This window comes from Leopardus geoffroyi, chromosome C2 (genome assembly GCF_018350155.1).
Source record: "Leopardus geoffroyi isolate Oge1 chromosome C2, O.geoffroyi_Oge1_pat1.0, whole genome shotgun sequence".
In the NCBI taxonomy this organism is placed as follows: Eukaryota; Metazoa; Chordata; class Mammalia; order Carnivora; family Felidae; genus Leopardus; species Leopardus geoffroyi.
In genome coordinates this window covers 138,144,920-138,217,008 of record NC_059333.1, presented here as the reverse complement: position 1 = coordinate 138,217,008, position 72,089 = coordinate 138,144,920, and positions in this window count along the sequence as shown.

Genomic DNA, 72,089 nt, shown 5'->3' with positions numbered 1-72,089 from the left:
TTAAATTTTTTTTTTTTTGCTGTTTATGAAGATTTGGGTTTTTGTTTTTGTTGTTGTTTGTTTACACACATACCTTTTAAAGTGCCCTTAAGCTAGCTCCCTTTCTCTTATTTTTTACTATTTGGCTAGTGTTCATTTGTATTCCTCCACAATAGTCTATGACTTACTCTGCTTTCTTTTTCTCTCTCTCATATCCTTCCATTTTTTATTAGGTTTTTTAAAATTTACTCTCTGTCTCGTTAACATTCAGTGTTATCTTAGTTTCGGGTGTGCAGTATTGAAATTCTACAGATTGAATACAGATTCAACCCTTCTGCACATTACTCGGTGTTCGTCACGCTAAGTGTACCCTTTAATCCCCCACGGCCTCCCATTTTTTAGTTGTGTTCTTTTTATCAGAGCATGTCATGCGTACATATTCCTCTTCCACTTTCTGTTTTGGACTCCGTTCTGTAATGAAATCCATGAAATACTCACTGTTAGTCTGTTTGACAAAAACTTCCCAGCCATCTCTTGGTTGGATGAAACTCACCTCCGGTGGATTGCTCAAGCAGAGTACAGGAGCACAGCATTTAAGTTACCCTGTGTTTAAAATTGTTTTCCATTAGGCTTGGCGCTTAATAGAAAGGTTAAGCGGCTTCTGCAAATGTACCTTGCAGGCGTGTGAGGAACCTGTGTCTTGTGGGTTTCCATCCAGTGCATTCATCCTTCATTATACAATGGGATTGATTCTGTGCTGGAGTTCACCTTGGCTCAAGAGTTTTGAAGGTTCCTCTAATCAGGGCCCTTCCTAGTATATAAAACTTGTACCACAGGCGTCATGCTGGGAGCAGCAGATTGGGGAGGGCAGTAAAACTGTCATATGAGAGCAGAATAAAATTACTGAAATTAAGTTGACATAAGCCTGGAAATTCCTCCATTACTTCCTGTCCATCAGCAACATGTCCCTTCATTCTGCTCCTCCTAGTACTGCCCTGTATGTTCATTTAAATTGAAATGACATGGTAGTTTCTAGCTTCTCGTTTTAAGATTCCCCATGGCAGCCTGCAAGTATGACTGCATTTTTCCACCCAAGTTTCCCTTTTCTACAAAACCCCAGAAATATCTGAAATGTGATAACCTCCTGTTGGATTAGGTCATGGTTGAAGAATCAGGGAAATGAGTTCACACAACTAGTGTGTAGTTTAAAATAAAACAGAAGAAAAATTATCTTTTAAATTTATTCGGCAGGGGCACCTGGGTGGCTCAGTCGGCTCAGCGTCCAACTTCGGCTCATGATCTCACGGTTTGTGGGTTCAAGTCCCGCTTTGGGCTCTGTGCTGACAGGTCAGAGCCTGGAGCCTGCTTCGGATTCTGTGTCTCCCTTGCTCTCTGACCCTCCGCTGCTCCCTCTCTCTCTCTCTCTCTCTCTCTCTCTCTGTTTCTCAGAAATAAATAATAAACATTATTAAAAATTTTTAAATAATACATTTATTCTGCAGAAGCACTGTATGCTAACTTAAAGGCTAAAATGATTTAGCTCTTTAAGCATACTCTTTTGAGATGCGGCTGTTTGTATACATCTTAGTTTGTCTTAGAAATCAGTCTCATTGTAAGAAAAATGAAACTTAGGGGCGCCTGGGTGGCGCAGTCGGTTGGGCATCTGACTTCAGCCAGGTCACGATCTCGCGGTCTGTGAGTTCGAGCCCCGCGTCAGGCTCTGGGCTGATGGCTCAGAGCCTGGAGCCTGTTTCCAATTCTGTGTCTCCCTCTCTCTCTGCCCCTCCCCCATTCATGCTCTGTCTCTCTCTGTCCCAAAAATAAAAATAAACGTTGGAAAAAAAAAAAATTTAAAAAAAAAAAGAAAAATGAAACTTAACTAAAAATTCGGTTTAAATTTGTCCTTGTCAAAGCAATCGGGGAATCTACTCAATGCCTCAATTTCATAAATCTACTCTTGATTTGAAAATGTTTCCTTTGCCAATTAATAGATGGTTATTTATATTGGCCAGTGTTCTCCAATGACAAACAGAACCAATAGGAGAGAGAAGAGATTGAGAGAGAGAGATTGATTATAAGGTCCTGGTTCAAGTGATGCCCACCATCTCCTGTCTGCAAGGCAGAGAACCAGGAAAGTAGGTGATATAGTTCACAGGCCTGAGAGCTAGGCAGATGATGGTGTAGATGCCAGTCAGTCTGAAGGTCTCACAACCAGGAGCACTGAGAGCAGATTGATGTCGTAGCTAGGGGTCAGGGTGAATCAAATCTTCCTTTGCTTTTTGTTCTATTCAGGCTTTCAGCAGATTAGATGATGCCCATCCACAGGGAGGGACATCTGTTTTACTCAGCCTGCCAGTTCAAATTTTAACCTCTTCTGGAAACACCCTCACAGAAACACCACAGATATCTGGGCTTCCTGTGGCCCCGTCAAGTTGACGCCTACAATTAACAAGATTTTTAATTTTTTTTTTTCAATGTTTATTTATTTTTGGGACAGAGAGAGACAGAGCATGAACGGGGGAGGGGCAGAGAGAGAGGGAGACACAGAATCGGAAACAGGCTCCAGGCTCTGAGCCATCAGCCCAGAGCCCGACTCGGGGCTCGACCCACGGACCGCGAGATCATGACCTGGCTGAAGTCGGACGCTTAACCGACTGCGCCACCCAGGCGCCCCAAGATTTTTAATTTTTAATGTTAATTTTTTTTCGGTTTCAAACTTTAAATAACAATGCTTATAAAAATACTACCTTGGGTTTATGCAATGTTATATTAGCACATAATTCTTCCTACCCACCCAGGGATTCATATCAAAACAGATTTATATATAATTGTATCTTCTCATTTTATCCTCTCAACAACCACCGCATTCAGAAATCCCAGTGTAGTTCTGGGTGAGCTGAGACTCAGAAGTTTTATGACTTGCCCAAAGTCTCCCGCTAGGACAGAGAGGGAAGAAAATAACGGAGCTTTTGCTATTGGGGGACTTTCCACCATGGTGGTTTCTGAGAGCTTACAAGTCCCAGTGTGTGTTTACCAAATGGCACACATTTAGAGACAGCACATCCTTCAAGCTCATAACAGGATGAAACAAGATTTTCCGCACAACTCCCCATTTATGTTAGCTGAGAGCTTACATTTGTTTTTAGTGGAACAATTAGTCAGTCAGGGTGGAGTGGGGGCTGGTGAGATCACGGCCAGAATAGGAGGGGTGGGTGACCTTCCTGGCATCAGTTGAGAGCTTACAGAACTTGCACAGTAGATGTGCAGAGTTTCCCCAAACAGAGAGTTGATGGAGGAATCCAAATTCCATGCCCTCATACTTCAGGCAAAAACATAGGCAATAGGATGTAGAGACAAACTTGAGAATGAAAAAGATACATATAGTTAAGGACTTCTAAGCTTTTTGCAGTACATGGATGATAAGGTCAATTTACATGGTAAACTATATACCAGTAAATGGATATTAATGCCGATACTGTGCAAATACTGTGCTGTGGACTGTGGATCCTACTCTCTGAATAGAAAAAGAAATTTCATCTGGTGAATTTTCGTTTGAAAATAATCAAATTTACAATTTTCCACATCATTTTCTTGAGAATTTCCACACCATAGATATGGCATGTCACTGACATTTAAAACAAACAGATCGGGAATAATTTAATCCATGTCATGCCCAAACCCTGATACTATTTTATATTGGAAAGTCCTGTTTATTGTATTTCGAGACAGTTAGAATTTTGACCCGGAAAAAAAGGGCAGGGACTTTGAGCAGCATTTCTGTGGAAAAACAGTTGAAACCTGTCACCTTTGCTTCCACACATACAGCAACCTTGATCCTTTAGCTAAGGGGTCATAAAGACTCCCTCTTTCACTTAACTTATGTCATGTAATGATTTAAAACAACTGCTGTTTTTTGTTCACTTTTCTGAGAGTTCACAATGGTGACAGGGCAAAGGATGGATTGTCTCTTTCCATGTCGTCTAGGGCTTCAGCTGGTAAAGCCCAATTCGTCAGGACTCTCTGTGACTGTTCCTTTGGCGTCGTATACCGGGGGCCTCGGTTCTGGCTGTTGGCCAGTTTCCTTCATTCTTTTTTACTTGGGTGGTCAAATTGAGCTTCCTCACAGTTATGATAATCTCAAGATTATCGAGATAGGGAGACATAGGGGCACCCGGGTGGCTCAGACAGTTAAGCATCTGACTTCGGCTCAGGTCATGATCTCGCAGTTTGTGAGTTCAAGCCCTGCATCGGGCTCTGTGCTGACAGCTCAGAACCTGGAACCTGCTTCAGATTCTGTGTCTTCTCTCTCTCTGCCCCTCCCCTGCTCATGTTCTCTCTCTCTCTCTCTCTCTCTCGATGGATAAACATTTTTAAAAAAATTAGACAGGGAGACGTAATGAAGAAGTGGTTATCACACCTCTGCTTGTGTCACACTTACTAATGTCCCATTGACAAGGCATGACACATGACCGAACCATGAGCCAGTGTTGGTGGGGACTATACAAGGGGCGAGTGTGGGAGTCATGGTTCCTTGAAGGTCACCAATGTAACATTCTATCTCAACTTCATAACCTCTGGACTGAGTTTTTGTGTCCCCCCCCCCCCCAATTCATTTGTTCAATCCTAATGCCCAATGTGATGGTATTGGAGGTGGGGCCTTTGGGAAGTACTTAGGTCATGATAGCAAAGCCCTCCAAATGGGATTAGTGCTCTTACAAAAGAGACCCCATAGAGCTCCCTAGCTCCTTCTACGGTATGAGGACACAACAAGAAGTCACCAGTCTGTACCTGAGAGGAGGGCCATCGCCACAACCTGACAGAGCTGGCACTTTGATCTTAGATTTTCAGCCTCTGGAACTGTGAGAAATTACTTTCTCTTTTGATAAGCCACCCAGTCTATAGTGGTTTGCAATAGAGCCTGAGTGGACTAAGAGGTTAACTCTAGCTTTGGGTTAGACAAGTGTCACTCAGTCTATAAAACCACAGAATTAAAATAAGTGACAGTCTACTTGGAAGCCCAAATATATAAATTTGGACAGTGCAGAGCAGCTGCTGTGTATGAAGAGAAGCAGGAGCTGAGGGAGCCTATAGGCATGTCCCATCCTTGATAAGTATATTACTTGATGTACCTTGAAGAAACCTCTAGGTTTAGGGAGCAAGGCTGGATAGCCCCTATTCCATGCAATGTCAGTGATGGAAACACTCCCCAACATAATAATCATTTACTCCTGACTCGGAATCACCATCTTCTCCTTGGAGGGCTCCACATATATCTCCGTATCTGAACTTTGATACTTTGCCTTCTGCCTCATGATACGGCAAATGTTTAGAGCACCATGATGGTATTTGACATTCCATTAAAAAAAAAATCTTTCTATCTTGGCTTTGGGCATCATCTTTTGATTTTCAGAGAAGATTCTTAATCTCTCCCAACCTCAGCATTCATTATTCTAGGGGACTGAATATAAAAATCAAAAGAATGCTTAACAATTGCTTAAGGATGTTTTTTGAGTCTGCCAATTTTCATGGCATTGTTTTTCAACCATTTATATAAATAGAAATGCCTTTAAAATTGAATGAGAATTCTCTCCACATCTGGTGTCCAGGATCTGAAACTTTCATATAATCTCACTGATGAATAGCCAGGACTGTCAGCCTCACTGCTCCCTTTTAGTAACAGGTACTTTGTAATGCTCCTTTACTGTCCTGAAATGAAAACCATATATTCACTGAACTCTCTATACACATTTAAAACTAATATAATTCTCAAATTATAATGTAAACTTAGAAAGAATGCAATTTAGAATAAAATGATAGGTTTTTCAATATATAAATCCTATGGTACTTCTGTACTAGAAGATAAGTTAACTAGCCAGATGTTCCCACCTAATTGTAGAATCCCTGAAATGTGACAGCTACAAGTACAGATTAATATAGGAGTTTATACTAAAGTCCCAGATACCACGAACAGCACTGTTGTTGGATGTGCTCTTCTGAAATAGCGAACAACTCTACATAAAAATCCTTGTAAAACAGGGGCGCCTGGGTGGCGCAGTCGGTTAAGCGTCCGACTTCAGCCAGGTCACGATCTCGCGGTCCGGGAGTTCGAGCCCCGCGTCAGGCTCTGGGCTGATGGCTCAGAGCCTGGAGCCTGTTTCCGATTCTGTGTCTCCCTCTCTCTCTGCCCCTCCCCCGTTCATGCTCTGTCTCTCTCTGTCCCAAAAATAAATAAACGTTGAAAAAAAAAAAAAATCCTTGTAAAACAAAGTAAGATCTTGACTCTAAACACAATAGTTACATTTCTACAGCTTTCAGCGTACATTTAAACAGTGTTAAAATACGTTGCCTTGATTATGAAAAGTTGCTGTTTTAGGATCATAAATACGATCAGGCTTTTGCCTACCTGACTGGCGGGTACTTCTGGTGGTGCATAAGTCACATACAATATGGAACATTTATTTTGCCGGATGGTCTCAAGAAATGCAAGATGCCCACCATCATGGGCATCTTGCCTGTTTGTACCCACCAATAAATGCCTGCTTATACCTACCAGTCATCATATCAATGAAAAAAATGTCCGGTTTCCCTGTAGAAGGTAATACCACTGCACTGAGAACTATCTATCAAGTTGAAAAGTTTGTTAGATCTAGGTTGCTGCTTCCAAGGGAGGGTAGGTCCAGCACAGGTAGAAAGAATTCATCTTTTGAATTGATCTGATAGATCAGTTCTTAGATAGCTAAGTCCCCCTATTTGGAATAGATAAATATTTTCTGAACATCCATCCTATTTTCAGTGTTTAATCACACAGATAAGAATTCTTAATTATATTTAGCCTAAACCTTTCTTTAGCTAAAAGCACAATTCGTCTTGGAGTACTAGAAATCATCAGTGGCATCTTAAAATACACATTCCCATATTAAATGATGGAATTCTCTTAGCTTTTACTTCACCAGAGAGGATATAACTCTACAGTCGCAGGCCACCTTGACAGTTGGACCTTCTTTATCACTGTTGCCACATTGGCAAAACAAGAGCTGTTTTACTGTAATTATTTAATAAATCCATTTGTTGTTTTAGTGCCATATCACGTCTTTACAAGGTCTGTATCTTCTAGCTCTTTTTCTCCACTATTGAGAATGAGAAAAAGGTGATGGGAGCTGAACATCATTGGGGACATGTGGCTCTAAGACTAGTACAGGATGGCCATCTTCTGTCACTGTAACCACCCCTACCTCAAAGGTTAATATACAAAGGTAACCGTAGGGAAAAGGGAATTTGAAGACATTGTCAGAGTCCCGAGTCATTTGTCTAGAAACAGGCACTGGCTTTTCTCTCCTCTTTATAACAGAGCACTTTGTAACCTTGCTTCAGGGCATGGCACGAGTGCATGGGTTTCTAATGGGTTCAGGGAGTACCTTGCAATGTGGCCAGATCTCCCTGTGATGAAGCAGAGGATTGAGAAGTCGTAGGGCATACCGCCTGTGGCAGAAGGGGGTGCACGCTTGGCCCAGAGAATGGAAGAATGGTGGAAGTGGTTTACCTAGAGTGACTGGAAAGATCGAGAATCAGGAAATGGAAGTGCACCTCAACATGGCTGAAGTCCGTTTTGGTGAACAATAAAATTTTCACCTGTTTGTACATCCCTACATTCACCCTGCTCATTAAGTTGGCTGTGCATGGAATGAGACATTGGTAGAATGTTGATAGCAAATTTTTGTGTGAACTCTGAGGGCCTTTACTTCAATAAAATGTTTCTGTTATATATCCTTCTTCATTGAAATACTCATCATGAGGGGCGCCTGGGTGGCGCAGTCGGTTAAGCGTCCGACTTCAGCCAGGTCACGATCTCGCGGTCCGTGAGTTCGAGCCCCGCGTCGGGCTCTGGGCTGATGGCTCAGAGCCTGGAGCCTGTTTCCGATTCTGTGTCTCCCTCTCTCTCTGCCCCTCCCCCGTTCATGCCCTGTCTCTCTCTGTCCCAAAAATAAATAAACGTTGAAAAAAAAAATTAAAAAAAAAAAAAAAAAGAAATACTCATCATGAATCTATTTTTTATACTAACATTTATGTACTTTTCATTACAGAATGGCATGCTTGTCAATGATTGCTTTGTTGAACAGTGACTCATAAAAATGCCTGAATCATCTTGCCATGTCTTGTGGAAAGTCTAATACTGTCCTTGTTTCTCTGTCAAATTTCATGGTAATTTCTGTCTCTGATGTTCTGTGTCCAATAAATATTTGTGTTCCATATCTCCATATTACTGTTATTTCTTTATCTTCAATATGACATTTGCTCAAGGGGACTTGCCCTTTTTTTTTTTTTTTAAATTTAGGTGCATGTGCACACATACGCCCCCTTTTCACCGCCCCCCCCCCCCCATAAACACCACACCCAAGGTCCCTGGTGACGTATTTTTTTTTTGAAAGTTTTGGGAGTAGAGCAGATTTTTATTGGAGAAATGCAAGTAATTTAAAACTGAGTTTTAAAAATCTGTATTTTCGTATTTTTGAGTATTTTTGAATGGCCTTTCAACATTCTACCTAGTTGTTCTGCCATTCACTTAATTGGCTCTTCTGTTCAGAAGTCAAAAGAGACCGAAACAAACATTCTCATTTTCATATTCAGAATAGTTCATCCCACTCCAGAATTTACCCTTAAGACTCCTTTTCTGAACTTTTTTGTATATATCCAGTTATTCCCTGTGGATCTTATCCTGTATGCATGCCCTCCCCCTGAACCACACAAACACTATTACCGCTGGTATTAGCAAAGGGCCCAAGAACAGTAGATTTTATTTAAAAAAATTGTTCTTTAACATTTATTTCTTATTGAGAGACAAAGAGAGACAGACCGTTAGCCAGGGAGGGACAGAGAGAGAGGGAGACACAGAATCTGAAGCAGGCTCCAGGCTCTGAGCTGTCAGCACAGAGCCCGACAAGGGGCTTGAAGTCACAAACTGAGAGATCACGACCTGAGCCGAAGTCGTTCACTTCACCGACTGAGCCACCCAGGTGCCCAGCAGTACACTTTATTTAATCATTGATATAGGGCTACTAGCCTATTCTCTAAGCAGATATTAACTTTTGTCTAAACATCACTACCATTACTGTTCATTGATGTACAAATGGAAAATTCTTGAAAATTGAATTAGTCAATGTTATTTCACTTGCAAATGACAGAAATTCCAGTCAAACTACTATAGATATTTATTGATATTTTCCCTTATATATGCCAGTCATATAGTTTTACCCTAAAAGCTCTATCCAAAACTTTCTTGTTTTAGAAAAATTCCTAAAAAAAAAACTATTATCCTTTTTTGGCCTTTGTTTCCCCATCTACAAAATGAAACTCTGGATCTCCAAGATTCTTCAAAGTCTGTTTGAGCTACTATGATACTTTTTCTCTCCTCTTTAACTTTGGAGTGAAAGGCTTTGCACTTCTTAAGTTGTGTTTATCTTATTCCATCGTAGCTAAGGGAAATATTTCAAAGGATCATAAGCAACTCTCAACTCTACTGTAAAGACAGACCACAAAGACAGACCTATCAAGCTATTCCCTCCCTGGTCTTGAGTAGAGTTTGTGCAAGTCCTGAGGCAGTCTGTGTTCTTGGAAAAGCTTTATTTCTCTAATTAGGATGATGACAATGGATCCTTCTCCCTTCCCTCTTTAATTATTGCATCATTCAAAATGCCAGGCATTTCCCCTCCTTCATCACACTGAGAGCCATAAACGTCATATAGAGGCTCCCGTGTATTAGTTATCATTTTCTTTATTTGTGTTAATTAGGTTAAACATCAGGACATAAAACAAACTTACCAGCATTATTTTGGAAGTGTTTTGCATTTTGTGACCAGGTAGAAGTAATAGATCCTTTATACATAAAGCCAAAGACAAACTATTACCTATTTCCACTCTATTCTTCTACATTTATTTGTTAGTTCATTTATTTAATATCCTTTAGTGTAACCCACTTACTTCCAAACAGCAATTGATGAAGCTCAGAAGAGATACATATGTTTAAGGAGTACTTAAAATGATTAAGAATTCAACTTTAAAAACGTGTATGGAACCTGCATTTGGTTTGGGCAATAGGGATTTGGGTAATATTTAGTTGTTTACAAAGCTATGACCTTTTCATATGGGCTTTTCCTATTTTTCACTTCTCATTGTGACAGGATGTGCATCTTATATTTTGTTGACAATTTTTCTAAGGGCCTCATCTTCCATGAATGCCAACATGCCATGGATGTGAGATAAATATTCCTCATTGGCACCAGCTAATTTTTCTCTTCCCAGTAACCGTATCAAATGATAGAGCTCAAAAGGCAAAAGCACTTATATTTGGCACCAAATGGTTGACCCCTCACTGATACTAGTTTATAACATCTCTGTAAGTTTTCTCTCTTACTTAAATCCTATTATGATGTCAGCTTTTATGTAAGTAAAAATTCTCTTTAGATTAGAAACTAATTTCTACAACATATTCTGAGATGCTGTTCAAAACCAGCTCAACCCTTGGTGAGACATTTATTCTGACCAATCCAAACAGAACTCACTATAATCAAGCTGTAAGACTGTGTCAGAATGCTCGAGGCCCAAGAAATATCTGCTTGCCTACCCCTATTACATGCTGTCTGTTTTACAGACATTAAAACTTTTAATTGAAAATTCTGCAAAGCTGGTATCTTAAGGCTGAAGAGGAAAAGGCTCAGAATAGGGGACTTTCCAAGTTTATACATTTTATAAATTTTTGTTAATTAACTGTTAACAAGTATAATAGAAATTAATTTCACTCACAGATTAAAAATACTCAGAAGTAGACAGTCTGTGATTTGTATGGAGCCTCCAATAAGTCATCACGGACTCATGCTCTTTTTCTCCCTGCTCTGCGAAACTGTATACTTGACATTCACCCTCAGGTTTGCCTCACTACCCAAAATGGCTGCCAGAGTTATGGAAATCACATCTATATTCCACTCAGAGAGCAGAAGAAACTATGGGGAAGGATACAGCTGGTCCTTCACAACTGTGTGGCTCTCTCTTAAGCCCTTTTCTTGGAAGCCCCCTACCCCCACCCCCAGCCAAATGCTTTCTTTTTTTTTTTTTAATGTTTATTTATTTTTGAGACAGAGAGAGACAGAGCATGAACAGGGGAGGGGCAGAGAGAGAGAGGGAGACACAGAATCTGAAGCAGGCTCCAGGCTCTGAGCTGTCAGCACAGAGCCCGACGTGGGGCTTAAACTCAAACCGTGAGATCATGACCTGAGCTGAAGTCAGACGCTCAACCGACTGAGCTACCCAGGTGCCCCCCAAATGCTTTCTTTTCTTAAGTGCCACTGGTCAATCATGGCATCAGAGGAATGAGTGTAGTGCTGCTGGTAGGGAGGAGCGGAGGAAGCGAAAACAGTTCTGTTTCTAAAGCAAAGTCAGAAATGGATTTGGGCAGACAATGAGTAATCTCTCCCACAGACAGCTAGAAAAGTGGCATAGTCAGGATCTGAATCCAGATCTCACTGATTTACTGGCTCCTGCACCACACCACCTATCACACGTGGGATAAGCACCTAGAATTAAGAAACCAAACTTTAGGGACACCTGGGTGGTTCAGTTGGTTGAGCATCAGACTCTTGGCTTAGGCTCAGGTCACGATCTCCTGGTTCGTGAGTTCAAGCCCCAGGTGTGGGCTCTGTGCTAATAACCCCAGGCTTGCCTGGGATTCTCTCTGTCTCTCTCTCTCTGCCTCTCCCCTGCTTGTGCCCTCTCTCTCTCTCTCTCTCTCAAAATAAATAAATAAATAAGACACCAAACTTTCTTTTTTGTGTACATTACAGTTTCAGCAGAAATTGAGAGTAATGAATGTTTGTCGAATGAATGAATGAATGCATAAGTGCAAGAAAAAAAGAGAAGGGTGGGTTAGTGGAGTTGCACCTACTGGTAAGTCAGGTGGTATATATTCCTATATAATACTGTTTTTATTTTATAAATAATTGAGGTAGAACTTAGGATGGATTGCTACTGGTGTTGAAAAATGAAAAGACTGGGGCGCCTGGGTGGCCCAGTTGGTTGAGAGACCGACTTTGGCTCAGATCATGATTTGATGGCTTGTGAGTTCGAGCCCCGCGTCGGGGTCTGCGCTGACAGCTCAGAGCCTGGAGCCTGCTTCAGATTCTGTCTCCCTCTCTCTGTGCCCCTCCCTCACTCGTGCTCTGTCTATCTCAGAATTAAATAAACATTTTAAAAAATTTTAAAAAAATGAAGAGACAAATTGAATTATCAAATTTGAATTTTGTGTATGTCTTATTGTTAACAATTAACGCTTAAAGCATATCTGTAAAAATCTTTGAAACCTACCAGGCAACCAAAAAGCTACTGGCTTCATTCATTCGTATTTGTTTTTTTACTTATTCGTCTTTTGGGGGGACAATTCATCTACTGATATGCAGAAATATATTTCTCCTTTTAATGACTATGCATTTGATAAGTGTTTGATAGCTGAGGTCTCAAAATCTCTATTTTGAAGTACAAATTGACATGGATAAGTAAAACAATTTCAGGAACATTTTTGCCTCAATTGCTGTAAAGCAATTATCAGGATAGTTCCCCTGATTTCCATCAACCATTGCGTTTGTCAGTGAAATGAAATCAACCATTCAGCTCTCGATTATTCTGTATTTTATTTTTAAGTTAAACATGGACATGCACCGAGTCATGTAGTTAACCTCATCTGATTATTTTATGAACTTTTCATTGTCTAGTGAGTTCACTTATTCTCAATAAAGATGCTGAATTTGACCTCTTTGGCAAGTAATAACTAGATATGTGGTGAATCTGCTGCTTTTTATTTGGGGCAAATTACTTACGTGTGAAGGTACACCTAAATTTGGCACACAGGGCCGAAAGCAGCAGACTATTTCAAGCATACTCAGCTCTAAAGCGCTTGTACTTGAAGCAGATTCCAGAATAAACCTGTACTTTCTTCACTTAGTTAAATCCATCACAGTCAGGAATGCCATAAGACTGCCCACATGCCTTTGATGCGGTAACATTATGCTGTGTCAAATATTGCTGAAAATAGATGAGCTGCTGCTGATTAGGACTTGGAAATGATTTTATAATGTGGAACCTCAGGTTATAGTGACATTTGTTGAGTAATAATCTGCCTCCTTAATTTGTTGGCAAGCTTTGTCCACAGCTTCAGGTTTCTTTAATGGCTACATACGCCATGCAAGTTATTAGGCCAGTTCTAAGGATTAGAATTGTTTCAAAACAATGACTAAATCTAAAAGTGGATATACAAAGGTAGAAATGAATTACCAAAAGCAAGGCAAGCGTATTTTCCTTTCTGATAACAAATGTCACATGCCTCATTTTCTATTTGCTGGAAAATATTTGATTTTGCTGAGAGAGAATATAAAAAGGGAAATGAACAAAAGGAATGGAATGCATGTGGCCAGTTCTGGGTAGCATGACACTTGCAGAAATCATATGAGTGTTAGGAAATATACAACAGGAGTGAGATTTACCTCCAAAACGCAGGGCCATCTCCTCTTAAAGTGGTAACAAGAACAGAAAGCTAGTTAATGCCTCTATCTCCCTGCTCCTGTTACTGCTATGTTGCTATATTCTCATTCTGGAAACCACAGTTGTAGGATATTTTTTAATCCTCCTCTTTGCTTGCTTCATTTAACAGCAGCTGGCAGTAGATGCCTGTTTCGGTTACCTGGGTCTGTCAACCTGTATCAGTCACTAGCGCCGGTGCTCAGAAGGCAATCACTTAACCAGGCATCGCATTTAAAACAAGTCATTTAAAAAAAAGGATCTTTCCAATTTAGAAGAAATCAGCTCTTGAGGGAATTGGGTGTTAAAAAAGACAGCACCTTGGCCCTTATACAGACACACATAAACACACACACACACACACACACACACACTCTTTTTCAGCTGACTCTATTGCTCGTGGTCCCAAGGTTAAATAGCAGTGTTGGAGACATGAGAAGGGAATAATACATTCATCAGATGAAAATGACTTATGAGGAGACTGCGTGTAGTTTGAAGGAGTGTAGCTTGAAATTGGTAACTAGATGGCATCCCTGATAACCATCTTTAGAAATCCTGGGTCCCAGTAGTCAAAAAGTTAATGCCTGTGGATTAGATGTTTTGTCACAGTCCAAGAACATCAGCCTGTACACATCCCCATTCTCTGCATTTGAGCACTGTGACAAGTGCGCTGTGCACAGCTTGGTCTGTTGTCCTAAAGGCAGACAAGTCAGAAGTTAGGCTGGGAAGCTCTCAACGGGGTTGTCCATTTGAAAATAACAATTATTCAGTATTTCATCACAAGGAAAAACAGAAAATATAGCTTAACCATCAAAAATTACTACATTGGCTAAAAGGAAGACGGCTGTATCTCCCTTAAAATGGTAACTTTAAAAAAGTCATCTTAGCTATGTGTGAAAGTTACATCGATACCACAATTTCCCAAAATGTACTGTGCTATCAGACCGAGCATTGAGATGACAATTAAAACGTCCTTTTCTAGCTAAAAATAAATACATATTAATCGTGGAGTGTTTAGAAACACAGGAAAGCGCAAAGGAAAAAATTACCATTTTTCTTATGTCTAGATAACTATACAAATATCTTGGGGCATCTTTCAGATCCCTTTCATACTTTGACTCTCTTACATGTCTTGACAATTATATTTTATGCCTTCATTCTTTTTCACTCAACATTATATTATGGACTTTTGTGTACATTACAGTATTCTTCAAAATCATGATAGTATGTGGTTATAGAGTATTGGTCCTTTCTTGAAATATGGAAACAACTCAATTCATCATCTTTTATCTCTGGACAATATTGCAGATTGAATTCCCTAGGAAACCAACTTTCAGACAGAAATCAGCATCCAGGAAGTTAATTAGGGAATGTTCTCTGAATTTACACTAAGTGTGGGAAGGAAATGAGTCAGGATTGGGCAGAGCAAGAAGTTGGTCCATGATGCAATCATAGCAAAAGATTCAGATGACTGGAGAATATTGTGGAGTTGGGATTGTACCTTCATAGAATTCCAAGATTAGCTAACAGGACCAGGCCTTTATACTTCTGTTTCATCAGTTGCAGACCACCCAAAATGGTGGTGAGGTGTTGAAGCAGCTCTCTTTAGCTTAGGGCAACTAAATAGCATCTGTTTTAGACAGCTTCAGAAAGTTCAGGTTATGAAGTCCAGATAGTTAATGCATTTTGGTGAGATGTCTTGCAAAGACCAAACCAAATCTGTCAGCCAACAGTACTTTTAGCAGCTAGGAAAACAGGTTAGTACATTCTGAAGGGATATCTTGGTGACACATCACCCCTTCTAAGTCCACCTCTTGTGTTGTTAAAGTCACTTCCTTGTTTGATTTCTGGAAGCAACTCTATCAGGATTATGATTGATTCACCTTCCTAGAGTGAATTGTAAAAAGAAGTTTAGTGGTATAAAGGATCATTCCTGCCATTGTAACTCGTCTCCTAAAACTGATATTCATCCTTCCCTTCCTCTACTAACTGTTCCAGTTTCCTCTCACCCTCTATTCTGGTTGACCCAGATCCTCAGTCTTAAAGGATCTCAGTCTCTTGTTAGGATCTGGGTCTCAGCTCTTGGTTGTTGCACTTACCCATTTACTATTAAAATTGGGCAAGGGAGTACCAAGAGTTGCCTAAGGGAATTGTATAGATGCTGAATGTACTCAGCCATACTCCTGTTGTGTAAGAGTGGCTCTATGTCCTGTTGTTGATTAGGGCCAATTACTCCTGGTACTTGCCACTGGTCCCTTAGCACCTTAAGAAGTCTTATGTACCTGGTAGCTGCCATGCCTTAAAGTTCCATGGAACTCTTTCTGGTGGAAGAAATACCATTTGGGAACTGAGGCCCCTAAGCCTCCAGAACCTGGAATGTGGTGATGAAAAGCAAAATATTCTTGAGAGGGTTATTCAAAGTAATGGATAGTGAAGCTGCCCCTGTTTTCACCCTTGCATTTATGGGACCCTACATTCTACTTTTGGGAGCAGAGCATAATAGGCTATGATTGATGTAGAGTATATTCTGCCTAAAATCCAATCCTTACAGAGTATTGTCTTTAAGCAGTTGCCTCAACCGTATCTTCAGCATGGGGTAAAGAAAGAAGGCAACTAAGGGGAAAGGTAGAGAAATGTGATTCCCCAGGAGGAGTTGATAACCTGCAATGTCACCACAACAAAGTCTTAACCAAGACTATATGGGATCTCTTAGGCTCTAGAAGTGAGATAGCCTTTCAGCATTCCTCAAGGAGAGACAAAGAGGTTGCCCTCACATCAGCCAGCCAGTGGATATAGGCTGCTTCAGAGATAGGTTTGTGGTCTTAGACAGGATAACTCTTTTCAGATAAGGGCAATTCTTTTTTCTTTTCTTTTTTTTTTTTTTAAAGTTTATTTATTTGTTTAGAGAGAGAGAGAGAGAGAGAGAGAGAATGTGTGTGACTTTTTGGGAGGTGGGAGGGGCAGAGAGAGAGGGGGAGAGAGAATCCCAAGCAGGCTCCACAGTCAGTGCAGAGCCTGAAGTGGGGCTCAGTCTTGTGGACCCGTGGGATCCTGACCTCAGCTGAAATCAAGAGTTGGACTCTTAACTGACTGAGCCACCCAGGTGCCCAGAGGGCACTTAACATACCTGATGGAACACGAAACTTAAAAAAAAAAAAAAAAAACCAACAACAAAACAAAAACCTCTATCATCATGGGTTAACTGCTTTTCTCAGGCGAGGTTTCCACTACCTTCCTTTTCAGCATACTTTTAGAATCAATCAAAAACTGAAGCATAAGCTATTAGAAAATGGCAAAAAGCAACTCTTATGTTGTACCTGCCACAAGCTTTCTGCCCTTTCCAATCCAACCAGAGAAACTGGCACATGAAGAGATCAGCAGAGAAATTGCCTCTTTTATTAATTTCTTTTTTAAATACTTTTAAAAAAGTATTTATTTTTGGGAGAATGCAAGCAGGGCAGGGACAGAGAGAGAGGGTGGGACAGGGGATCCAAAGCAGGCTCTGGGCTGACAGGGTGACAGCAGTGAGCCTGATGTGGGGCTTGAACCCATGAACTATGAGATCACGACCTGAGCCAAAGTTGGACACTCAACAGACTGAGCCACCCCGGTGCCCCTATCAATTTCTTTTTATCTAATGTAACTTTTAAGTAGTCTTTGGGGGCACTGCGGTGGCTCAGTTGATTAAGCATCTGACTCTTGGTTTTGGCTCAGGTCATGATCTCATTGTTCATAGGATTGAGCCCCATGTCAGGCTCTGTGCTGACATGAGGAGCCTGCCCTGAATTCTCTTTCCTTTCTCTCTGCCCCTTCCCACCTCCCATGCATACATGTGTACTCTCTCTCTCAAAAATAAATAAACATTTCTAAAAAATAGTCTTTGGATTCTGAAATTGCTTTTTGTATAATGGGCACAATTATTTATATATATTATGCATCAGATTTTTATACATGTGTTCTCTATTTTTTTACTAAATTCCACAAATATCCTATATAATATAATATAATATAATATAATATAATATATATGTGTGTATATATATATATATATATATATATATATATATATATAACATACATTTGAGGTCAAGATGTTCATGTACACCTGCCTAGTCAGTATCTCATTGGGTGGGATGCCTTAAAGAACCATAAATTCAGTGTGTCTCAACCTGAAGTTATCTCCCTCTTCCATCCTGGTGCTCTTGAAAACTGACCTCACTGTTTTCTTGACTTGATTATAATTTTGCTTTGTATTAGTAAATCCCGGGGTATGCGGAGTTCTTTTGATCTGCATATTCATTAGTTTTCTTCTATTATATTTCTAATGTTTCTGTTTTACTTAGTTCTGATCTTTAGGAATCTAACTCTCCATTGTCTTTTGTCTATCATTTAAATTATAGTAATTTTATATCTTAGTTCCTTACCGTTTTGTATTATTTCCCCCGATCTGTCCAACATGTCACCAGTTATATTTCAATTGGTATTACTTTTGTTGTCTTTTATAAGGTTGCAGTTCTGTCATGTTTAGATTTTCCCACGATTTTTATGTTCTGTGGTCTTGAAATATCTTCTTTGAATATTTCAGTCTTTTCCTAAATGTTTATTTATTTTTAAGAAAAACAGTGTGAGTGGAGAAGGGGCAGAGAGAGAAGGGGACAGAGGTTCTGAAGCAGGCTCTGCGCTGACAGCAGCCAGCCTAATGTGGGGTTCGAACTCACACATCGCAATCAACAATCATGACCTGAGCCAAAGCCGGACGCTCAGCCTACTGAACCACCCAGGTGCCCCTTTCTATCTTTTTCTTAAACTATTCGTCTAGAAAAATTATGTTTTCAGAAATTCCTTTGATAAATTAGGAAATATTTACTAAGTGTCCCCACCTTCCTTGACTAAGTCTTCTTGAGGTCTGTAGTCCTTATTTTTATCTTGTAGGTTTGCCCCGCTTCCTCCCTATTTTTTCCTCCACATTTCCGCAGCCAGAAAATCCATGTGATTTAAGATCCTATGTAATTCTCATCATGAGATAGACTTTCAACCAATAAATGCTTTGCCCACTGCTCTTGTTTTTATTCTTTAATTTTTCTCTCGTCCATGTTTGAAATAAACTTGTAAAAATTATTCTGTGGCTTTCAGAGATCCAAAATCACAAAACCTCTATCGCTGATAAACACAAATGATCTCTTAGATATTTACATACACCGATTGATCCATCTCTTGTGGCAGAAGAAGTAGCCTTGAAGGTGGAACGTGTAATGGAAGACCTTCCCCGAAACGGTCACATCGCTGCGATCCTGATTATAGGTAAGAACACTCATTGTGTGTCAGTGAAGGCCATGATTTTCAGCAGTCAGGCTGTGCCTGTGAAATGTGATCCCATATCTCTTTGGAACATGTAATGTGCTGTGCTCTCTGGTTTGTAATTGCAGGTGTAAATATCAGCCTGGTCTTGCAATTTGGCCTCGGAACCCACAATTTGCCATTTTAGGATTCTGCTTGTGTTTGTGTTCAGGTGCGGTAGCTAACGTGCCTCCAAGAGGCAATCACTCTGAGTCTCACCAGGTTTTCACAGTCCATTAGATGACAGACTCAAAGTCAAGAATGTGAACCAGCGAGGCTGATGTATCTCTATTATTAAATTTGCTTCTGTTGGTTATTTAAAGATCAAACTTGATGCATCTGCAGATTAAAGCTATTTATACATAGTTTGGTAGAGTGACTTATTTTTCAATATGTTGCTAAAAGTTAGTCTAGTGGATTTAAGCAAGTTCTCTTCAAGGAAAGGCAGTTTGAGTCTAATTCACATTGTAAGAGCAAAAATACATCATCTCAAAAACATAAATGTGAGAAATAATTAAAATAGTGCACATCTATCTAAACATATGTCAGAGAGCCTTAGCAAAGCAAACTGTAAAGTAACCATTTTAGATGATAATAGAGAGCTCTTTAAGATTTATGTTCTTGAGAATAAACTAAATTTTAAATAATATATATGTATATGCAGAGACTAATGAAGAGAAAAATCGGTGTAGAGGAGTAAATGAAAAGTAAGCCTTTTTTGTAGATATAACCTTCTAGCAAGGGATAGATGATTTATAACTTTGAAACATAAGAACTTGACAAATGACACTCTATTTGAGGTTTAAAATCAACTTTTTATTTGAGAATAGTTTTAGATTTACAAAAAATCCCATAAAGAAAGGTACAGAATTCTCATATACCCTGCCCTACACCCAGTCCCCTCTTTTTTTATCATCTTACAATAGTGTGGTCTGTTTGTCACAGTCAATGAATTAATGTTGATAGAATATTATTAAGTGAAGTGTATACTTAATTCACATTTCCTTAGTTTTTACCTCGTTTTTATGTTCCAGGTTGTCATCTGGGATCCTACATTATATTTAGTTGTCTCCTCAAGCTCTTCTTGGCTGTGACAGCTTATCAGACTTTCCTCGTCTTTGATAACCTCACAGTTTTGAGGAGTGCTGTTCAGGTATTTTGTAGAATATTCCTCGATTGGAATTTATCTGGGGTTTTCTTATGATCACACTAGATTGATGGATTTTTGAAAGAAGATCATAGAGGTAAAATCTATTATAATCACATCATGTCAATGTATATACAATTAACATGACTTCTCACTGTTGATATTGATCACATGGATGAGGTAGTATTTGCCAGGTTTCTCCATGGTAAGTTATGCTTTTTTCCTGCTTTCCACCACATTCTTTTTGGAAGGAAATCACTATGTGCTGCTGCCCATATTTAAAGAGTGAGAAGTTATTTGCCAGTTCCTTGTGAATAGAGCATCTACATGAATTATTTGGAATTCTCTGTGAGGGAAATAAGTCCCTTACAGAGAATAATTTATTATTATATTAAATAAATTATATAATAATTTATATTCTAAATAATATATTAAATAAATATTATTTACTCAATTAATTATATCACAATGGACTCCTAGATACTTACGTTATACTTTGGGGTCATAATACATTAGTGCGGTTTTTTTTTTTTTTTTTTTTTTTTGCTCAAATTACTCCAGCTTTGGCCGTTGGGAACTTTCTCAGTTGACTCCTGGGTCCCTTTGACATACTTCATCATTGTGTTATTTTGTTTTGTGTGGCTCAATTTTGCTTCATTACCAAATGCCCCAGGCTCATCGTAAATATTTCCTGCCCCTCCTATAATCAGCCACTTCTGTAAAGATCCCTGGTTCCTTTTATTATAGAATATTAGCAACCAGTATCTAGGTACTAGGTGTGCACATTTCTGTTGGGACACCATTTACTTCTAGGCCCTGTCAGCTAAGATAGAAGGAAATATATGTTTGTATATACTAACCCACATATAAAATATATATCTACAAATATTTCTTTTCCTAACCACTTTACCTATATTAAGCTAAACAGGGATTCATACTGATGTCTTTTACTCTGATTCTTTACCACATAGGTTATTCTAGCCCCCTCCCCTTGCTAATTTGTAATCCCACACTCCAACACTCAGAAACCTGCCCTCATTATCTACCACCCATTTACTTAATTGCCTAATTTCAGAATTAGGCACATAAAATCATTTCAGAATTGTTTACCTTTATCCCCATGGGACACAACTTTGTCAACTAGAATACAATGTCCGTGTACTTTTTACTTTTGGTTGTACAAGACTCCGTTTTCAAAGTTACTTAAGTCAGTAACCGTCCCTCCAGCCCCTTCAGGGAGATCATTTAATACAGTTGTATCCTTTTGACATATTTTGCATTCTTTAATGGAATATCTCAACTTCCTAAGTATCATTTTAAATTTATATACATTAAGCATCATCCTTTAAAGTTCTGTGGGTTTGACAAATTCAGGGACATGTATCCAGAAGAGCTTCACCTCCCTCAACAAATCTCTCCCTGTGCTTCACCTACTCACACTTATTCAACCCCCCTCCCAGTCTGAACTGCTGATCTGTTTACTATCTCTATAGTTTTGCTCTTTTCAGAATGTTATATAGTTGGAATTCCAGACTGCTTTCGCTTAGGAATATCATTTAATACTCATCTGTATCTTCGTGTCACTGGATAGCTCATTCCTTTTTACTGTTGAAGAGTAGACTGTTGTATGGGTTTATTCAGTTTGTTTATCCAGTCATCTACTGAATAACACCTTGGTTCCTTCCAGTTGTTGGCAATAATAAAGAAAGCTGCAATGAATATTTGCACACAAGCATTTTTGTGGAGATAAGTTTTCAAATCAATGGAGTAAACACCTAGAAGGATGACTGCTATGTCCATCTTTGTAAGAAATTGCCAAACTGCCCACCACGAACAAATGTGAGTTCCTGTTGCTCCACATTGTTAGAAATTAGTAATGTCCATTTCTATTAACATATCTTTAGGGGCTCCTGGGTGACTTGCTTAAGTGTCTGACTCTTGGTTTCAGCTCAGGTCATGATCTCACAGTTCCTGGGTTCAAGCCCCACTGTAGGGCTCTATGCCGACTACATGGAGCCTGCTTGGTATTCTCTCTCTCTCTCCCTATGTCTCTGTCCCTCCCTGTTCACATTCTTCCTTGCTTTCTCTCAAAATAAATAAATAAACTTAAAAAAAAGTTTCAAAAAGCACATATCTTTAAGCTCACTGATTTTTTAAATTTTTTTAATGTTTATTTTTGAGAGGGAGAGGGAGAAAGAGAGAGACAGAGACAGAGCACAATGAGGGGAGGGGCAGAGAGAGAGGGAGACACTGAAACCCAAGTAGGCTCCTGGCTCCGAGCTGTCAGCACAACACCTCATGCAGGGCTTGAACCCACACACTGTGAGATCATGACCTGAGCTGAAGTCCAGTGCTTAACCAGCTGAGCCACTCAGGCACCCCATCAGCTCACTGATCCTTTTCCTCAGTTGTGTCCAGTCTACTGGACAAACATATCAAAGGCACTTATTCATTTCTGTTACAGTCCTTTTGATTTTTGTCATTTACTTTTTATTCTTTCTTAGAATTTCTTCGCTCTATGTTACCTATTTAGTCTTGCAAATTTGTCTTCTTTTTAACTGAGAGCCCTTAGCATATTAATCATAATTATTTTAAATTTCCTGTCCAATACTTTCAATATCTGTCATATCTAAGTTTGGCTCTGATCATTGCTTTGCCTCATCAGACTATGAGTTAGTTTGTTCCCCTTTTGTTGTGCCATGTAATTTTCTTGTTGAAAGCCAGGTGGGTTATTTTGGGTAATAGGAGCTGACATAATGATGTCAACAGGCCTTTATTGTGAGGATTTGTGTGAATCTAGCTAGGGATGGGACTGTGTTTAATGGTTGTATAGCTATATGTGCTTAGAGAATCAAATTTCTCTAGTGTCCTTGTGATTGTCCCCCCTCATGACTTCAGTCTTCCTTAAGTATTCCTCCTCATAAAGAATAAAGTGTCTTGTAGTTCTTTCAAGCTGTAATCCATTGTTATCATGCCAGAGCTGTTTTGGTGTTGTGGTAATGGACCGGAGTGGGAAGCATTGTAGAATCTAACGAAAGCTCAATCAGTGTCTGTTAGATCTGTGATGGGATTGTGAACTTCACAAATATTTCTCCATTGGTAGAGCTTTTTCTCTCTCTGTCCCCCTGTACCTCTCTCTGGCTATAATATTCCTAATTTATTTCCTTGAAGCTTGACTCTTGCTGACTAATGTTTTTTCCTCCTTCAGTGAGACAGAAAGGCTGGAAGGGTGCAATGGGAAGGATTTCCTTCCTCAAGCTGAGACAAGAGTCTGGCAAACTCTTTACCTCTGGAGACTGAGCCTTTGTTATAGAGATGACTCTGGGCATATTTCACAATGATTTTCCACTCCTCCCCTTGGCAGAGCCACAAGAGAATCTTTCTTAGCTCTTTCTTGTGAAAATCTAGTGAGGCTCCTCTAGATAGCACCCATAAAAATCTGGGAGTTCCCCTAAGACTGTAGTCACCAGGAATTACCACTCTACTACTGCTACTCCGTACTCAAGCTCCAGCAATTTATCAAAGTTATCTTTTAAGCATTTTTACCAGCTTATGTTTCCACTAACTGCTATTTCAGATAAGCAGATCTGAGTTGCTGCATGTCACTGATGTGCCTGGATCTCTTGATTTTGGAGTGATGATTTGCCCTGCAAAACCTTAGTTCTCTGGTGGGTACAAGAATTGTCAGTGCTTTTCAGCTTATCACACTTTTTCTTGTTTTAAGGACTGAAGCGACAGATTTCCAAAGCTCTTTACAGGTTAGAACTGAAACCAAAAGTCACCTATGTGCTAGTTTTTGATACTAAATTCTGAAATATTAAACCTTCCCAATGAATTCTGGGGAAGGTCAAACACAGGTTTGTGACAACTTACAGTGATTTGAGAGTATATCTTAAAATGGCCAAAATAACAATGTTAAATTAAAATTAGTAAGTGATATTTGTTAAAGATTAGGGAGAAAGAAATCTAGTTAAACCGAAATGCTTACTGGGGCTCTTGGATGGCCCAGTCTGTTAAGCATCCAACTCTTGGTTTCAGCTTAGGTCATGATCTCACAGTTCATGAGTTCGAGCCCTATATCAGGCTCCACGTTGACAGCACAGAAACTGCTTGGAATTCTCTCTCTCCCTCTCTCTCTGCCCATCCCCCACTCACACACACACTCTCTCTCTTAAAATAAGTAAAATAAACTTAAAAAGAAACAAAAAAAACACTAAAATCTCCGTTTAAACTGCTTTGCAGGATTGTCTTAACAACTCATTTACCAGTAGCTCTTATGAGAAGAGTCTTTCATTTGCTTGCTTTTAGGATAACTGAGATATTGTATACATATAAAATATACATATATTATAGACATCTATATCTATATATATTTTGTTGTCTTTATTAGTAATTCTACCAAACCTATTATTTTACACTGACACCAGATATCAGTGATCAGTTGGTTATAGTTCTGTGTTGTTAAATATAGGTAAAATTCCTAATGAGAAAATAGACAATCTCTTAAATCTTAAGTTATAACAATTCTAAATATACAGAGTGATCAACATATGACAGGCACTGTTACTCTTTAAACAGGAAAGTTCTTCATAAGAAAATATTTTACTTGAAGTCTCCTTGCCTCAAATATATATTCAACTGGGTTACTCTGCAGCAGTTGAATTCTTATACCACTCTCAGAGCCTTTGAATTTCTCAAACTGTATTGGAAATATAATGATGATGCAGCACCTAGCTGTCTCAGTCGAGAGAGCGTATGACTCTTGATCTTGGGGCTGTAAGTTCAAGCCCCACATTAGGCATAGAGATTAACTTAAAAAAATAAGTCTTATAAAAAAATGTAACGATGAGAAATTTTTCCAGAGAGAGCTTCTGTGATTTTTATTAGTTTCTAAAGGAGGTCTGTAAGGTAAAAATATTTAAGAATATGATACAGAGTTAAGTAGTTAACTCTATGATCCAATTTCTGAATTATGAGTCTCACAAATAACATCAATGACAAAGTATATCTCTCAGGGTCCTAACATTCATTGAATTATTATAAAGATACTTTTTTCAGTGGAAAATATCTGTCAACAAAAGAGAAATAAATTCCTTTCTATTTCTCTTTTGATGTCTCTAATTCATTAAAAATTAATTCCTACATGAGGCAGTTGCCATATATGATATTTCAAAATTCTTTACCTAGCAATGGTATTCAGCAGTAGGTATTCTCATTATACAGGAATATTTCCTCATACTCAGTTTGTATTTAGATGTGTTTCCTCCTACCTAATTTCAATTAGCTTCTCTTCAGGAGAACTAAGGTTCAGACAGTCTTTGGAATATACCTCTAGTTTGGAAAACAGATATATTAGTTTAGAATGATGAAACAAATGTTTTTATTCTATTTCCATTTACTTTGTAGATGAATAATAGCCTTGGATGAGTCATTTCACATCGTAAAAACATATTTTCTTCATCTGTAAAACATGGGTGGTTTTTCATTCCATTTTGCTGAGTTCTTGTGAATATAACAAAAGTACATGAATACTTATTATATGTGGAATATATATGTGTTATACAAAATATATAGGATATATATTCTCTTCTGAATGAAAAAGTGCTAGAGTATTTTCAATAATCTCAGATAAACTGCTTACATAAATAAATGTTTTTAAAAAAGGGATAGTAAAGCTCAAAACTTAAGCTTTATCAAAGGTCCTTAGTATTTTCCCCTAGCTTTATTGAGATAAAATTGACATATAATATTGTACACAATGTTATGATTTGATACATGTGTATATTGTGAAATGTTTATGGCAATAATGTTAGTCAACACACCTTTCACCTCACATAATTACTATTTTGTTGTTATTATGGTAAAAACATTTAAGATTTACCCTCTGAGCAACTTCAAATATGCAATATAGTATCGTTAACTATAGTCACCATGCGGTACATTAGATTCCTAGAACATATTCCTCTTATAACTGGAAGTTTGTACCCTTTTGACCTTCATGGTTTGAATTTTCTTACCTAAATCAAAATTTTTTGAGAGGTAGATTGAAAGCTAAAGGATAACTTGTTATCAATATTTAGAATTTACTTAATTTGAACAATGGAATGAGTCATCAACCATTTCTAGTAAGTTCCAGTTGAGCTTTTGATTTCTAAAAATGAAAGTAGGACTTCAGTGGTATTTGAAGATATTAATACCTTGACATAGAAAGACAAACTATGGGTTTTGTGCATACTTGAAAGGTAATAGGTGTTTCTCAAAACCCAGACCAAGGTGAGCTCAAGTGCCTGCATTTGTGAGACAGTTGGCCATAATTGGAAACCTACTTTCTGAAAATTAGGGCTCTGAATTCTTATTGCCCAGTGAAACATAAGGAGCTTTTAAAAGTCCTGATAATCAGGACAAAATTCAGAAAATTTAAATCTACATGTCTGGGGATAGGACACAGTCATCAGTATGTCTTAAAAGTGAATCCAGTGGGACGCCTGGGTGACTCAGGCAGTTAAGTGTCTGATTCGGTTTTGGCTCAGGTCATGATCTCAAGGTTTGTGAGTTCCAGCCCCACATCAGGCTCTGCACGTTTAGTGCAGAGCCTACATGGGATTCTGTCTCTTTCCCTCTTTCTCTGCCCCTTTCCCACTCTCTCTGTCTCTGTCTCTCTCTCTCTCTCTCTCTCTCTCTCTCAAAAAAAAAAAAAAAAAAGTGAATCCAAGGTGATTCCAATGTGCAGCAAAGTTTGAGAACCATTGCATGTGTTAAACCCAGAGACATGAACTGGTCATCACCTAGCCACCTGGAAACAGTGCTGCAAAGCCCTAACTGTGCCTAGATTTCTCCTTACCCAGCAACCAGACCAAATGTCATAAAACAATTCACTTAAACAATTAACCACGCAACTACAAACTTTATAAAATGTATTTGACTTTCCTTGTTCCTAATTTACCCTTTGACTGTCACTACTGATGTGACATTGTTTTCTTGGGGGATTTGTTTATTTTTAACACTGTTGATAGAACAACTTTTGAACAAAAAGCTGATCATGTAGGTGTGAATAACTATGCATTTGGTATTGAGCACAGAATTTTCTTTCTTCAGCTTCAAAAAAAAAGAAGAATCTGATCTATAGGATGACATAAGCAGTCTTAATTAGTAGTATCTCTTTCTAGCTAATAGTCTAATAAACAACAAAAATCACATACCCAAAGACAGACAATAGTAGTAATCCCAGACCCTAAAATATCTTTATTTTATCATCACATGATACATTATATTCAAACATTGAGGAATGACTGACTTTGATAAATATCTCTCTTTCCTTCAAGCTGGTCTGATTCTCAGAAGCCATTTTAGACAAGCACACAACCCAAGAACTCCCTCACACAGGAAGCAAATATGAATGTTGGCCACAGAGCTGAGCATATGTCATCTCATCATTGGGTCAGATGCAGAGACTCACAAGCTGAGCACCTTATATTTAGTTCACTTATTCCACATTGAGAGCAAATTTATGTTCCTATCCATTAGAAGGGAGAGATGATAAACCACCTCCATTTTTTTTCTTTTTAAATCGAGAGTGATATAATGGCTACAACAGAATCAATTGCTTTGAAAGTAATGGGGTGAGGCTGTCCACACCATTACTTTCAGCTTCGGCTTCTTGCCAATTCCATCCAACAGACGTAACCGAGTTCAGTGATTTGCACATTCTGTATTTTCAAGCTTACAGAGTTTTTGTATTCTTTCCTTTTCAGTCCCAACATACACACACACGTACACACACACACACACACACACACACACACACACACAGAAACTCACACACAAACACACCAGGGAAATAAGGCCTGGATTTCACCAATTTCCAGAGGGAAGTTTGGGCCCCACCCTACCTTTTGGAGGTCATAAGTTCTAGTTCTAATAGCACACAGTCTTTCTGCCTTTGCACAAAAGTTCTTATTTCAAAAACAACTGCTTCTTAGACAGTTTGAGAGCTGTGTCTCGGAAAATGGCTTACCTATGGTGCTGGTGGGTCATTCTTCATGGCTGAGATTTAATTACCATTCCAGAAAAAATGCCATCAGTGGGAAAACAAAACAAAACAAAACAAAACCCCACCTTACTAGCTTAATCAGGAATGAGTCTGAAGAATGCAAATAAGGAGGATAGTGTCTAATTATTTTTCCATTTTTATCTCCACCAAAGCACATTAATTCTAAAATGTATTCTGAAAGATGAACATTGATTTTTCAAATTGGGAGCTGAGATATGCGTGTGTGTTTCCATTTCTCAGGAACATATGTTGCAGTGGGGCTGTTGTATTGTAGGGAGACAGGTGTTCCTGCTTTTATCTAATTTAAATGTATACCTAGGTCTAACTTTATACTTAAAATCCAAACATAACAAGATAAAATGCTTACAGCCATTTGTCCATTTAGAGGAAAAGTCTTTTGGCTGGCAAACTTTTTAGAGATGCAGACATTTTAAGAAGTGGCAGACATTCCTGGTCCAGGAAGGAAATGGGAAGCCGTGCACTCTCAGTCATTTCCGACTGGCCGGATCTAGGAAGCAAAATTTGGCAGGAGAAAGAGGGGGGAAGTGTGGATTGCCCCAGAGCTTATTCCTAGATGACTTCCAAACAAATATTTAGGTCCATCCGATAAAAATCCAAAGGTAATTACTATAGTATATTTCTGTTTTGACTTATTTTTAATTCTTCAATGTTTCAAGCTTTTGCCATATTCACATATCCTTAAAATCTCCTAAGAGATAAGCTCTGGGCCAATCAGCATTTCTCTCCTATTTCTGCAGGCTCTAAGACTATCTTAGCGAAAATAAACAAAAACAAAACAATAAACAGGTGAAAGAAGCAAGGGAAAAGTGGCCCTCAGAGTATATCAAATAAAAACAATCATTTCCACTGTAAGTACAAGGGATTAGAGGTAGAGGACCTTGAACTCATCTTTTCAAAATAGACTTAGAGGTTAGCAGAAACCCTTAATACTGCCAAATTACTCAACAGAGAATCAGCTGGGTCAGGATTTTTCTCCTTCCTTGAATTTGGGAAAGATCTTACAAAACTTCTTTATCTGTAGTCTTCAGACTTTTCAAAATCTGGAATTCACATTTTTGAAGGAATTGATTTATCAAATTACATTTAACAATAAGTAATAATTCATTACGAGGTTCATTTTATGTGCCGATTTGGCAAGGCCAAGGTAACCAGATATTTGATCAAGCATTAGTCTGAAGAACGCTGTGTAATATCCTCATTGTATTATTTTATTCATCAAATGACAATGAATTATTATTCATCAAAGATATATGTGTTACTGATAGGGAAACATCTGTTATAAGATGGCTGACGGGACTGATGGGGGAATTCCGGTCCCCACCCAAAAACTCCCCTTCCGGGTTCTTCTTCCTGCTCCTCTTGCCAGTGGTGCCCAATTACTACTAATGTGGAATGCGGAAGTAACAGACTGTACATTGTCCCCTCTGCTTACGCTGTGGGCTCAGACCTCTGGAGAGTTATCTCCTCTGAGCCTGCAGGTGTAAAATAAACCTCCTGCCTTCCACGATCTCTGAGTGCTGCTTGGTTCTTTTACTGGGTGATCCAGACCGTTTCCATAACATTAGGAGGTAGAGAGAATGCATCTTCAACAACTCCAACATTAGTCTGAAATGAAAAAGGCAAAAGTTGAATAAGTTATGCAGGGTACAAAAGGAAAACTCAAGGTCGTAATAATTTTTCAAACAGAAACAGCCAAATGGCCCTACATGACACATTTTTTGCTCCAGAGGGGGAGAGCAAAAAGAAGAGGAGCAAAGAGAAGGGGAAGATGGAGGAGGAAGAAAGGTGTCCAAGAGATGGTGGAACATTAGCCAACATGCTGTCATCATTTATCAACCATTTGGTATGGAGGAATTAATGGACCCAGTGTCAAATCGTGTTCAACATGGTGGGGAGGTGACAGAGGTGTGAGATTGCACCAGGTGCATGAGGGTATGGGGGAGATGGGCTGATCTCAACAGCTCTGAGTAAGTCAGAGGGCCTCAAGCTGAACTTTGCCTCTGACCAGTGTATAATTATCGCACGTACTGTTTAGAATAGATTTAAGTTCAGCTAAGGAAAGGATGATTAGCTAGATGAGCATCTTTTTTTTTCAGATATAAAGATAATTTCCATTAGGTTTTTTAATCATGGCATATCCATAGACATTTTGAGAGTAAAGATTGAGTACCATTTGCCTAGTCCCGCATCTCTCATCTTACAGAGAAGAAATGGAGGCTATAGAGAAGGTTAATGTCTTTGGACTGAGTCACAGAGTCACTCTGTTGGGAAAAGAAGTAGAGTTCTGTGCCATAAAATGGCTGACAAGATTAAAATAAGCTCTAGTTCCTAGTTTAGCGACTCCTCTTCCGGGTTCTTCCTGCCCTGTTTGCCACAGGCGCTAAAGCCGCCATGAATGAGGAAGATAACACTGTAAATTACCCTTCCCACCTGCATTCGGGCTCAGATCTTTGGAGAAACGGTCTCCTTGAGCCTGCCGGTGTTAAATAAATCTCTGATCCACCAAGATCTCAGAGTGCCACTTGGTTTTTCCGCCAGTGATCCAGCCTGGTTCTGTAACAACTCGACAACATTGACATTGGCTTTCAGGTTTTAGTCTGTGTTTTCAAGTTTCAGATTTTTTTTCTATAGAGTTTTAATATTCTTTCTAAGGGAATGCACGTACGTGAGATTCACATTTGACTTGCTCTCAGCTTTCCCCATTCACTTTCTCAGAATTTTTTGGGAAATGTTTTCAATGGAAGATGTAGTTTGCCTTAAAATTCTAGCCCCCTGACAGCACTTGAGTAAATTGTGTTTGTGGCTGTCAGAAACTCTTACATGTCTGCCACCTGCAACATCAGCTAATATGGTAGATTGGCCCGGTCTTTCTCTGACTTTCCTCTCTGTTCCACATGGAAATTGGTAATCATAAAACAAATTCTTGGTAAAGAAGTATGAGGATGTGCTACATATTGAATCTTGTGGCTTAAACAACAAGCTGGTAGCTCCCGAGTATGCAATTTGTCCCCAAGATCAAAAGTAAAAAAAGTTAATTTCTCAAAATTCTTCTTTTTCTTTTCTCTTGAAAAACAGCACCAAGGCAATGCATTCATTTGGGAATTAGAGGCCAGTCTGTGATTAAGACAATGGTTTAATCATGCAGGAAAGGATGGCCTGAACATTTATTTGTGTTCAATGAGCTGAGATAATTTCACCCCTCTTTCTAGATTTCCCAGAAAAGGATTTTTTAGGGCCATTCAAAAATGGAATGCCTTTAACACTCACCCTTTATTTTAAGGACTGAGAGGAATGTTTGAGTCATCCTAATTTCACAGAAATTTTCCTGAAAGGGGAGGAATGTGTCTCTTTGCTTTGCATGTCCTTGGCCTTAAATGTTCTGAGTAGATGGGGGAATTTGATGGCTTTTGTTCTAAAGTTAGCCCTCATTCTCTATTTCAGACTCAATGGGGGAAGGACTGAACTTTGTAATTAATACTCAGGAAATTAGCAATCAGCAATGGCAGGGAGATAAAATGAGTAAGTGGACAGATCTCAGCCGCCCCTGACTGGCAAAGGCCAGTGATTCCAACAGCAGCAGCAGAAACTCTTTGTAGCTTGTTGTGAATCTTAAATGCACTCTCTTCAGCGTCCCAGAAGCGTAAAGTTGAGTCTTGTTTTTGCCACTGTGCCTCTGGCTGCTTACCTTGGAGGTTTTTTAAAGGGAACATTTGTTTTTGCTACATCGAGAAGTACTCTGATGAGTCAAAATTAGATTCTCCATTCGAATTCAAAAATATTTTTTCTTCTCCTCTTGCATAGAAATAATAGTACCTAAGAATTAGCGTTTGATCTGGCAGGCCTTGAGAGGGCAGGTTGTTTATAATAAGGGGCCATTAAAAAATGAAAATCGAAAATTTCTTGAGAGGTCAAGCTGTTTATTGGAGGAGTCATGAACAAGAGTCAGCAGGGATCCTGCTTTTTGGGGACTCCTGATGTTGACCTTGTGACAAGAAGATCTTATTGGGGAGCACAATAAACTCTTGATTGACTCCATTATATACAAAAGTGACAGAATGTTCATAGAATTATAGATTCTAAAGGAATTGTTTCTGCACATAAATTCTAAGGAATTGTGTCTGCGTGTATGTCTTCAAAAGGATACAAAAAAAATGAATGTTCATCCACCTTAACATTTAGGGCAATTCATTGTGTGTCATATACTCAGTTTCAGCCACTGCCTGGAGATCCTAAGATCAAACTTCTCTTACCCAATCCTGCCGTCTATACAGTAAACAGTCAGGAAACATGTTTGCCCACCAAGTGTAGCCAAGGTTGCAAGGATGTAAGAGCACATGCTCTGGGGGTCCCAAGCAGACCAGGTTTGGCCCCTCAGAGCTGACAAAATACAAAGGCAGAGAGATGAGTGGAGGTGAAACAAGCAAGGGATTTATTTCAGAGAGACCAACCCTGGGAAGACAGAGGACCAGCATCTCAAACTCTGTCTCCCAAGTGCTGAAAATACTTCCAGGGTTATATAGTATAAGGAAAATGTGGGGCAATGGTGGGTACTTGCAGGTGGACAGTGAAAATGAGGTTGACCATCGTCTTGGAGTCAATCCTGAGCAGGGTCTTGCTGGCTCAGGGCAGTCCTTACTGCCTGAGGGGTAATTTCAGTTCCCCTCAGGGGACGCTTCACCCTCAGGGGCTTTTGCTTGAGTGAAGAGATAAGTTGGAAAGAAGAACTTCACCGATTAGAATGTTTGAAGTCAAATGGAGGTGGTTGAAGCCCTCACTCACAAGTGAGGCAACAGAGCCATCCTTGGGCCAAAGGCAATTCATGACCTCCATGGGGTTTTCTGTTCTGCCACTGTGTAACCTTTGTACTGTAGAGGCCATGGCATTTTTCTTATTTCCCATTCCTGGGTCTTTAAGGAAACTCTCTCTTCCTCTGGGTTCTTTGATTATTCTGTTGCCAGTTCACAACTTTTCCCTCGTTGCCTGTGTTGTCTTAGACCAGGTCTGCCTCAGTCATTTATATCACCTCCTCGCTCCTGTAGTCATTTGTGTTTTCAGCGCTGTACCTTGAGATTTTCTCAATGAGAAAAATCATTAAGTAACTTGTTCTTAATAACTGAACAGTAACACTCCCAAAGAGAGGCATATTTAACTCTATTTCTGGGAGATTATTCACTTCACTAGTTAATTCTTTTCCTCTGAAACAAGAAAGTTGGACTGTGTAAGTGCTTCTCAAGTTTGAGAATGCATAAAATCCACGTAAATAATTTGTTACAAATGTGCATTCCTAGGCCGTGATCTCAAAGTTTTTAATGATCTATTTCTCAACAGGTACCCAAGAATCATCATTTGAGCATGTATGTCAGGTAATTTTTGTTCAGATAATGTATGTACTATACCTTGAGAAATATTATTCTAGATGATTTGTATGAAAAATAGTATTTTTTTTAAAGAAGGCTTTCACTGTACTTTGTCTTTCTTTTCTTTCTTTCTTTCCCTCTCTCCCCCTCTTCTCTTTTTCTATCTTTTTCTTTCTCCCTTTCTCCCTTCCTTTCTTTCTTTCCTCCCTCCTCCCTTCCTTCCTCATTCCTCCCTCCCTCCTTCCCTCCCTCTCTGTCCCTCTTTCTCTCCCTCTTCCTTCCTTCTTTTTTCCTTCCTTCCTTCACAAAGGAGTTAAATGTCCAAATGAATATAGAACAAAGTGAGCTCATGAGAATTCAGGCTGAGAGAATGTAGAAAAAAGAACTTTGAGGGGCATTTGGGTGGCTCAGTGGGTTAAGTGTCCGACTTCAGCTCAGGTCATGATTTCTCTGTTTGTGAGTTCAAGCCCTGTGTTGGGCCCTGTGCTGACAGCTCAGAGCCTGGAGCTTCAGATTCTGTGTCTCCCTCTGTCTCCACCCCTCCCCTGCTCATACGTGTGTGTGTGTGTGTGTGTGTGTGTGTGTGTGTGTGTGTGCTCTTTCTCCCTCTCTCTCCCTCTCGAAAATAAATATAAAAAAGAAAAAAAGAACTTTGAAACAAATCACACAATTTTCTCTATCTTTTTTTAAATGTTTATTTATTTTTGAGAGAGAGAGAGCAGGGGAGGGGCAGAGAGAGAGAGGGAGACACAGAATCTGAAGCAGGCTCCAGGCTCTGAGCTGTCAGCACAGAACTGACGCGGGGCTCGAACTCATAAAGGGTGAGATCATGACCTGAGCTGAACCACTTAACTGACTGAGCCACCCAGGTGCCCCAATTCACACTTAATTTTAAAGGAGTAAGAAAAAAAGGTTTTTTTTTCCCAAAGATGTTTTAAAAATATTTTTAAAAATACCGTGAAACAAATGAAATGCAGGAGCAGATTGTAAATTCTAAAGACTATTGATAAATTTTCCAAAACGGTTTACAGAGTAATCGTCTGTTCTTTTTCATCGTGTGGTGTTACCACGCCTCCCATTGAGGCAGGGTTTATGTAACTTCCCTTTGAATCTGGGTGAGCTGTGACTATGCTATGTAACTTTTGGTGCTGAGTTATAAAGATGGTATAGCTTCCACTTAGTACTTTCGAGAGCCTTGCTTTTGGAACCCAGCTGCTACCCATTTGAGGAAACCACAACTAACCTATGCAGAAAGAACACTTGCTGAGGCCATGTGTAGGTAACTCAGCTGACAAGCCCAGCTTAGCTCTCAGCTGACAGAACCAATTTGCCGGACACGTGAATGAGCCATTTTAAGGAGCGGATCTTGGGTCTCCGTCAGACTATTCCATGGGACGCTACACGGAGCAGAGAAGCCTTCCCCGCTGAAACCTCCTGAACCCTCCCTCCCCATGCTGTAGGCTTGTGAGTTAAATAATTGTTGTTTTAGGTCACTAAGTTTTGAGGTGGCTTGTCACACAGTAACAAATAATTCAAACGATTTCTAAAACTTATAGCCTGGATTAGCCAAGTGTAACGTTAGACCATGAACTTGGAAATTAGACAGATTTAGGCTTACATAGTGTCTCCAAAATTACTTACTGGGTTACCATGAGCAAGTTCTTAAATACTCTCTGAATTTCAGAGACTTTCTTTATAAAATGACAGTAATACCACATTACTTGGGGCTGTTTTCAGAATTACATGAGGTGATGAATGAAAAATATTTTTCTGCTTTTTTTTTTTAATCCTAAGAATTTTTGTTGGTACGTATAAGGAGCATATATATACATATATATATATACAACTTGCATTTTTTTTTTGGAAATATGACTTACTTTTGAGATTCTTCCTCCTTTAAATACTAGGTAAATGAATGTTTAAATACTCTTAAACATTGTCCCTGTTAAGAGATTTTATTTCTTGATATCTAATAAGAAAGAGAACTCGTTTAAATTTTGCTCATGGAAGGAATTTTTTAATCTTTTGGCATTTGGCACATTTTTTTTTTAAATAGTGATTTGTGGTTAGCAAATCTAATAGAGGCATAAGAATTTGAAAAGGAGTAAATATCTCTATTTGTTGGTGATATGATATGGCATACCCAAGACTATATATGATAAGAGTTAACACAAATGATAAAAGAATTTAGGAAGGGAGAAAATATAAAATAACTAAATCCAAGTCCTCTAATATTTAAAAAATAACCAGTTAAAATATATTTGTGTATACTTTTTCTAGGGCTTGAACCTTTTTTCCCTGTGTTAGGCATTTATTTTTTCTAGTCTATAGTATATGGTCAAAGATACACAGATGGAAGTGAAAGTACTCTGAGGTACATAAACATTTCTATGTATTTCTTTTTTTATTTTTGAGCCACAAATTTAATTTTACAGATTTTTTTTGACAGCTTTATTAAGGTATCATTGACATTAAATGAATGCACATATTCAAAATGTATAATCGGGTAAGTTTTGAATGTCACTGTAGTTTGTAATTTCTAGAATTTTGTATAAATGGAATAATGCAACATACATTTTTTTTGGCTTATTTCTCTCATAATTATATAGAAATTTATCCATGTTGTATGTGTCGGTAGTTTATTCCTTGTTATTGTTGAGTAGTATTCCATTGCATGAATGTACAATTTTTTAGTCTAACTATTAACGGACATTTATTTACAACTGATAATTATATCTGCTTGTAGTTTTGCCTATAAAAATGTTGCTATGAAAATTCATGTATAAGGCTTTTATGGATATGTGCATTCATTTCTCTAGGAGTAGAGTTAAGAGATCCCATGGAGGATATATACTTAAATTTTTAAGAGAGTGCCACACTATTTAACAACATGAATGTTTCACCAGTAGTTTTAAGAGCATCCACATTGTTACCAATGGCTGGTCAATCTTTTAAATTTCCCAACTATCTATCGTTCTGTTATATATTTATAATTTAATTTCATTGTGACCAGAGAAGTATTACCTTGTTTTAATATATTGAGAATGGTTTTATGACCCAGTTTATCTGTAGAGATGTTCCAAGGACACTTGGGGGAAAAATATATTCTATTCTTAAATAGAGTGTTCTCAAAATGTCAGTTAGGTCAAGTGAATTGATAGGATTTTTCAAGTCTCCTTTACTCTTAGTGATTTTATACTTTCTGTTCTATTACTTATTGATAGAGCAGCATTTTAATTTCTAACTATTGAGGATTTGTCTATTTCTTCTTGCAATTTTATCAGTTCATATGGATTTTGAAGCTCCATTATGCTCATAAATGTTTGACAGCTATGTCACATTGATAACTTGATCCTTTTATAATTATGAGGTTATCTTCTTTACCTCACTAATATTCTTTACCAACAAATCTACTTTGTCAAATAGTAATATAACTACTCCAGTTTTCTTGTGATTACTATGAACATTGTATATCTTTTCCCATCCTTTTATGTTTAACCTATTTGTGCCTTTATATTTGAAATTCCTTTCTCATATATTATATAGCATATAATTGAATCTTGTGATTTAATCCAGTATGATATCTATCATTTAATTGGAATGTTTATATCATTTATATTTGATCTTGATTATATTAGGTTGAAATCTGTCTTACTTTGTTTACATTTATGACATTTATACTTTGTGGGGTTTTTTTAGGTATAATTGACCTATAACATATCAGTTACAGGTGTACAACAAAATAATTTGTTATCTGTGTACTTTGCAAAAGAATTATTACAATAAGTATAGTTAATATCCATCATCATACATAGTTATATTTTTTCTTTTTTTTCTTAATGGGAACTTGAAAGAGCTATTCTTAGTAATTCTCAAATATGCAATACAATATTATTAACTATAGTCACAATGCTGTAAATTATATCCCTATGACTTATTTATTTTATAGCTGAAAGTTTGTACCTTCTGATCCTCTTTACCAGTTTAACTCATCATCATCTGGCCTCTCCCCACCTTTCCCCCTGCAACTCTGGCAACACCAATCTGGTCTCTGTATCTATGAGCTTGTTTTATTTTGTTGTTTTTCTATGTGTAAGTGAGATCACATAATTGTCTTTTTCTCCTTGACTTATTTCACTAAGCCTAATGCTCCAAAGTTCCACCCATGTTGTTGTAAATGGCAAAATTTCATTCTTTTTTATAGCTAAATGGCATTCCATTGTGTATATGTATACTTCCTCTTAATCCAGCCATCCATCACTGGACATTTGCTTTTCATTATTGGCTATTGTAAATCATGCTGTAATGAATGGAACATACATCTTTTTGCATGTATCTTTTTTAATCACTGTTTTAATTTTCTTCAGTTAAAGCCTAGAAGTGGAATTACTGGATTATATGGTAGTTCTATTGTTAATATATTGCAGAACCTCTACACTATTTTCCATACTGATTTCACCAATTTACATTCCAACCAAAAGTGAGCAAAGGTTCCCTTTCCTCCACATCCTTGTCAACACTTGCTATTTCTTGTCTTTTTTATAATAGTCATTTTTTTTATTTTTTTTTAACATTTATTTATTTTTGAGACAGAGACAGAGCGTGAACGGGGAGGGTCAGAGAGAGGGAGACACAGAATCTGAAACAGGCTCCAGGATCTGAGCTGTCAGCACAGAGCCTGACGCGGGGCTTGAACTCACAGACCGCAATATCATGACCTGAGCCGAAGTCGGCCACTTAACCGACTAAGCCACCCAGGCGCCCCTATAATAGTCATTCTAACAAGCATGAGGTGATGTCTCATTTTGTTTTGATGTGCATTTCCCTGATGATTAATGATGTTGAACATCTTTTTGTGTACCTGTTAGCTATTTGATGTCCTCTTTAGAAAAATACCTGTTCAGTTAATCTGCCCATTTTTTAAAAATCAGGTTGTTTGATTTTTGCTATTGAATTGTAGGAGTTCTTTATGTTTTGGGATATTAAGTCCTTTTCAGATATATGATTTACAGATATGTTCTCAAATTTAGTAGAGTGCCTTTGTTTTGTTGTTGATGATTTCCTTTGCTGTGCAGAAGCTTTTTAGTTGGAAGTCCCACTTGTTGATTTTTGCTTTTGTTGAATTTGCTTTTGGTGTTAAATCCATAAAAACCATCAACAAGACCCATATAAAGGGTCATACTGCCTATGTTTTCTTCTAAGTGTTTTATGGTTTCAGGTCCTACATTCAGATCTTTAATATATTTGGCATTCATTTTTTTAAAAATTTGTTTAATGTTTATTCTTGAGAGAGAGACCCACACAGTGAGAATGGGGGAGGCACAGAGAGAGGGAGGCACAGAATCTGAAGCAGGCTCCAGGCTCCCAGCTGTCAGACAGAGCCCGATGTGGGGCTTGAACTGACGAACCGTGAGATCATGACCTGAGCCGAAGTCAGATGCTTAACCGACTGAGCCACCTATGGAATGAGATAAGAGTATAGTTTCATTATTTGCATGTGGCTGTGTAGTTTTCCCAACACAATTTATTAAATAGACTGTCCTTTCCCCATTGTATATTCTTGCCTCCTTTGTCATAAATTGACCATATATGTGGGGGTTGATTTATTGGCTCTTTATTCTTTTCCATGGATCTATGTGTCTGTTTTTACATGAATATCCTATTTTGATGGCTAAAATTTTGTAATATAATTTCAAGTCAGGGAGCATGATACCTCCAGCTGTGTTCTTTAAGCCTGCTTTGGCTACTTGGGATCTTAGGTGGTTCCATAAAAATTTTAGGGTTGTGTTCTATTTCTCTGGAAAAATACCATTGGAATTTTGATAGATGTTGCATTGAACCTGGAGATTGCTTGAATAGTACAAACATTTTAACAATATTCTTCTAATTCATGAGCATGGAATATTTTTCCATTGTATTTGTCTTGTTGTTTTCAATGTACAGGTATTTCACCTCCTTAAATTTATTTGTAGGTATTCTTTTTGATGCAACTGTAAACGGAATTGTTTTCTCTTTCTGCTACTTTGTTATTAGTGTACAGATACACAACAGATTTTTGTATGTTGATTTTGTATTCTGCAACTTTACTGAAATTGTTTATTCTCCAGTTTTTTGTGGTTTTTAGAATTTTCTATATATAAAACCATTTAACCCACAGATAGTGACAGTTTGCTTCCTTTCCAGTTTAGATGCCCTTTATTTTTCTTGCTTAATTGCTTTTGCTAGAATTTCCAATGCCATGTTGAATAAAAGTGTTGAGAGAAAGCATTCTTGTCTTGTTCCTGATCTTAAAGGAAGAGCTTTCACCTTTTCACTGTTGAGAATGACGTTAGCTATGGGCTTCTTATATATGGCCTTTATTATGGTCAGGCATTTCCTTCTATACTCACTGTGTTGAGAGTTTTTATCATGTGGATGTTGAATTTGTCAAATGCTGTTTTGCATCTATTAAGATAATCATCTAATTTTTATCCTTAATTTTGTTAATGTGGTGTATCAAATAATTGAGTTGCAGGTGTTGAATCACACTTGCATTCTTGTAATAAGTACCACTTAATCATAGTGTATGATCCTTGTAATGTATTTTCGAAATCAATTTGCTAACATTTTGTTGAGGAATTTTGCATCTATGTTTATCAGGGATATTGACCTATAATTTTCCTGTGACATCCATGAGTGTTTTTTGATCAGGGTACAACTGGATTCATAAAAATGAGTTTTGAAACATTCCCTCCTCTTCAGTGTTGTTGTTGTTATTGTTGTTTTGTTTTTGTTTTTTGGGGGGAGAGTTTGAGATGAATTGGTAATAATTCTTTTTTTTTGAATGTCTGGTAGAATTCACTAGTGATACTGTCTGGTCTTGGACTTTTGTTTGTTTGAATCAGTAATCAAAAATCTTCCATCCCCTTACTACTATTTGGCCTTTTCAGATTTTTCTATTTCTTCCTGATTAAGTCTTCAGAGACTGTATGTGTCTAAAAATTTACCTGTTTCTTCTAGGTTGTCCAGTTTGTTGGCATATAATTCACATACACTGATTATGATCCTTTGAATTTCTGTGGTATCAGTTGTAACATCTTTCATGTCTGATTGTATTTGAGTCCTTTTTCTTGGTGAGTCTAGCCAAAGGTTTGTCAATTTTATTTATCTTTGTATGAACCAGCTTTAAATTTCATTAATGTTTTTTGTTGTCTTTATTTCATTTATTTCCTTTCTGGTCCTTGTTTTCTTTCCTTCTATTTTTGAACTACTCTTTTCTAGTTCCTTGAAGTTTAAAGATAGGTAACTTATTTGATAATTTGTGGTTGTTTCTGGAGGTAAGCCTTTATCATTGTGAACTTACGTATTAGAACTGCTTTTGCTGCATCACATAAATTTTGGTGTGTTGTATTTTCATTTGTCCCAAGGTTTTTTTTTCCTTTGATTTCCTTATTGATTTATGGGTGTTTGGTAGCATTTTGTTTAACCTCAATGTATATGTGAACTTTCTAGTTTTCTTTCTATTGATTTCTGATTTTATACTATTGTGATTGGAAAAGATGCTTGATACGATTCCAGTCTTAAATTTATTGAGACTTGTTTTGTGGACTAACATATGGTGTATCCTGGAGGAAGTTCCATGTGTACATGAGAAGAATATATATTCTCCGTTTAAATGAAATTTTCTGTATTTGTTAAGTTCATCTAGTCTAATATGTCCTTTAAAGCCAATGTTTCCTCATTTATTTTCTGTTGGGGAAAATCTATCCATTGATGTAAGTAGGGTATTAAAGTTCCCTATTATTACTATATTGCTGTCTATTTCTCCCTATAGATTTGTTAATATTTGATTTATATATTTAGGTGCTCTATATTGGGAACATAAATATTTATAAGTTATATCTTCTGGTTGGATTGATCCCTTTATTATTATGTAATGCTTTTCTTTATCCTTACTACAGTGTTTGTTTTAAAGTCTGTTTTGTCTGATACCTTACAGCTACCTCAGTTTTCTTTTGGTTTCTATTTTAATGGAAGGTCTTTTTCCTTCCCTTCATTTTTAGTCATGTGTGTCCTTACATCTGAAGTGAGTCTCTTGTAGGCAGTATATAGATGGGTCTTGTTTTTAATCCATTCAGCCACTGTATGCCTTCTGATAGAAGAATTTAGTCCATTTACATTTAAAGTAATTATTGATATATACTTATTACCATTTTGTTAATTGTTTTTTGGCTGTTTTGTAGTTCCTGTCTGTTCATTTCTTGTCTTGTCCTTTTCCTTTGTGGTTTGATGCCTTTTCTTAGTGATATGCTTAGATTCTTAATAGCTTTTGTGTTTCTCCTATAGGTTTTTACTTTCTGGTTACCTTAAGGCTTGTGTGTAACAATTTATATTTATAACAGTCTAGTTTGAGTTGATAAGTTTGAATGCATTCTAAAACTTTACATGTTACTCCCTTCCCCTTCCATTTTTTATGTTTTTGATGATACATTTTACATCTCCTTATCCTCTGTCCCTTTTCTTTTCTTTTTTTTTTTTTTTTTTCAACGTTTATTTATTTTTGGGACAGAGAGAGACAGAGCATGAACGGGGGAGGGGCAGAGAGAGAGGGAGACACAGAATCGGAAACAGGCTCCAGGCTCTGAGCCATCAGCCCAGAGCCTGATGCGGGGCTCGAACTCACGGACTGCGAGATCGTGACCTGGCTGGACGCTTAACTGACTGCGCCACCCAGGCGCCCCTCTGTGTCCCTTTTCTGATTACTGTAGCTCTAGTTGTTTTCCTTACTTCTCCCTTTAACCTTCATACTAGCTTTATAATCCATCATCTTTACTAGATACTTACCTCTTCACTGAGATCTATACTTTAAAGTTTATTTTATTATTTTATTTATTTATTTATTTATTTATTTATTTATTTATTTATTTATTTATTTTAAAGAGAGAGATAAAGATCATGAGCAGGGAAAGGGCAGCAAGAGAGGGAGAGAGAGAGTCCTAAGCAGGCTCTGCACATTCAGCACAGAGCCTGATGTGGGGCATGAACTCACGAACTGCGAGATCATGACCTAAGCCAAAACCAAGAGTTAGACACTTAACCGACTGAGCCACCCAGGTCCCACTCATATGTTTTCTTGTTACTAATTAGCACCTTTTCTTTTCCGCTTACATAAGTCCCTTTAACATTATTATAAGACTGATGTAGTGACAATGATCTCCTTTAGCTTTTGCTTGTTGGAATCTTTTAACTCTCAATTTTGAATACTAACTTTGCTTGGGTAAAGCATTATTTGTTGGAAGTTCTTTTCTTTCAGCACTTTGAATATATCCTTCCACTCCCTTCTGGCCCACAAAGTTTATGCTGAAAAATCTCATAGCACTATTGGTATTCTTGTGTATGTAACAAGTTATTTTTCTCTTGCCCCATTTAAGATTTACTCCTTTTTTTCTCAACTTTGAACATTTTAGTTATAATGTGTCTTGGCACGAAGCTCTTAGAGTTCACTTCTGGAATTCCTGAATTTGGATGTCTATTTTCTTTCCCAGGTTAGGAAACTTTTTAGCCATTATTTCCTCAAATAAATTTCCTGCTTTTCTCTCTCTTCTCCTTCTGGGACCCCCATAACCAAATGTTAGTCTGCTTGGTGTTGTCACATACATATATTAAGCTGTTTTTATGTTTTTAATTTTTTTTAATTTTTGATGTTCTGATTGCATGAGTTCCACTTCAATATCACTGAACCTTTTACTGCATCTAGTCTGCTATTAAAATCCCTCTAATTTATTGTTCAGTTCAGTTATTGGATTCTTCAGTTCTGGTGACTGACTGTGTTGGGTACTTTATTATATTCTCTCTTTATTGAAGTTCTTACTGTGTTCATTCATTCTTACTCCAAGTTTGGTGAGCATCTTTATGACCAGTACTTTGAACTTCCTATTAGGTAAATTACTTACCTCTGTTTCATTAATTTTTTTTAAGGTTTTATCTTGTCCTTTCATTTGGAACATATTTCTGTTTCTTTATGCTATTTGTCTCTGTTTGTTTCTGTGTATTAGATGAAATAGCCACCTCTTCCAATTTTAAAGGAGTAACCTGATGTAAAAGATGAGTTGTTCAAGCTTGCCCTAGCTCTTATTGTTCAAGCTTGCCCTAGCTCTTGATTGCACCTTGAACCTCTGTGATTGTCCAAGTAGCTTATTTTATTTTTGATAGCCTCCAGTTGTTGAGGCTGTGCCAATGATCTGTCAGTGTCCCAAAGCAGGGAGTCTCCATCAGCACCAAATTCCACATTGATTGGAAACTAAACCTTCAGGCAACAGTTTTTAAAGTGTGCAAGTATGGGGGTACCTGGGTGGCTCAGTCAGTTAAGCATCCAACTTCAGCTCAGGTCATGATCTCATGGCTTGTGAGTTTGAGCCCCGCATTGGGCTCCATGCTGACCGCTCAGATCCTGGAGGCTGCTTTGGATTCTGTGTCTCCCTCTCTTTCTCTTCCCCTTCCCCACTCATACTCGCTCTCTCAAAAATATGTAAACATCAACCAAATATAAAAGTGTGCAAATATATTCAGTCATGTAGAAATACAATTGGAAACCCTGCTAGCCTCCATACTAGATAATCTGGAGGTGTCCCTTGTGTGCCACTCAGAAAAACTGGGGCTGTAAATGAGGGCGTAAGTTCCTTTCTGGGAGTACCAATGAGCTGGAGTGAGGCAGAGGGAGAATACAAAGATGGTGTCCCTCAGCCCGCATTCCCTGAAAGCACCTCCATAGGCTCTAGGTGTGTGGGAAACCTAAAGCCTACCCCTCAGGCCTAAGCTCCAGGACAGGTAAATAGGCCTCTTGCACAGGTAGGCTAGGGGTATGGTTCAGTCTGCTGTCTATACGGTGCCCTGGAGGTTGTAGTTTGCCAAAATTTGTTTCTCTATTAAAGTTTCATGGTGCACAGGAATGCAAGCCCCACCTGGCCACCAGAACTAGGCAGTCAAGGGATGTCGCCTATGTGGCAACTGACAACAGGGAACCAGACATAAAACCTGGGGCACCAGATATGGGTGATAGGTCTGAGAGATACTGGTGCACTAGAGCATAGTAGAGGAAGAACACAAAGTGCCCATATTATGAGGTCTCTGGAAATGTTCATAGTCACCTCTTAGGTGTGTGTTTAGCAATTTGCCTCTCAGGCTGCAGCTATGATAATAAGCTTACAGACTTCATTCACAGAAAGACTGATCTCCTGGTTTTGTTGCCTCTTTCTGTTCCCTAAGCATAGTAGCTGTTCAAGAACTCTTAATTCATTGGTTACAGTCCTGTGGGACTGGTGAATATAAGCTGTACTGGCCACCTGAGCCAGGTGATATAGTGGTATCCTTGGCAGCAGCTGCAAAAATTAGGGAATCAGACAAGGGTATTAGTTCCCCGCTAGGAGACACTAGCAAGCTGGTTTGAGGGAAAGGGAGAGCACAAAATTGTGTCCACTAGCCTCTTTTCCCTGGGAACACCTCTGTATGGTAGGCCAGACCAGAAACCTGTCCCTTAGGCCAAAGATCTTGGACATACAAAAAGGCCTCTAACTCAAAAAGACTGGGGTATGTTTTAGTTAGCAATCCGTGCAGTTCCCTGAGGTTGGTACCCTTCCATGAACTCTTCAAATTGTTATAGTCCCATGGGACCCAGGAACACATGTCCCCTGGTCTCCAAAGCCCAGCAACCAAAGGGTGTCTACTGGGCTGGAGCTGCAAAAACTGGGGCACCAGACACGTATAAAAGCTCCCGTCTAGGAGATACTGGCAACATGGAGCATGGCGGAGGGAGAGCATGAAGTATTATTTGCCAAGGGAAAAAAATATATGGTGGTTGCCAGCTTTAGCAAGGCAGAAGGAGAGCTCAAAGATGGTCCTGATCCTTGGAGAGTAAAGATGGCACCAGCCAAGGGAAAAAACAAATGGCTTTAGCAAGGTAGAAGAATATAAATTGGTGCCCAATATCATTGGAGCCCAATGGTGAGAGAATATCTCAATAAGCCCGTTCCCCTCCAGCAGACACTTGAAGATTGGCAAATCGTCTTTGATCTCCTTTGAATCTCCTTCTCATAGAGTGTGGGTGCTTTTCAAATGGTTTTTCTGTGAAGGGCCCTGTGGCAAGTGCATCTGTGTATGAGCTGTTGAAGCACATTTTTCTCAGTTTGCTAGAGCTCCTTGGCTCTTGAAGGAGTGAGCCCCATTGTTTTTCAAGGCCAGATGTCTTAGGGGCTTTTGATTTAGCTGCAAGTATTAAAATCTGGGGTGCCCGTGTGAGGTAGGAACCATTTGCTTCTCAGAGAGAAGCTCTGGGTTTGTGAGAGTCCCTCCTTGATTGTGGTTTGTTGCACCAGAGGTGGGGTTTATGGCAAGACTGCATCTCAGCCTCTTCTACTTGATTCCATGGGACTCCTTTCTCCTTTTCTGATGTGGAGGATCTGTTCAGCTAGTTTTCAGGTCTCTTGAAAGGGAGATTTTTCAGTGTGTGCATGGGAGGAGGTAAGTTCAGCACATCCCCAAGTCAGGTGGTCTTGGACCACCTCTACTACTTTGTTTCTTCTTCTTCTTCTCCTTCTCCTTCTTCTTCTGCTTTTGCCTTCTTTTGGATTAGCTGACTATTTAATCCCCTTTTTTTGGCCTTTGAGCTAGAGTTCTTTTTTTTTTTAATGTTTATTTATTTTGAGAGTCAGCACAGGGGAGGGGCAGAGAGAGAGGAAGAGAGAGAGAATAGCAAGCAGGCTCCATGCTGTCAGGACAGAGCCTAATGTGGGGAGCAGTCTCACAAACTGAGAGACCGTGAGCTGAACTAAAATCAAGAGTTGGACACTTTACTGACTGAGCCACCCATGCTCCCCTTAGCTATAATTCATTATATTGTATAAACAATTCTGTATATTGTTATAGTGGTCACTTTAGGATTCATGGTGTACATCTTTAATGTCTACTTTTAAGTGATAATATGTTACGGCACATATACTATAGCAAATTTACAATAGTATAGTTCATCTTTCTCTGCTTGATTTATATGCTGTGATTGTCATAAACCTTATTTTTACATACATTATGAAGCCCAAAGCGCACTGTTACATACCAACTAACATACATGGCAGAAATAGTAGAATTTCAGAATCATGTGCCACTAGTATAATGCAGTGGAAAGAAAATTACCTTGTTATATGGTGTTCGTGCTGCCAAAAAAAAATTCCTCGTGTAATCATAAGGAAATAATCCTACAAACCCTGATTGTGGGGTATTTTATAAGACAGAGAGTAAAGAGGTGGGGAGAGGAAGGAGAGGAAGGTGACAACGGATAGGTGGAATGAAAAAGCAAATGTGCCAGGATTTTGTGTTGAATCTAAATGAATAGTATACAAGTGTTAATGTATGACTGTTCTTTCAATTTGTAAATGCTAATTTTTTTGAAATTAAGGTTGTTTTTTTTTTAAGCGGGAGATAGTTCTGATTATATCTCTGCAAGAATGTTCTTAACTGTGAACATTACTCACCATGATGAATCTTGTAGTAGATAAAGGGCTGAGATTGCTTGCTTGAGGGTATAATATTATAATGAAGTGGAATCTGCATAATCCAGCAATTTCATATTTTTTCACTTCAGGTTTCACTAATTGCATGGAAAGCGTGTTGATGTATACAGATTTTAATTGGCGACATCCACTGGAGGTCATTATATATTCGTTTTGACTCTCTATTTTCTCATCTGGGTTAACATCTATTTCACAAGACTATTGTGGTAATTAAAAGAAAATATATATAAATCATTTAATGAAGTGCTTAACACATAGTAAGTACTTTATCAATAGTAGGTTTCCTTTCCCTTGGATACTTTAGGTCCAGGTTTAGGTTCATGTGGATATACCATCCTCTCTGGGGACTGCAGTATTCATTGATTAACTTGCAGCCTGAATTACCCCTTTACCTACCATGAACTTTTAACTCCCTTCCCTGCCTCCAGTTGGTCACTTATACAGCCTTTGTACGTCTATGTGAGTAGCACAGCAGATCAGAATTATTTTCAGTTTATCCATCTTTGTAGTCCTCATGTGCGTAGATCGGTGTCTTTTAGTTAGCAAGAGGTAACTGAATATTTTAGACTAACTGAACTGTGAAATTTGGGAAAGTATCTCAGCATCCTACCTTTCCCAACACTAGCAGATATTCTTGGAATACCTGAAAGTGTGATGATTTTTCACTCTATAATGAGTGTCTACAGAAGCCTGGAAAATCTTCTGACCTTAGGCATAGACCGTGAAAAGAAATGAAAGGGAAAGCAAAGAAAAGAAAGTCATTTATCAATATACTTGTCATCTTTTTCTAAGCCTTAATTAAAATTAATCTCTGTTTGGTGCTTTTAGGCTCTTTTTTTGTTTGTTTGTTTTCTCTTTGATGAAGAAAAATGTGCTCATGGATGTTCAGATAAAACCTTTCATTTCTTCTCTCCCAATCTGTTTTGGAAAACTTTTCTTCTGTTTTGAAGCCTTGCCACAGTAAACAATTACCACCTCTAATTTAGCACTTGGTATACATAAATTTCACCAAGGAGCTTTGGTGCACTGCCAGGTCAGGCAAAGGTAAATGAACTAAAAAAGAGAGCTGGAAAAACAAAAATGTAAACTTACTTTCTGTCACAGAGTTTCACAGAGTGAGAAGACAAGTCCATAGCCCTCTACAAAATAAGTCCCCAACTTCAGGCTCAAGTTGTTTAAGCAGCTTACATTTAAGCAGAAACCAAAATCACACATAAAGGAAATAAAAATCTAAATATTCTAGTTTTTTTTTTTTTAAGGTTGAATTATCAGCATAGTACCACTTCCAGAAATGACCATAGAATTAGGTTGGAGACACAACTTGAGTAACGACATTCCAACTAATTTTTTCTGTATATTTTAGCTCTAAACAGCTGCAATAAACATTGTAATACCACATCACATTCAAACATGGCTTTATTTTACTGAGCAGAGAAGGAATTCTTCAGCACCTTTAGACCTAGTCTCAACTTCTTAAATACAGAAAAAGAAGCAATGACTAAGGGCTTTTTTTTTTTTTTCTGTCCTTACCGGGACACAGCTGAAAAGTAATATTGATGAAAAATCAATGTATCCCATGTTGCCAGCGTGGGAATAAGAGTGCCAAGGGTATCCTTAACAGAACTGCCAAAGGAAACACTCTATTTAACTTTTTATTCCCATTCTACCAAGATTCAGAGCTTCACCAGGTAAGGTTCAATACCATCATTTATCAACTTAATGACAACAAACTTGAATAGGAGGAATTTGTGCCTGCTGAGAGCTGGTAGTGAGTTGCTCCTTCCTTCATTGGACCCGCATTATCAATCCTATCTCCCCACTTTTTCTGTGTTGTCTTCCTCTTCAACAAGGAGATTTAGGTATAGGTAGTATAGACAACCAACTTCAAAGTCTGGTTGGCCTGCAGCCTGCTACTTAATATTTCTCAAACTGACTATTATTCTTTTTCTTTTCTTTTTCTGGTTAAAATGCAGCTACCTTTGGAAGGAAATAATGGCTTAAGGAATTTAGGTCATTTAGTATTAAGTGTGAATATGTTTCAGATGGTTTTTGATAGAAGATAGATGATATTGACAGGCATAAATATTTTTGGAAGTTAGCAATGAGGTAAATAGTATAAGATACGGTGGGGTGGAAAGCTGATGCCAAGATATCACTGAGGAAGTGAGAGGATAAAGAGTTTATGCTCTGATTTTTCCCACCGTTTGCCTCTGTTTTCCTAAAATGGGGTCTGATCCTTTGGTGGTGGTTTCAGTGGTGTATGTTCAACGAGGAGTTATTCTCTCCCTTCATAAAAACTACATATATATTTTAATCTCTTTTACTTTCACAAAATAATAGCATTCTAGTTCAACCTGGGACCATACACTTACAGGCAAGGGTTTTTGCGATATTTACTTTTGTATTCTCAGGGGACACATACTTCAGTGATTTCTGGTAAAGTGAACTAACGAACTTCAGTTAATTGTTATTTGCCAACATCTTTCACTGCTAGTTCCCACTATTCATATTTCCTAGGAAGATCTTTCTGGCATTGCTTGCTGATACCTAGAGCAGACATTTGTTATCTGAACTCATTTGATGGTGGCTGTGTTCGCCCCAGTATGCTCAAATCCATGAATCAGGGCATAATCTCCAGTTCTTTCAGACTGATTTTTTTTTTTTAACTATTCAGAGGCATTCTTTCAAAAAACAATGAAGATGCAGTCCAGAGAGGGGTCAAGTTAGATATTTTGCCTCCTAAATCATGAAATTAAGCTAAGCTTAATTGTGAGTAGTTTTCTAATCCCATAGTTGAATGTTTCATGCATAAGTCCCTTTACATATCAAATATTGGTATTTTGTACATTAACATCAAGGTGTTTTAGGATTACCTTGTGTATGTGAATTCCTAATTGACAGGAGTTGTGAGAAGCAGCCAAGAGAAATTTTGGAGGCAAAATTGTTCAATGATTTGTGTGTTTGCCTTCAACTTTGTATTACAATTACTAAAATATTTGAGCTACAATAAGATAGCTGAACATTAAAGTCTTCTCAAAGATTTTTAAATTATTAACCTGACCTCTAGCTAATTTGTCAAATCATGAAATATTATCAGGAAAAAGTGGGCAAAAGGTAGTGGGGGAATTTTTTAATTGCTAAATAATGTTTTAAAGGAGGGTAATTGGGGTGCCTGGGTGGCTCAGTTGGTTAAGGGTCCAACTTAGGCTCAGGTCATGATCTCACAGCTTGTGAGTTCGAGCCCCGTTTTGGGCAGAACCTGAAGCCTGCTTCAGATTCCGTGTCTTCCTCTTTCTACCCCTCCCCGACTCATACTCTGTCTCTCAAAAAATAAGTAAACATTAAAAAAATTTTTTTAAATAAACAAAATAAAGGAGGGTAATTCATACATTGATTAAAGAGCTTAATTGTGTAATATTAATGTGAAATCCAGGAATATGGTATCTTATGAACACCATATATAAATTAGAGTGCTCATCTGAATTTCTGTCAAGTATAAAAGAGTTATGACAATTGTGATTTAAAGAGAAAAGTACTTCCAAGGTATTACTTTCTACCTACTTATTGGATAATGTTTTGGCAATATGTACTACTATTCCCAATTTACTCTATCATTATGACTGTATAGCATTTGAACATGGATAATTAAAAATCTACTCAACTACTTGAATAAGAAAACAACATAAATATGAACTGCAATAGAAAAGCATCCCATCATCACTAACAATCACACACGCTTAGGTAGCTGTGCCAGTTTGCATGGCAGAATGTTAGCTCTGGGGAAAAGACTGTATAATAGCATCAGTGAATCCTTTATATTGTCTTATGCTAGCAAAGAAAAGGTGGGTGGGAGTTGTTGGTTATGTAAAATCCTGTGGATAAAAGTTGAAAAAATTCAAAGGAGTATGAACAACCTAATCTTAAAGAATAAATAGCTGGAAAATAGCCAAAGTTATTATATACGATCGTTTACTCCTCACACATACACACCCCCCCACACACATACACTCACACACAGTATGAATAAGAAAAACTGTCCTACCTTGCAGTGATAGAAAAGTAGTTTTCTCTTTGATAGAAAAGATGTATACATAAAAGAGAGTGCTGGATAAGAAAGCATAATTACCAAATAATACTACCAAATGCAACACAAGATTTCATAATGGGTTGGGTTTAAAGGATAGAAAGACAAAGACCAGAAAGAAGTCCTCCAAAAAGCAAGAACTTGAGCTAAGCTCTGGTTGCTTTCATAAGCAGAGAGAAAAATATAAATAATGAGGTAAGAGGTTGAGAGAAAAGAGAATGGCTGGCATTGATTTAATTGAAAGAACAATGGCTTAGAAAAAATGTTTTATGGAAATATTGTACAAGTTACTCATAATTTGAGTTTTGAGTAGGTTAGTATATGGGTAAAATAAAGTTTTGTATAAGTATACAAATGGTTTTAGAAAATATTTCAAAATTGTTCACTAACTCAGAGAAAAGGAAGGAGGAGCAAGTGGGCACAATTCTGTTTCCCCCCAGTTTTATTAAATATTTGACATACATCACTGTATAAGGTTAAGGTGTACAATATGATGGTCTGATGTACAGATACTGGAAATGACCACCACAATAGTCTAGCTAACATTCATCATCTTGTATAGATAAAACAGAAAAATAATTTCCACATATCCTAGAGCAGTGATAATTATACTCAATATATTGTATGTTGAATGACTAGTACCTATTTATTTTATAACCAGAAGTTTGTACCTTTTGATCCCCTTCCTTCAATTCCCCTTGCTCTCACCTGTAGCCACAAATCTGATCTTTTTCTATAAATTTGGTGGATTTTTTTTTAGATTCCACATATAAGTATTTATCTTTCTCTGACTTTTACACTTACCATAATGCCTTCAAGTTTCATCAATATTGTCAAAAATGGTAGAATTTCCCTATTTTTTTATGGCTGAATTATAGTCCATTTTGTGTGTGTGAGTGAGTGTGTGTGTGTGTATGCATGTATACACAAACGTACCACAACTTTTTTTTTCAATATATGAAGTTTATTGTCATATTGGTTTCCATATTGGTTTCCATACATTGCTCATCCCAAAAGGTGCCCTCCTCAATACCCATCACCCATCCTCCCCTCTCTCCCACCCCCCATCAACCCTCAGTTTGTTCTCAGTTTTTAAGAGTCTCCCATCCTTTGGCTCTCTTCCACTCTAACCACTTTTTTTTTCCTTCCCCTCCCCCATGGGTTTCTGTCACGTTTCTCAGGATCCACACAAGAGTGAAAACGTATGGTTATCTGTCTTTCTCTGTATGGCTTATTTCACTTAGCATAACACTCTCCATTTCCATCCATGTTGCTACAAAGGGCCATATTTCATTCTTTCTCATTGCCACGTAGTACTCCATTGTGTATATAAACCACAATTTCTTTATCCATTCATCAGTTGATGGACATTTAGGCTCTTTCCATAATTTGGCTATTGTTGAGAGTTTTGCTATAAACATTGGGGTACAAGTGCCCCTATGCATCAGTACTCCTGTATCACTTGGGTAAATTCCTAGCAGTGCTACTGCTGGGTCATAGGGTAGGTCTATTTTTAATTTTTTGAGGAACCTCCACACTGTTTTCCAGAGTGGCTGCACCAGTTTGCATTCCCACCAACAGTGCAAGAGGGTTCCCGTTTCTCCACACCCTCTCCAGCATCTACAGTCTCCTGATTTGTTCATTTTGGCCACTCTGACTGGCTTGAGGTGATATCTGAGTGTGGTTTTGATTTGTATTTCCCTGATGAGGAGCGACGTTGAGCATCTTTTCATGTGCCTGTTGGCCATCCGGATGTCTTCTTTAGAGAAGTGTCTATTCATGTTTTCTGCCCATTTCTTCACTGGGTTATTTGTTTTACAGGTGTGGAGTTTGGTGAGCTCTTTATAGATTTTGGATACTAGCCCTTTGTCCGATATGTCATTTGCAAATATCTTTTCCCATTCCATTGGTTGCCTTTTAGTTTCGTTGGTTGTTTCCTTTGCTGTACAGAAGCTTTTTATCTTCATAAGGTCCCAGTAGTTCATTTTTGCTTTTAATTCCCTTGCCTTTGGGGATGTGTCAAGTAGTAAGAAATTGCTATGGCTGAGGTCAGAGAGGTCTTTTCCTGCTTTCTCCTCTAGGGTTTTCATGGTATCCTGTCTCACATTCAGGTCCTTTATCCATTTTGAGTTTATATTTGTGAATGGTGTGAGAAAGTGGTCTAGTTTCAATCTTCTGCATGTTGCTGTCCAGTTCTCCCAGCACCATTTGTTAGAGACTGTCTTTTTTCCATTGGATATTCTTTTCTGCTTTGTCAAAGATGAGTTGGCCATATGTTTGTGGGTCTAGTTCTGGGGTTTCTATTCTATTCCATTGGTCTATGTGTGTGTTTTTGTGCCAATACCATGCTGTCTTGATGATGACAGCTTTGTAGTAGAGGCTAAAGTCTGGGATTGTGATGCCTCCTGCTTTGGTCTTCTTCTTCAAAATTACTTTGGCTATTCGGGGCCTTTTGTGGTTCCATATGAATTTTAGGATTGCTTGTTCCTGTTTCAGGAAGAATGCTGGTGAATTTTGATTGAGATTGCATTGAATGTGTAGATAGCTGTGGGTAGTATTTTGACATTTTGACATTTTGACAATATTCCTCCAATCCATGAGCACAGAATGTTTTTCCATTTCTTTATATCTTCTTCTATTTCCTTCATAAGCTTTCTATAGTTTTCAGCATACAGATCTTTTACATCTTTGGTTAGATTTATTCCTAGGTATTTTATGCTTCTTGATGCAATTGTGAATGGGATCAGTTTATTTGTCTTTCTGTTGCTTCATTATTAGTGTATAAGAATGCAACTGATTTCTATACATTGATTTTGTATCCTGTGACTTTGCTAAAATCATGTATCAGTTCTAGCAGACTTCTGGTGGAGTCTTTTGGATTTTCCATGTATAATGTCATCTGCAAAACGTGAAAGCTTAACTTCATCTTTGCCAATTTTGATGCCTTTGATTTCCTTTTGTTGTCTGATTGCTGATGCTAGAACTTCCAACACTATGTTAAACAACAGTGGTGAGAGTGGACATCCCTGTCGTGTTCCTGATCTCAGGGAAAAAGCTCTCAGTTTTTCCCCATTGAGGATGATGTTAGCTGTGGGCTTTTCATAAATGGCTTTTATGATCTTTAAGTATGTTCCTTCTATCCCAATTTTCTCGAGCGTTTTTATTAAGTTTGCTGAATTTTGTCAAAGGCCTTTTCTGCATCGATTGACAGGATCATATGGTTCTTATCTTTTCTTTTATTAATGTGATGTATCACATTGATTGATTTGCAAATGTTGAACCAGCCCTGCAGCCCAGGAATGAATCCCACTTGATCATGATGAATAATTCTTTTTATATGCTGTTGAATTCGATTTGCTAGTATCTGTTGAGAATTTTTGCATCCATATTCATCAGGGATATTGGCCTGTAGTTCTCTTTTTTTTTACTGGGTCTCTGTCTGGTTTAGGAATCAAAGTAATACTGGCTTCATGGAATGAGTCTGGTAGTTTTACTTCCCTTTCTATTTTTTGGAATAGCTTGAGAAGGATAGGTATTATCTCTGCTTTAAATGTCTGGTAGAACTCCCCTGGGAAGCTATCTGGTCCTGGACTCTTATTTGTTGGGAGATTTTTGATGACTGATTCAATTTCTTCGCTGGTTATGGGTCTGTTCAAGCATTCTATTTTGTCCTGATTGAGTTTTGGAAGAGTGTGGGTGTCTAGGAATTTGTCCATTTCTTCCAGGTTATCCAGTTTGTTGGCATATAATTTTTCATAGTATTCCCTGATAATTGCTTGTATCTCTGAGGGATTGGTTGTAATAATTCCATTTTCATTCATGATTTTATCTATTTGGGTCATCTCCCTTTTCTTTTTGAGAAGCCTGGCTAGAGGTTTATCAATTTTGTTTATTTTTTCAAAAAACCAACTCTTGGTTTCGTTGATCTGCTCTACAGTTTTTTTAGATCCTATATTGTTTATTTCTGCTCTGATCTTTATTATTTCTCTTCTTCTGCTGAGTTTAGGCTGCCTTTGCTGTTCTGCTTCTATTTCCTTTAGGTGTGCTGTTAGATTTTGTATTTGGGATTTTTCTTGTTTCTTGAGATAGGCCTGGATTGCAATGCATTTTCCTCTCAGGACTGCCTTTGGTGCATCCCAGAGCGTTTGGATTGTTGTATTTTCATTTTCGTTTGTTTCCATATATTGTTTAATTTCTTCTCTAATTGCCTGGTTGACGCATTCATTCTTTAGTAGGGTGTTCTTTAACCTCCATGCTTTTGGAGGTTTTCCAGACTTTTTCCTGTGGTTGATTTCAAGCTTCATAGCATTGTGGTCCGAAAGTATGCATGGTATGATTTCAATTCTTGTATACTTACGAAGGGCTGTTTTGTGACCCAGTATGTGATCTATCTTGGAGAATGTTCCATGTGCACTCGAGAAGAAAGTATATTCTGTTGCTTTGGGATGCAGAGTTCTAAATATATCTGTCAAGTCCATCTGATCCAGTGTATCATTCAGGGTTCTTGTTTCTTTATTGACCGTGTGTCTAGATGATCTATCCATTTCTGTAAGTGGAGTGTTAAAGTCCCTTGCAATTACCACATTCTTATCAATAAGGTTGCTTATGTTTGTGAGTAATTGTTTTATATATTTGGGGGCTCCTGTATTTGGTGCATAGACATTTATAATTGTTAGCTCTTCCTGATGGATAGACCCTATGATTATTATATAATGCCGTTCTTCATCTCTTGTTACAGCCTTTAATTTAAAGTCTAGTTTGTCTGATATAAGTATGGCTACTCCAGCTTTCTTTTGACTTCCAGTGGCATGATAAATAGTTCCCCATCCCCTCACTCTCAATCTGAAGGTGTCCTCGGGTCTAAAATGAATCTCTTGTAGACAGCAAATAGATGGGTCTTGTTTTTTTTATCCATTCTGATACCCTATGTCTTTTGGTTGGCGCATTTAGTCCATTTACATTCAGTGTTATTATAGAAAGATATGGGTTTAGAGTCATTGTGATGTCTGTAGGTTTCATGCTTGTAGTGATGTCTCTGGTACTTTGTCTCACAGGATCCCCCTTAGGATCTCTTGTAGGGCTGGTTTAGTGGTGATGAATTGCTTCAGTTTTTGTTTGTTTGGGAAGACCTTTATCTCTCCTTCTATTCTAAATGACAGACTTGCTGGATAAAGGATTCTCGGCTGCATATTTTTTTCTGTTCATCACATTGAAGATCTCCTGCCATTCCTTTCTGGCCTGCCAAGTTTCAGTAGAGAGATCTGTCACGAGTCTTATCATCTCCCTTTATATGTTAGAGCACGTTTATCTCTAGCTGCTTTCAGAATTTTCTCTTTATCCTTGTATTTTGCCAGTTTCACTATGATATGTCATGCAGAAGATCAATTCAAGTTACGTCTGAAGGGAGTTCTCTGTGCCTCTTGGATTTCAATGCCTTTTTCCTTCCCCAGATCAGGGAAGTTCTCAGCCATTATTTCTTCAAGTACACCTTCAGCACCTTTCCCTCTCTCTTCCTCCTCTGGAATACCACTTATGGGTAGATTATTTCTCTTTAGTGCATCACTTAGTTCTCTCATTTTCCTCTCATACTCCTTGATTTTTTTATCTCTCTTTTTCTCAGCTTCTTCTTTTTCCATAATTTTATCTTCTAGTTCACTTATTCTCTCCTCTGCCTCTTCAATCCGAGCCGTGGTTGTCTCGATTTTATTTTGCAGTTCATTGATAGCATTTTTTAGCTTCTCCTGGCTGTTCCTTAGTCCCTGATCTCTGTAGCAAGAGATTCTCTGCTGTCCTTTATACTGTTTTCAAGCCCAGCGATTAGTTTTATGACTATTATTCTAAATTCACTTTCTGTTATATTGTTTAAATCATTTTTGATCAGTTCGTTAGCTGTTGTTATTTCCTGGACGTTTTTCTGAGGTGAATTCTTCCATTTCTTCATTTTGGATAGTCCCTGGAGTGGTGCGGGACTGCGGGGCACTTCCCCTGTGCCATCTTGAATAACTTGCATTGGTGGGCGGGGCCGCAGTCAGACCTGTTGTCTGCCCCCAGCCCACCGCTGGGGCCACAGTCAGACTGGTGTGTGCCTTCTCTTTCCCTCTCCTAGGGGCGGGATTCACTGTGGGATGGGGTGGACCATCTGGGCTAGTTGCACACTGCCAGGCTTGTGGTGCTGGGGATCTGGCATATTAGCTGGGGTGGATGGGCAAGGTGCATGGGGGCGGGAGGGACAGGCTCAGCTCGCTTTTCCTTAGGTGATCCGCTTCGGGAGGGGCCCTGCGGCACCGGGAGGGAGTCAGACCCGCTGGAGGGATGGATCTGCAGAAGCACAGGGTTGGGTGTTTGCCGGGTGCAAGCAAGTTCCCTGGCAGGAACTGGTTCCCTTTGGGATTTTGGCTGGGGGATGGGCGAGGGAGATGGCGCTGGCGAGCGCCTTTGTTCCCTGCCAAGCTGAGCTCTGTCGTCCGAGGCTCAACAACTCTCCCTCCCATTGTCCTCCAGCCCTCCCGTTGTCCTCCAGCCCTCCCGTTGTCCTCCAGCCCTCCCGTTGTCCTCCAGCCCTCCCGTTGTCCTCCAGCCCTCCCGTTGTCCTCCAGCCCTCCCGTTCTCTGTGAAGAGCTGTTAGCTTATAACCTTCCAGATGTCAAGTCCCACTTGCTGTTGGAACACAGTCCCTCCGGCCCCTCCACTTTTGCAAGTCAGACTCGGGGGCTCTGCTTGGCCAGCAAGCCGCCCCTCCGCCCTGGCTCCCTCCCGCCAGTCCATATAGCGCGCACCGCCTTGCCACCCTTCCTACCCTCTTACGTGGGCCTCTCGTCTGCGCTCGGCTCCAGAGACTCCGTTCTGCTAGTCTTCTGGTGGTTTTCTGGGTTATTTAGGCAGGTGTAGGTGGAATCTAAGTGATCAGCAGGACGCGCGGTGAGCCCAGTGTCCTCCTACGCCGCCATCTTCCCAGGATCCGTACCACAACTTCTTTACTCATTTATCCACTGATGGATACATAGTTTGTTTCCATGTCTTGGTAATTGTAAATAATGCCATATCGGTGGTGGTAATACAGTGTCTTTTGAGTTGTTTTCATTTCCTTTGGATATATTCCCCAAAGTGAAATTTCTGGATCATATGCTAGTTCCATTGTTAACTTTTTCAGGAAACTCCCTACTGTTTTCTATAGTGGCTGCACCAGTTGATAACCTCATGAACAGTGCATCAGGGTTCCCTTTCTTCCACATACATGCCAGCATTTGTTATTTCTTGTGTTTTGGATGAGGGCCATTCTAATAGGTATGAGGTGATAATTCATTTTGCTTTTAATTTGAATTTCTCTGAAGACTAGTTATGTTGAGCAATTTTTCTTGTACCTGTGCCCATTCGTATATCTCATTTAGAAAAAAAAAAAGATTCACATCCTCTGCCTCTTTTTAATTGGATTATTGTTGTTGTTGTTATTGAGTTGTATGAGTTCTTTATATACGTTAGATATTAAGCCGCTATCAGATATATGGTTCGCAAATATTTTCTCCCACTTTTTGGTTGACTTTTCACTTTGTTGATGGTTTCCTTTGTTGTGCAGAAGCTTTTTAATTTGAGGTTATCGTACTTGTTTATTTCTGATTGTGTTGCTTGTGCTTTAGGTGTGATTTCCACAAAATCATTACCAAGACTCCTGTCAAGCTTTTCCCCTATGTTTTCTTTGAGGAGTTCTATGGATTCAGGTCTTATATTTCTCTAATCCATTTCTATTTTTTTGTTAGTGGTGTAACATAGGAGTCCAGTTTTACTCTTTTGCATGTGAATATCCAATTTCCCAGGAACCATTTATTAAAGAGACTGTTCTCCATTGAATATTCTTGGCTCCCTGGTTAAATATTAAATGTCCATATATACTTTTATATCCTGTATATATTTTGTATCCTGTAACTCTACTGATTTTGTTGATTTAGTTCTAACACTATTTTGGTTGAGTCTTGGATTTGCTACATATAAAATCATGTTATCTGAAAATAGAGAAAAATTTTACTTCTTCCATTCCATTTCTGATGGCTTTTCTTTTTCTTAACCTGATTGCTCTAGCTAGGACTATGTTGAATGGGAATGTCACGAGTGGGCATCCTTGTTATATTCCTGATCTGAAGAGGAAAGTTTTCACCTTTTTACTATTTAGTATGATGTTTGCTGTGGGTTTGTCTTCTGTGGCCTTACTATATTGAGATATGTTCTTTCTATGCCTAAAGTGCTTTTATCTTGAATGGATGTTGATTTTTGTCAAATGCTTTTTCTGTATCTATTGAGATGATCATATGATTCTTTCATTCTGTTAATGTGATATATCCCATTGCTTGACTTGTTTATTTTGAACCATCCTTGCATCTCAGGAATAAATACCACTTGATTTTAGTGAATAGTCCTTTTAATGTGTTGCTTAATTCAGTTTGCTGGTATTTCATTGAGAATATTTGCGCTCATATTCATTGGGGAATTTGGCCTATAGTTTTCTTTCTGGTAGTATCTTTACCTGGCTTTTGTTCAGGATAATCCTGGCAGTATAAAATGAGTTTGAGTGTGTTCCCTCCTCTTTGATTTTTTGGGAGAGTTTGAGAAGGATTGATGTGAATTTCTTTTAAAATACTTCTTTTAAAATCGACCTGTGAAGCCATCTGGTCCTAGGCTTTTCTTTGAGTCAGTAGTAAAAAATCACCCAATCTCCTTGCTAGTAATCAAACTATTCAGATTTTCTATTTCTTTTTGAGCCAATCTCCATAGATTGTATGTTTCTAATATTCCCACTTATTCTAGGCTGTCTGGTTTGTTGGTGTATAATTCATAGTAGTCTCTTTGATTCTTTGTATTTCTGGTATCATTTGTAAGGCCTCCTTTTTCATTTATAATTTTGTCGATTTGGTCATCTCTATTTTTGCCCTGGGCAGTCTTGCTAAAGGTTTGTCAATTTTGTTAATCCTTTCAGAAAACCAACTCTTAGTTTGATTACTCTTTTCTGTTGTTTTTCTGTTCTTATTTCATTTCTATTTCTGCTCTAACCTTTATTATTTCCTTCCTTCTGCTAACTTTAGGTTTGATTTGCTCCTCTTTCTTCAAGGTGTAGAGTTAGGTTGTTTATGTGGCTGTGGGGTTTGTTTTGTTATTTTGGTTTTTTTATTCAGCCATTCTGTATCTTTTGAGCATTTAATCTGTTTATGTTTAAAGTAATTGTTGTTAGGTAAGGACTTACTGTGGCCATTTTGTTAACTGTTTTCTGGTTGTTTTTTGGATCTATTGTGCTTTGTTTCTTACCCTGCTATCTTTTTCTCCTGTTTTGATGTCTTTTGACGTCAGTATTCCTTAACTTTGTCATGTTCATTTTTGTAATTGGTACAGGTTTTTCCTTGTTGTTACTATGGGGCTTACATAAAGTATCTTAAATTATTAATACCTCTTTAAGCTGATAACAACTTCAATGGAATTCCTAAACGTTCTACTTCTCCTCCCTCTCACATTTCATGTTATTGCTATTAAAGTTTATGTATTTTTAATATTGTGTAACTAATAACAGATTTTTGTAGTTTATTTTTACTCTGTTTATTCTTTAAAACTTTTAAACTGGAGTGGTAGGTGAATTATGAACCATCCCTACCATATTATAGATTCTAACTTCGATAGATAGATGGATGATAACTTTTTATGTTTACCATTAACAGTGTGGTTTTTTTGTGTGTGTGTGCTACATTTTAATGTTTTTATGATGTTAATTTGTGTCTTTTTTCTTTCACTTGAACTCCCTTTAGCATTTCTTATAGGACAGGTCTAGTGGCAGTGTACTCCCTCAGCTTTGATTTATTTTTTTGGAAAGTCTTTATCTGTACTTCGTTTCTGAAGAGCAGCTTTGCTAGGTATAGAATTCTGGAATTAATTTTTTTCAGTCCTCTGAATATGTTATCACATTATCTCCCCAAGTAAAAAGTTTATTGAGAAATCTGCCTATGTTCTTATGGGACTTCGCTTGTGTGAAACTTCTTTCATCTTGCTGCTTTTAAAATTGTTTGTCTTTGACTTTGAAAATTTATTTACAGTGTGTCATAGTGTAGCCCCATTCAGGCTATTCTCTTATTGGATAGGACTGCTCATTTGGTTTCCTACCCAAGTGGGTAGGATGGGCTCTGCAGTTGCCTGGATTTTTTGGTCAGGCCTATTACATTATCAAGTTTTGGGTACTGCAGATGTCCCTTTAACAACATATATTTGAACTGCACAAACCTACATATTTGTGGATTATATAAATACAGAACTGTAAATAGATTTTCTCTGCCTTATGATTTTTCTTAGTAGTTTTTCCCTAATTACTTTATCATAAGAATACAGTATATAATACATATAACATACAAACTATGTGTTAGTTTACTATGTTATCAGTTAGGCTTTCACTCAACAGTGGGCTATTAATAACTAAGTTTTGGGGGAGTCAAAGTTATACACAGATTTTCAACTGCTTGGGAGACTGGCACACCTAACGCCCATATTCAAGGGTAATGATAGATTCTGTAGTAGATCGGGCTGTGAATCTGGTTTCCTGCCCTGGTGGAACAGCAGGACAGGACCCACGGCCATGCTTGGGGGCGCAAATCAAGAGAGTGTGCACTGAATTCCCTGGTTAGGTGAGACTACCAGTTTTGCTGTGCAAATGGGAAAAGTTGTGGGCTATGTTCTCTTTTCAAGTGCCACTGTAAGCAGGGCTGTTGGATGGACTGTGCATCTTTGTATGTGCTTTGGTAAAGCTCCTTGGTCATTGAGGCTAAAGGCTGGATTCAGCAATGAGTGGGGCTATGAATTATTTTCCCTGCCTGGGCCCAGTGAGAGAAGGACTTCTAAAGATGGTGAAGCACTTTGTTGTCTTAAACCAACCAATGCCCCAGGTTTCCCGCTGAACAGGGCCACTGGCTTTGCACTGTGCATCTCTCAGCTTGAGCATTTATGGCTTATGCAGCTTCCAGCTATTTTCATCAGCCCTTCTGGTCAGATGGGTCTGGGAGGCACTCTCCACAGCAGGTGGGGCTGTCTCAGTGCCCTTGCCTGAGTAGGAGCCACTTCAGGCCTCTCAAGTTTTCCCAAGTAGGCTTTCTGGTCACAGTTGTCTGGGAGCCACCCTCAGCCATGGCTATGAATTAATCCCAATGCCCAGGCATACTGGAAGAATACTCCAAACCCAGTACCGACTTTATCCTAAGGGCTAACAACTCTGCCTTGATAGTGTTCTTGAACAACCTTTCTAGTTAGATGGAAGAATAGCTTCTAGGTCTTATTGCCAATACTTGTGGTCTGATAGAGCACAGGAGCCAGAACCCTCATTCTTGGCTATGAATTAATCCCCCTGCCTGGGCCTAGTTGGGGAACCTTTTATGCCTGGTACTGGCTTTGCTCTGATAGTGATAAGCTCTGCCTACCCACCCCTCAGCTTGAATGTTGCTAGGCTACACAGCTTCCATGTGCTTTGACCAGACCCCACTAGCGTATAGGGCTGCGTCTCAGCTCCCTGCTTTGGTGTGGGCAAACCAGACTCTAGGGCCATAAAAGCTTGTTTGAGGACCTGATGGCATTTCTGTACCCCATTGAATTCCCAGGTCAGAGTGTGCTCCCTCCCACCCCACTTTGTTCTTCAGATGAACAAAATTTTGGTTGGGATTACTATTTGGGCACTGTAGGTATGAACTCAACCTGCCAATATCCATGTACTAGTTGTTGCAAACCCCTTTCTTGCCTTCAGTCACAGTCTGATTCCCAATAGCTGGGCCCCACAGATTCTCCTTTAATCCACATCAGGTGAGACCAGACTAGGGGCTCCAATAAAGCAACTCACAGTGCTGGAGGGTCTGATTGTCCCCTTTCCAGGCTTTCTTTTCTCATTGGAAGAACCAGAGATGTCCCTGCATGGTAATGCGCTGGCCTGGTAATGGTGGGCCATGGTAATGGTGGGTAATGGTGGCCATGGTAATGGTGGGGGGCGAGGTGGTCAGTATATAGCTACTCCTTTTACCTTTCTAGTGCAGTCTCTCTCGGTCTCTGTGATACAGGAGAGTTCTTTAGCTTCACCCCTATGTTACAGAATTCTCTCAGTTGTGTCTTGTTCATGGATAGTTGTTCTTGGGAAGGAAAGCAAAGTCAGGAACAACTTAAATCACCATCTTGGTGATGTCACTCTAGGTATCTGATTTTAGGAATAGGTGTCCAAGATAAGAAAAGCCCAAGGAAGTACTAAGAGAGTGGACCATGGATTGTTGCTATAGCAATGTTCTCAACAGTTTTATTATAAGTGATTATATTGTATCACCTGTACTGAGTGACATGACCAGGTGATCTATTAGACTCATCTATGAGACGGAGGAAACTGAACTCCATCCATTTCAGAACCTTTGGTGTTAAGTATCCAGCCCAAGGAAGACTCAGACTTCCTTCTGTTACACTCTATCACATAGGATATCTTATTCTAATAATTTAGGTGTTCTGTAAACCCAACTGCGGATCCCTGGAAATCTATACCTAGATTGGTATGAGTGTGTTTTGGAAGGTTTGGGGAAAGGAGTTAAACAAGCTTGAGATTCCAGACCTGTAGAATATTACATAAAAATGGTATTACAAATTGTGATGAGTGCTATGAGAGTAAGAAGTATAATAAGATTTTGAAAAAGGAGTATCAGCTTTAGATTAGGAGAGGCATGGAAATTATTTTGAAGAAGGGGAATGTAAACCAAATCAAGAGTTATGTAAATAATCAAGAAAAGAGCCCTTTTGGCCTTGAGGCTCATATGGATGAGAGTTCTGAGGTGGTAAATATCTAAGAAAAGTAGACAAGATGAAGCTGAAGAAATGTAAGTTTCAGATCATAGAGACCTTTATAGAGCAGGATGAAGATAAGAAATATTGTCCCCCCAAAAATGCCATTGAGAAGTTTAATCATTTTTGGTAGTTCTCATTATTTGTGATTCAAAAATATCACATTGTCTTCTTTGTGGAGAAGAGTTTGGTGATGGGTAGAATTAAAAATGATGAGATGTGGGGCGCCTGGGTGGCTCAGTTGCTTACGCATCTGACTTCAGCTCAGGTCATGATCTCACAGTTTGTGAGTTTGAGCCCCACATCAGTCTCTGTGCTGTCAGCCCAGAGCCTGGAACTTGCTTCAGATTCTGTGTCTCCCAGTCTCTCTGTCCCTTCCCTAGTCACACTGTGTCTCTCAACAATAAATAAATGTTAAAAAAAAAATAAAAATAAAAATGATGAGATGTGAGGAGGAGTTAGGAGACATTGCATAATTCCAGGTAGGAGATAATGATGACTTTTACTAGAGTGATAAATGAGGGGGAAAAAAAGTAAGAAAGAATGTGGCCTCAATTATCTCCCAGTATCTGGCATGAGATATTGGAGAGATGAAGGTAACACTCAGATATTAGTCAAAACGGTTACTGCTTATCAGTCTCTGAAAAAGATTTGCTCTGTTTCAGCTTTACTTTTAAATTTTATCTCAGCATTCTACACATAGGCATTGAGATGGGTAGTATTTAAGATTTTTCCCATTTTATGCACACAGATACCAACCCACACATGAAAATACATATTATATAATTATATGAACAATGATAGCAATTTAAGATTTGGTTTCCTTTTTCCATCCCACATACTTCTTTATGTACTTCTATCCACCTAAGTGCTAGACTTAGGAAGATAATTTAGAGTTTTTAAAGGGCATATAATGTCCAAATCCAGTTTATGGTCTTGGAGAAATTACTAAATTAAGGATCACAACCATCAGTAAGTAAAGCATGCCTTATTAGTAATTCCCATACATTGGGGACTTAGAATAACCAAATACGGCATTTAGTGTATTATTATAAAACGGCATGAATAATTTGTAACCCTGATCTAGTAAGGTTCTTTTTAAGTTTGGCAATATTTAATCCAAAACTTAAGGAAAATTGCCTTATAAACAAGAGTAAATATTTTGGTATTTTTTACATGTTTAACTTGATAATGGCACATTTACAGACATTACTGCTCAAGAAAAGACCTTTAATATAAGAAAGCCAAACAAATTCCCTAACAGTCTTATGGCATTGTCTAGTCATGTATTTTCCCCATTTTTTAAATCACTTATGCCAAAAAAACTAAATAACAAAGCTAATTGTAAAATCATAAGCATCTAATGAACAAAGTTATAACTTCCAGTGGTTCATGTAAGAAAAGACCATGGGCTTTACCATTACATAAACTCAAAGACAGTCAAACTCCCTTTCTAAAGCAGGACATGGAAATTTTTGAGGACATGTTCTGCCATACATGAGATTATCTAATCATGGAGAGGTCTGTAGGTAGAAGTGAGTAATGTCCCCTGTATAAACTGGAAGTATGATTTAGAGTTAAAAGTTTGTTTTTATTTTAGGGTAATTAAAAACATGTCTCAATGTGTGTTAGGATAGTCCATAACATGCCGCAGTAACAAATTTGTCCTGAAAGTGTTATAAAAAAAAAACAATAACACTCAACAATTCATATCATTCATACTCCATCATATCCAACATAGTTTGCTGTTAGATGGGAGGCTGAAATCACATGGTCACACAGTGACCCAGGCTGACAGAAACCCTGTAATCTCCGCATGAAGTCTCTATTGGAAAAGCTAGAGGAATGCGCCCCAGTTTTTAAGTGCTTCAAACTCTAATAAAAAGAAAAATATTAAATATCAATTTTGTAAATTATAAAAAATACTTATTTAGAATGATTATGGAGTCCTAAAGTTTGTCTATAATTAAAGAAAAAATAATTTTACAAAAGAATTGGGAAAATATCTCAAGTTTTCGAAGGATCCATTTAAAAATTGGAGACGTTCACCTCCGGAACGGAGGTTTGAGGAGTGCTACATCTCCATTCCTCATTAAAACAATTATAACTGATGAAAATTAATGAAAAATTGTGTTAAGTCTCGGAATTTTTCAAAAGGCATACAAGAAATGAATAAATATTTATTCCAGAAAATCTAGTAAGAACAATGAGTCTGTGGCACTTTAGCTTTGATATACATCCTTTCTTTCCCAACTTAGTGTCATGAAAGCTTCACAAAGAAGTTTGACCAAGGACAGAACTTTTCTTATCACCTCCTAGGCAAGGAATAGGATATCTTATTGGGAGGAGCAGGACACCAGCATTTCTCATTCCCTGTAGCTCTGAATTGCATAAGCTAAATCCCTGGTGCATGTAGACAAGAAGTTGTGGGTGGTCACTTCCTCCACCCAAACACCATTGATAGGAGGCACTACCCTAGTCACAGCAGGCTGAAAATACCAAGGCCTTGATCACTCACTCTAGCTTGCTGGCAGAATGGGGATTCCATGCCAGAAGAAGTAAGCTGAGGAGAAAAGAGGCTCTCATCCTCACCATGTACCATGCTTTTAAAGCAGAGGGATCCCTCCCAACCTCAGCTCTGAAGCAGTGGCCCAGAAATTTTGTAGGGGAAAATGAATTTCTAACAACACAAAGCTCAGAAACTCTCCTGAGAGAAATTGGCTACATTTGAAACAAACCGTGGCAAAGTTCAAGGCCAAGAACACCCTCAGAACGATGGAGATTGTCCTATGAGCAATTAAAAAAAAAAAAAAAAAAAAAGACTCCTAGCTCTATGAGCTCAGCGAACTAAACTGTATGTCAGGTGTTTCATCAGAGACAATAGGGAAAGAGATACTTACCTGCCTCCTCTGAGGGTCGGAACAAATCTTAGAGTGGCCTGGAAAATTATGCTTGCAAAGAGGCCTGTGTTTAACTGGATCAGGATATGGAACAACTTATGTCCCTGGACATTGTCAAAAACGATACAGCAATTGGGTGGCAATAAGTGACTGGGTATAATGCCGAATCAGGCAGATAGCTTAACAAAGATCACGGGAAAGAGAGAAGGGGGAGATCTGCTAAAAACATGGTCATTTAGAACACCTGTTCACAAGTCTAAAGCTCCACCATCAGATGAACAACTGTGCTGAGGAGAGGAATAGACTTCAGTAAAATGATACAGCCAAGTTACTAAACAAAAAGAAAAGTAGCATGTTGGAGAAATGCAATTTTAAAATGAAATTAATGAAATCTAAAATAGAAAAGCAATAGAGAAAATAAACTTAAAAATTGGTTCAATAAAATTGGCAAATTTTAGTTAGATTGACAAAGCCAAAAAGAGATTAAAATTATTAAAATAAAAGCAAGAGGAGGGGCACCCGGGTGGCTCAGGCAGTTAAACATCCAACTCTTGATTTCGGCTCAGGTCAGGATCTCATAGTTCAAGAGATCAAGCCCTGTGTGGGGCTCTGCACTGACAGTGCGGAGCCTGCTTAGGATTCTTTCTCTCCTGTTCTCTCTCCACCTCTATGGCTTGTGTGGTCTCTCTCAAAATAACTAAATAGATATTAAAAAAAAAAACAGATATTGAGCTTAAAATATCAAATGATTATAAAAATATATTGACAACTATGTGTTAGTAAATTCAGATAAAGGCATGATGGACAAATTCCTAAAAAGACATAAACTGCAGAAACTGAGTAAAGAAGAAATAAAAAAGCTGAATAAATCATAAAAAGGAAAGAAATTGAATTGGTAATAACTTTTAGAAAGCAACCATGAAGTCCAGCCCAACATGGCTTCACTGGTGACTTCTGAGTATTGAATGAAAAATTAATACCAATTCTTCCAAAACTTCTCCTAAAAATATGAGAGGAAGGTATGTATTCCCTAGTCAGTTAAGTCTCTTACTCTTGATTTCAGCTCAGGTCATGATCTCATCATTGTGAGATTTTGCCTGCTTAAGAGTCTCATTCTCCTTCTCCCTCTGCCCTTCCCCTGCTAGTTCTAGAAATAAGCAAACAAATAAGAGGAACAAAAAAAATTAACAAAATGCTAGTAAGCAAGTTCAGCATCATATAAAAATGACTGTATACCATGATGAGGCAGCATTTTCCCATGTATGCAAGATTGATTTGACATCTGAACTAATGTAATAAACTCTACTAGTATAATGAAGGGCAAAAAACCATGTAATCATCTCAATAGATGAAGGAAAAAAATTGAAAAAAAAAACAACTTTGCATTATAAAAATATTCAAAACCTGAAAGTTTAAAATTTCAAAGAAAGGGGCGCCTGGGTGGCTCAGTCGGTTAAGCGTCCGACTTCAGCTCAGGTCACGATCTCACGATCCAGGAGTTCGAGCCCCAAGTCGGGCTCTGGGCTGATGGCTCAGAGCCTGGAGCCTGCTTCAGATTCTGTGTCTCCCTCTCTCTCTGCCCCTCCCCCGTTCATGCTCTGTCTCTCTCTGTCTGAAAAATAAATAAACGTTAAAAAAAATTTAAAAAAACAAATTTCAAAGAAGGGAAAATGCCACAATCTGATAAAAGGCTCCTATAAAGAACCTCTAGTTACACCAGACGTATTTGTGAGATTATAGTCACATTGTGACAAGGAACAGGACTAAAATGTCTACTCTCACCATATCTTTTCGTCACTGCACTAGAGGTAGCCAGGGCAGTTATACAAATAATTAAATTAAAAGCCATTAATACTGAAAAGAGAAAAGTAAATCTATCTCTATTTGTAGATGATTATGTGTATGTATATATATCCCAACTGAATCCACTTAACATCTATTAAATAAAAGGACTATTAATAAAAGAGTACAGCAACTTTTCAGCTTACAAGATCAATATCAAATATCAATAGTATTTCAATATATTTATACTGAAAATATTAAAAAAATGAAATTAACAAAATAGTTATAATCAAAATATTAAATTGAAGGAAAAAAGTGCAAGCCTTACACACAGCATTATTGGAAAATTTAAAGAAGACTTTAATGGAAAGACATTCTTTGTTCATGAAATGAAAAACTTAACATTATAATTGTCAATATCGGGCACCTAGGTGGTTTAGTTGGTTGAATGTGTCTGACTCTTGATTTCGGCTCAGGTCAGGGTGTTACAGTTCATGTTTGGATCCCCACCCTCCCCAGGCTCTGCACTGACAGTATAGAGCTTGCTTGGGATTCTCTCTCTTTTCCTCTCTCTCTGCCCTTCCCTGCCTCTAAATAAATAAATAAATAAGTAAATCAATCAATCTTAAAATCAATCAATCAATCATCTTAAAATCAATCATCTTAAAATCAATCATCTTAAAATATAAATAAATGAAAAAAATGTTAATACTCCATACATTGATCTATAGCTTCAAAGAAATCTGCCAACATCTCATCAGGTTTATTTGAAGAAATGGGCAAGGTATTTTGGAAATTCATATAGAAATTTATAAAGAGATTCAAAGTAAACAATAGTCAAAACTATCCTGAAAAAGAAGAAAAAGTTGTAGTTTTCACTTCCTTATTTCGAAATTTACTACAGAACTGCAGTGATCAAGATTGTGTGGTACAGGCATAAATATAGGCATATAGATCAATGGAATCGAATTGAGAGTTAAGAAATAACCCCTGCATCTAATGGTCAGTTAATTTTAAGCAGAGTGCCAAGATCATTCGTTGGGAAAATAACAGTCTTTGCAACATGTTGTGTTGGGACATTTGGAAAGCCACATGCAAAGGAACGAAATTGGATCCCATCTCATGTACAAAATTTAACCCAAAATTGATGAGTACACAAAAATATGAGCTAAGACTATAAAGCTCTTAAAGAAAATAAGGATAAGTATTAATGACTTACATTAAGCAAGGGGTTTTTAGATATGATTTCAAAAGTACAAATGACAAAAGATACGAACATTTTAAATTTTAACGAAGTTTATATGTTTTATTTCCAAGGATACCATCAAGAGAGTGAGAAGGCATTTCACAAAATGGGAGGAAATATTTGCAAATTATATATCTGGTAATAGGCTTATATCTGGAATATATGAATACCTCTTATAATTTGTTAAAAAAAATACATGTCAATTGAAAAGGGCAAAGAATTTAAGTGGGCATTTCTCTGAAGATCTGCAAGTGGCCAGTAAACACCTGAAAAATTGTTCACCATCGTAAGTCATTAGGGGAATACAAAGCAAAATCACTGAGATACCACCTGATACTAGAATGTCTATAATAAAAAATGCAGATAATAACAAGTGTTGCAGATGCTGAGAAATTGGAATCCTCATGCATTGCTGATGAGAATGTGAAGTGGTGTAGTCTCCTTGGAAGACAGTTTCGCTGTTCCTCTAAAGGTTAACATAAGAGTTACCATATGATCTAGCAGTTCTACTCCTAGATATAGACCTAAGAGAAATGTAAATACATTTCCACACAAAAACTCTACATATATCTACACAGTGACGGTATTTATAAAAGCCTAAAAGTAGAAATAGCTTATATGTCCTTCTTTGGTTGCCTGGATAAACAAAATGTGAGATATGCACACAATGGGATATTATTCCATTGAACAGTTAAAATATTTTTCAAAAAAGTGTAGTAGTGATACATGCTAGTACATAGATGAACCTTTGAACTGTGCTAAATGAAACAAGTCAGTCACAAAAGAACACATACTGTATCAATCCATTTCTATGACATATCCAGCATATGCGTATCTGCAGAGAAAGAAAGTAGATTAATAGTTGCCTAGGTCTGAAGGGGAGCTGGGGAGAACTGAGGAGTGATTGCTAATGAATGTAGATTTTATTTTGAGAAGGATAAAAATCTTTTAAATTGTGATGGATGTACAACTCTGTGAATATTAAAAAATTGAATTGTGTACTTTAAATGTGAATTATGTGAACTATAAAGCTATTATAAAATTAAAAAAACTTTTGAGGAAATATGAGATTGGATAAATTAACTTGGTAAAAACATTTTTTCAGGGGTGCCTGGTTGGCTTAATTAGTAGAGGATATGACTCTTGATCTTGGCATTGTGAGTCTGAGCCCCACATTGGGTGTAGAGATTACTTAAAAAAAATTCTTAAAAAAAAAACCCCCACATTATTTTCTTAAGAAGTTACAACAGAACACTGTAATTAATTTGTGGTGGTTGCATGTTATAAGGAAAAAAGAGCACAGAATTCACAAAAAAAGTGAATTTTAAGGTTTTTATCTTATTGAGGTTATGGGAAAACAAAGAAACATAAGATTTGGACATGAATAACAAAGATAATGAGTTTAAGATAATATGTAAGTACTAGAAAAAAGTAAACATGAAAAATAATTAAAAATTTAAAAAATTAAATGGAAGGCAGGATGGTAGAACATAAGAGCATCACGTAGGTTGAAAGTAGAAAAAATAGAAAACAAAGGCAAAAAGAACTTCAAATATGAAATAATTTCAACAAATAAAAATACGTTCTCTTCATGATAAAAATATATAAAATTTCAGATTCGAATGAAAAATAATATCCCGGAATATGTTATTTATAAGAGATCTGTGTAAAAGAAAGTAATACAAAAATACTGAAAATATAAAAATCAGGTAAATATGGAGCAAAAATTTTAAAAATATCAGACAAAACAGAATGTAAGGCATAAAAACAGAACTTCTCGGTAGCATAGCGTAGAATATATGAAACAACAACCAATACACCATAAAAGTGTTCTCCGCATTAGCTAGTATTTCCAGCATAGTGTTGAAAAGTAATAGAGCATACACCCTTTTGTTCTCACCATTAATTATGACATTAGCTGTAGATTTTTTTAAATCAAGTTGAAGAAGTTCACTTCGATTCCTACTTTACTGAATTTTTGTAATGAAGGGGTATTGAATTTTGTCAAGTTCTTTTTTCTGCATCTATTGATGATCATGTAATTTTTCTTCTTGAGCCTCTTGATCTGATGAATTCCAGAAAATGATTTTTGAATGTTGAACCAGCCTTGCATTTTTATGATATAAGCCCCTTAGTTGTGTATAAAGATTTTATACATATTTAGATTCAATTGGCTAACATTTTATTGAGGGTTTTTTTTATCTATGTTAATGAGAGATACAGCTGTAGTTTTCTTGTAATATTTTTGTCTGATTTTGGTATTAGG